The 72089-nt window shown below is 45.4% G+C and overlaps 1 protein-coding gene and 1 non-coding gene across 2 annotated transcripts; both read left to right on the forward strand.

The window, feature by feature from the left end:
* The first annotated feature begins 22941 nt into the window (after nt 1-22941).
* Nucleotides 22942-31905, forward strand: LOC136471041 (U3 snoRNP-associated protein-like YAOH). Its single transcript, XM_066468776.1, has 7 exons — nt 22942-23488; nt 24882-25218; nt 26294-26518; nt 27243-27462; nt 27681-27856; nt 31125-31190; nt 31522-31905. Exons 1-7 carry the CDS (start codon nt 23073-23075, stop codon nt 31615-31617), a joined length of 1536 nt encoding a protein of 511 aa, XP_066324873.1. The 5' UTR covers nt 22942-23072; the 3' UTR covers nt 31618-31905.
* LOC136512371 (small nucleolar RNA snoR83) lies at nt 29703-29829 on the forward strand. The gene has a single exon (XR_010773078.1). It is a non-coding gene; the product is annotated as a small nucleolar RNA snoR83 (small nucleolar RNA).
* Nucleotides 31906-72089: the final 40184 nt, after the last annotated feature.

Below are 72089 nucleotides of genomic sequence, written 5' to 3' on the forward strand. Positions count from 1 at the left end.
AACACCACCAAGTGTACACCACCATGTGCAAGTGTGTTAGTATTTTTTAAGTATTTTCCAAGGGTTAATTGTTAGTACACTAGGTCCTAATGCATATGCATGAATCACTTCACCTAGTGGCACTTGACAACCATTTTAACCGAGATTATCTCCTATTGATAGTACGGCTACCTATCCTAAATCCACTTGTTGACACCGTTTTTTGCACGTGTTAAAATGATCGGAGTGGACTAATCGGCAAGGGGAAAGTTACTGTATACTTTGATAGCCGATGAAAGCCAGCTTGTAAAGATGGTTGCCGATAGCTGGTGATGCCGATGAAGGGAGGCTTGAAGACTACTGCCGATGAAACAGGGAGTATGCTGATGAAGGAAGACTTGAGGACTACTGCCGATGAAACAAGGAGTATGCTGATGAGGGAAGACTTGAAGACTATTGCCAATGAAACAGGGGGTATGCCGATGGGAAGGAGGACGGTGAGATTTCCATCGTAATTGAGGCGGACAGGGAAATAGATAGGAGTTGATTTCCTTTTCTATATTTGTTAGAGTATGATTCATGTAAGAGTCACGTGTTTCCTTAGATATGGGCTTGGTGTCCTAGTTGTATTTGGTTGTGTCTCTTTAGATCAGGGTATAAATATGGAGTGAGAGGCAATGTAATTAAATATATCAATCAATATCAAAACCAATTTTTACTCCCATTTGCATCTACTTACTTTTCGGCGACTTCGTCAATTTGCATTATTTTCTCTTTATGAGTTCTCATTGATTCGGCGAGCTGCATCGCTTCAGTGCGACCTTTGGCGATCCTCGAGTTCCGTGTGAGTACCTCTTGGCTGTGACTTCCGAGCGTATCGCTATTGTCAGGACCAAAGTGCTCGTATCTTCATCCTTGTCGATTAACAGGTCAAATCGACTGGCATGCCTTGGATATCAATTCGGGTATTAGCCCTTTGTGTTTGCAGATCCACTTTTGCATCAACACATCTTTTGGCACGCCCTGTGGGACCAATCAATCCGATCAATATGTTCAATTCTGAGATCGATGTGGGGAACATTATCGCGGTATCAGAAGAAGATCTTAAGGAAGAACAGAGGCAGGCTATGGAAAAGGCCGTAGAAGAATACAGGCAGCTTTGTCTGAAATCGTTTAGCCTAAACAAGAGTGGACAAGTCATCCAGAAGCAAGATTTGCCGTTGCCTCGGTAGGTTACCTTTGACTCCAATCCTGGTAAACTTCAAGAGATGGTTAATTCTGTAGTAAATCATGCTTTGATTAATCATTCCAATGTGTTGTCCAATACTGTTCATAATGCTGTGGTTCGAACTCTCAAGGAAGGACAAGCATCACCGCATTATGTTGGGCCTGCCTATCACCAACCAGAGCCGACATCTGTTAATACTTCATCGGCTCCCTCGGCCGTTGTGGGTACAGAAGTTACTTCTTCTCCAGTATCGGCAGGCTTACCTAATATTCAATCTACACCGATACGATCAGATCCGGTACTACTAGGAGGACGAATTCAGCTTAGTATAGATCTATCAGCATCAGCTATGTCAGGCCCTGTGTCTCAGAATAGCCAGATTCCTACTAATTGGTGGGGATATGGTATGCCTCTGGAGTCATCTGCTTTCAATCCTAGATTACCTCAAGTGTTTGATGCAGTAGGAAAAGCTCCTATACCATCGGCTGTTTCGCCGATGGCCCAAGTGCCTCAATATGCCACAGCAACTACTGTGCAACCAACTCCAGGGGGTTTCCAGATGCCTTTGGTTCAAACGCCCAGTTCAAATCCACCGGCAAGCTTACTGCCGATGCAGCAGAAAGCCCCTGTTATGAGTCAAACTGGGGTTCAGTTTATGCCTCAAGCTGGTTATAATTATCCAACAATGTCAGCAAATTACCAGCCATCGGTAAGTTTTGTACCGATGGGTTCTAATAATGGTTGGTCAGGACAGTTACCTGTTCAACATACAGTTCAGCAAAATCAATAGATTGCAGGGATTCAACAAGGTTATATGCAAGCTGGTGTCCAGAATCAAGCATCGGTAGCTCAGCCAATGAATCCTTTCCAACAGGTTAATGGACCACAAGTAACGGCAAATATGCCGATTGCTGGAGATCGTGGGCCATAAAGATATGTGGAAGGATATCAGCAGGTACCTCCTGTAGAAATTTAGCCAGTTCATCAGCAGGAAGCTGATGCTTTTTGGGCCGATAGGATAGCAGAAATTATGAAGGATCAGTTTGGGATAAAGCCCAAGGTCAATACTTATTCTTATCGGACTCCATATCCTCCTGCATATGATTTAATTCCTCTCCCAAATTGGTACAAGGTACCAGATTTCACTAAATTCTCCGGGCAGGATGATACATCAACAATGGAACACGTCAATCGCTTCATTATTCAATGTGGAGAGGCAGCTAGCAGAGATGAATTAAGAGTTCGATTATTTTCATCATCTTTGTCTGGATCGGTGTTTACGTGGTTCATTTCATTACCACCAAATTCTATTATTACCTGGGCTGATCTAGAAAAACAATTTCATAAGTATTTCTTTGCTGGAATCCATGAAAAGAAGCTTACCGATTTAGTAAGATTGAGATAGCGCAATGACGAATCGGTAGAGAGCTTTGTGCAAATACTACGAGATGTAAAAAATAAGTGCTACAGTCTAGTGCTGGATGATCGACAGCTTGCCAATCTGGCTTTCCAAGGGTTATTGTCACATCTTAAAGACAGATATACTTCTCAGGAGTTTGAAAGCCTCAGTCATCTTGTGCAAAGGATCTCTGATCAAGATACTAGGGTTTTTGAACCTAAAAAGAATTGGAGTAAAAAGGTATCATTTGTTGAAGAAGTAGGAGATTCTGATTCTGATGAAGAACCAGTTATCGGCTTAGCTGAGTGGGTTAAGAATAAAAAGCCGATATCTTGTCCCTTTAGTCAAAAAGAGCCAGAAAAGTTTACCTTTGATATCACCAAGGCTGACAAAATATTTGATCTTCTGCTTCAAGAGGGCCAAATTAAGCTGTCACCTAATCATGTGATCCCATCAGCAGAAGAGTTGAAGAAGATCTTGTACTGCAAATGGCACAATGCAACTTTACACAGTACAAATGAGTGCAAGGTGTTCAGGCAACAGTTACAATCGGCTATTGAATCTGGGAGAATTAAGTTTGGTACTTCCAATGCCCAAAGGCCGATGAAAATTGATCAACACCCTTTTCCAGCAAATACGTTGGAGGCCAAAGGGAAGACCAAGGTATTGACGTCCGAGGCTGCTGAGAAAAACGCATCAGTGGATCCCCAACATCGGATAACTACCGATGATGCAAAAAGTAAGGGTTTGCTGGGAGAAAGCAGTAGTTCCAAAAACCTCCTCAACCTGGCATTGTGATTACTCATCAAAGGCAGCAGGAGGGTTGGCGTCAGCGTAATGATCGATATCGACAACAGCAAGAAGAAAGACGTCGAGAAGAGTGGCATCGGCATAAAGATCATTAGAGGTGCCCGTTTTTTATCCATTGCTGGGAAGAAGGTATTAAATTGCCAACTATTGAAAATTGCCCTGAGTGCAATGGTTATTATGGGGTCAATCGGTCAGAAAGAAGATTTCAACCTGGCAATCAGGGTTTATTTATCAATGAGCTGATCAGAAGCAGAGCATCAGTGCATGATCGGCTGGGGGGCAGACTTAGTGTACATGAAAGGCTTGGTAAACGCGCTGGATATTTTCCAAGGAATCAAGAGGAGCTTGAGGAAATGGCAAATGCAAGAGTTCCCGATGAGGAAATATTCTACAGGGACCCTAATATACGCCGTGTAGAATCGACTAGGACCTGTTATCAGCCGGTTTGGAAAACTAAGTTTCCTCGATGGTGCCCGGAGGGTCTAACAAAGACACAGAGAAGGAGGATGCAACGTGAGCGTTAGGAGGATTTATACCAAGAGGAAAATTCCTCCAATGAGAGGTCCGGTCATCAGCAGTGACAGGTAAAACACAAAAATAAGGGTCCATCGGCAGATGTTAATATGGTATTCATGTTGCCGATGGAATTTTTGGCACTATCTGATAATGAGGAAGAAGTTGTTCTCTTTGATCAAGTAGCTCAGTTGACAATAGATCCAATGATGGCTGTTTTTGAGAAACCTACCGATGACGAGAGACAGCATCTTAAGGCTTTGTTTGTGAAGGGCAGAGTTGATGGGCAGCCTGTGTCTAAGGTACTTATTGATGGAGGGGCTACGATTAATATTATGCCTTATGTGATGTATCGGAAACCTAGTAAGGGAGATCAAGACTTGACCAAAACCGATATGATGCTAAAAGATTTTGAAGGCAATGTGTCACCGGCTAAAGGGGCAGTATGTGTTGAATTGACCATCGGCAGCAAAACCTTACCGACAACGTTCTTTGTTATTAACGGCAAGGGTGCATATAATCTGCTTCTAGGGAGGGATTGGATTCATGCTAATTATTGTGTTCCTTCTACAATGCATCAATGCCTCGTACAGTGGATTGGGGATAAGATTGAGGTTGTCCCTGGTGATTCTTCTTATATCATCGCATCGGCAGAATCAGATACTTATGAGCGAACTAAATGCATATCAGGAGAAGCTTGGGAAAAGAGTTCCTTAGAGTTGCTGATTATGAAATTCCACCGATCCAAGCAGTCGGTTCTGAAGAAGAATTTTAATGGATAGGTTTGCCGATGATGGAAAATTAGGTCAAGGGTTCACATCGGCAGATGATTTAGTAGAAGTAGATATCGGTGATGGCAATAGGCCAAGACCTACTTTTATTAGTGCTAAGTTAGATTCCAAGTGTAAGCAGCAAATAATTGATGTGTTAAAGGAGTATAAAGATTGTTTTGCTTGGGATTATACTGAGATGCCTGGATTAGACCGATTGGTAGTTGAACATCGGTTACCTATCAAATCTGGATTTCGGCCACATCAGCAGCCAGCGCGCCGATGCAACCCTAATATACTTCCTGATATTAAGGCCAAAATAACTAAATTAATTGAGGCAAAGTTTATTCGGCAGTGTCGATATGCAGAGTGGATCTCTAATGTGGTTCCTGTTTATAAGAAAAATGGAAAACTTTGTGTTTGTATTGATTTCAGGAATCTCAACAAAGCCACACCGATGGATGGCTATCCAATGCCGATTGCTGATTTATTGATTGATGCTGCAGCCGGACATCAAATTATCAGCTTTATGGATGGTAATGCAAGCTACAATCAAATATTCATGGCTGAAGAAGATATTCCCAAGACTGCTTTCAGATGTCCAGGTCATGTAGGGTTGTTTGAGTGGGTAGTCATGACGTTTGGCTTGAAAAATGCCGGTGCTACTTATCAGAGAGCTATGAACTTTATTTTTCATGAATACATCGGTACATTAGTGGATATCTACATTGATGATGTGGTGATTAAGTCTGGAGATATCACAAAACATCTAGCCGATCTACGAAAGATACTGGAGTGTACAAGGAAGCATGGATTGAAGATGAATCCTAATAAATGTGCATTTGGTGTATCGACAGGTCAATTCTTGGGTTTTATGGTGCATCAGCGGGGCATCGAAATCAGTAGGAAGTCTATTGATGCAATTAACAAGGTGGTTGCTCCTACCAATAAGACTGAATTGCAATCTTTGATCGGTAAGATTAATTTCATTAGAAGATTCATATCTAATCTATCGGGTAAGATCAAGGCTTTCAGTTCATTACTTAAATTGAAGGCCGATTAGGAATTTGTATGGGGAGCTGAGCAGCAGTTAGCCCTCGATGAAATTAAGAAATATTTAACAAATCCTCCAGTGCTAGTTCCACCTCAACACGGGAAGCCTTTCAGGTTGTATTTGTCAGCTGATGATATTGTTATTGGTTCAGCTCTTATTCAAGAATTTGAAGGGAAAAAACGTGTTATTTATTATCTGAGCAGAAGATTAGTGGATGCTGAGACAAGGTATTCGGCCGTCGAAAAATTATGTCTATGTTTATACTTTTCTTGTGTCAAATTGAGACATTATTTGTTATCTGCTGAATGTACGGTCATATGCAAAGACGACGTAGTCAAGTACATGCTATCAATGTCGATATTAAGTGGTAGAATCGGCAAGTAGATTTTAGCATTATCAGAATTTGAACTACGTTATGAATCGACCAAGGCAGTTAAGGGGCAAGTTATGGCTGATTTCGTTACTCAGCATTGTAATACAGTGGACTCTCTGGAGATTGCCCCTTGGACACTTTTCTTCGATGGTTCCACATGCGGTGAAGGAGTAGGTATCGGCATTGTGTTGATTTCACCTCAAGGAAGGAAATATGAGTTTTCATTACCGATTGTTGCTACATCGACAAATAATCAGGCTGAATACCAAGCCTTGATAAAAGGGTTAGAATTACTGAAGGAGATATGTGCCGATGCTGTTGAAATCTTTGGTGATTCTATGCTAGTTATAAATCAATTGGCTGGAATTTATGAATGTCGAAGTGAAGCTTTGATTTTGTATTATGAAAGATGTTTGCAATTGTTGAAAGGATTTAGAGATTTTCGTCTTGAACATATCTCTCGGTTGCATAATGAGGAAGCTAATCGACTAGCTCAGCATGCTTCAGGGTATCAGCCTATTCAGGAAGTGCTAACATCGGCAGTTGATACCAATGACTGGAGGAAGGAGGTTGTCGATTATTTAAAGGATCCATATAGAAAGGTTGAGAGACGTATAAGGTTCCAAGCTACTAAGTATGTGCTCCTCAATGATGAATTATATTATCGAACTATAGATGGAGTTTTACTCAGATGTGTTGGCAGTGATGAATCGAAAACTTTGATGGGTGAAATTCATGAAGGAGTGTGTGGTGCACATCAATCGGCTTTCAAGATGAAGTGGATGATCAGAAGGAATGGATACTATTGGCCGACTATTCTTGAAGATTGTTTTAAATATTTTAAAGGATGTCAGGGATGTCAAAAGTTTGGTAATATTCAAAGAGCGCCTGCATCGGCTATGAACCCTATAATCAAACCGTGGCCGTTCCGGGGATGGGCTATTGATCTCATTGGTCAGATTTATCCACTATCGAGTAAGGGACATAAATTTATTCTAGTTGCTACCAATTATTTCACAAAATGGGTTGAGGCAATTCCTTTAAAAAAGGTGACATCGGTTAATATGATTGATTTTGTGAAAGAGCATATTGTTTACCGATTTGGTATTCCTCAGACTATCACTACCGATCAGGGCACTATGTTTACATCAGGAGAATTTGATGAGTTTGCTGTAGGTATGGGAATTAAAGTTTTAAATTCTTCTCCATTTTATGCTCAAGCTAATGGTCAAGCTGAGGCTTCTAACAAAGGGATCATCAAACTCATTAAGCGCAAAATTGAAGAAAATCCTAGGAGGTGGCATACAGTATTAAATGAAGCCTTGTGGTCATATCGGATGTCATGTCATGGTGCAACCAAAGTAACGCCTTATCAGTTAGTATATGGACACGATGCAGTATTGCCTTGGGAAATTAAAGTTGGCTCTAGGCGAATACATTCTCAAGATCAGCTGACAGCCGATGATTATAATACTCTTATGAAGGATGAGTTGGAAGATGTGGCGGGTCATCGGTTAAGGGCTTTAGTTAGCATCGAAGAAAATAAGAAAAGAGTAGCCAGATGGTATGACAAGAAGGTGAAGATAAAGGAGTTTGCCAATAGAGATCTGGTCTAGAAATTGGTTTTACCGATTAGGACTAAAAGTTCAAAGTTTGGAAAGTGGTCTCCTAATTGGGAAGGTCCATATCGGATAAATCAGTCTGTTCCTGGTAACGCATATATTCTAGAAACCCTTGAAGGGGTTGTGTTTTCTAGAGCATTAAATGGAAAATATTTAAAGAAATATTACCCTAGTATCTGGATGGATGCATAAAAGTATAAGTGCCGATAACAGTCCTATCGGCTAGAATTATGCAAGGATGTCAATGTCTCATAAAGTGCCGATACAATAAACAAGATTACAAGTTCAACAAGGATTGGATAGCTAATATCGCACGCAGGCGAATCTGCTCGGCTTCCTCCATTTCTTTGATATCATCATCGGCAGTACCCTCCACAGGCTTGAGTTTTTTCTTCATGGTCAAAGCTTTGCGAGCCTGGATATCTCTTTCTTGCTGAAGGGTTTTGATGGCATTGGGTAGCTGGCTTTCTTCTTGTTGAGCATGAGTTAAGGCTGCATCGATTTCCTTCAATTCAGCCAATAGAGCCATCTTCCTTGCTGATAAATCCAAGATTTTCTGCTTAAGTTCAGCACCCGAAGTCTGCAAGTTGCCGATGCCCTTGTGCTTCTCATCGGCAATTTGTTTTAGTTGTAGCATCTCTTCTTTGAGTTGAGCCTGAGCTGCTCTATTGGCAATACGTTGAGCAGCCCGTTGATATTGTAGTTGGCGACTCTCTAAATGGGCTGCTGGGAAGAGTACTTCTTCAACATCGGTAGGGACCTGGCCACGGATTGTTTTGAAAATTGCCTTTGCGGGGTTCGAGTCATCTACCAGTTGGGCGGTATCCTGCTGTAGCAAGTTTAGGAGAGCTTCCAACCTGGACTTAGTTTCTGCCAATATTGTTCCCAGTGCAAGGGAAGAACTTGTTTCCTCTCCATCATCGTCAGAGATGTCAATAGCGAAGGAGAATAGGCTGTTTGGGGAGTCTTGTTCCTGAGAGAAAGAAAAGGAGGTCGGTTAAGGATAAGTATGAATAAAGATGGCAACGCGGACCCGATCCCCGATTCCCCGTGGGGAATTCCCCTATTAGGGGACGGGGATGGAGTCAAATATGCCCCTATGGGGATCTAAACGGGGAGAAAACGTCCCCCGTCGGGTTTGGCGAGGACGGGTCTGGGGGAGCATTCCCCGTCCCCGATACCCGCATCCCCGCCCCGTTTATATACAGGCTTTGCTCTCTTTCCTAATGGCCCAACCAGCCCATGAAGGCCCAATGTCTTCTGAGTATATATAACAGCAATAACCCTAGTTCTACACCTTTGTGATGATTAATATCCTGCTTCTTGCTATTTAGCTATTTTTGGATTGTGATTCGTGGTGTACTCTAATATTGTGTCAATGAACTCATGTGAATGATGATGAATTAACCTGAATGGTGATGAACAAATGCGGGGACGGGGATCCTCGATGGGGATTTTTCCCCTCGCGGGGGCGGGGATGGGGGAGAAATCGTCCCCGTGAGCTTTGGCGGGGACGGGGACGGGGATTTTTTCTCCCCGTGGGGACGGGGATGGGGAGGCAACCTCCGACAGGGAATTCCCCGTTGCCATCTTTAAGTATGAATATTGTAAATCAGCTAGGTTAATCGGTTTACCTGTTTCAAGGCAATTTCCTATGCTTGACTAGAAGAAACAACCTGGAGTGTGCCGTGTGAGGGATCGGCTGAGCTTGCCGATGGGATGTCCTCTGTGACTTCATCAGTGGTTGGCTCTTGAGGTATGATGACCGATGACATTGGGGCAGATGTAGGAATCGGCATGGACCTTTGTCGTTTTGGCTGTGCCTCGGCATCTGTTAAAGCTTTGCGCTTTGCTTGGGCATCGGCAATGATTGGCTGGGGGGCATCGGCACTTGTTGGTTGTGAAGCTTGGACGTCTGGTACGCTTGCCGATGTACCCAATTGTTGCTGCAAAACAAGTGTAAGGTATGATATTTAACGGATAAAATGAGAAGTCAAGAGAATACCTCTGAAGGTTTGTCAAAAGAAGTGGTGCTTGATATCAGAGGAATTACCGATGACGATCCAGTGGCAGCTCTTACCCCTTGATGATTAATGTTAATACAGTTTGTAATCGGTATAAGTAGAAATAAACAAGGTTGTTACCTTGAATGCCTTGACCAAGGTTGTAGCAGCAGCCGATGGAGTGGCCCTAGCTGTAGCCAATTTGGACTTAGAGGTGATGGTCTTGGTACGGATCTTCTGGTGGGTCAAAGCAGTTAAGGTGGGGCATTGTAGCCGATCGGTGATATCGGGGAAATAGGCTGAAGATCGAAGGGTTTCCCACTTTTGCTCACCGATGGTGCTGGGTTGTTAACCTGTCATAAGAGAGTCAGTTACTGATATATGTAGGGAAAAAGCAAAAAGGAGTTAAAAGAAACTTACTGCGTCGTCAGGGATGGCATATTCAGGGTCGATCATGTGCCGATATGTGTGAGCAGAAGTTGCAAACAGTTGTTCCTTCCACTCTCGCCACCATTGCTTGTATGACTCGGTGATGAAGGATACTGGCGTCCAGGTGGATATATCAACATCTGTGGTATCGGCATCGGGGGAGAGTTGTACTACCTTGTTCCAATCTGTTCCACAGGTGATTGTTTCCCTGGGTTTGATCATATCAGCAAAGCAAAGTTTGATTGGCAGTTGCCCAAAAGCCAATTGATGGGATACTACCGATGGGTTGTAAAATTCATATGAAATGTTGGTATTTTTCCTGCTACCAAATGTATTTACTAGAATTGCCCTGGGAGTAATGATGGCCATCATGAGTTCCTTATCCTGATTCAGGGTGTCATCGGCAAAGTTGAAAAGAAGGGGAAATCTGTTTTCCTCGTCAATATAAGGTACCCAGGCCCTATGATCACAAGAAAGACCATTGTAGAAGTTTTGGAAGAATCTGCTGATCTGGTCTTCATTGGCCTCTGTTCCAGGAAGGACAATTATGGCTTCACCAAAATTGAGGGGTGAGCGTGTTGCCGATTCATCATCCCCAAGCACATGGTCTTCAGCAATTTCTCGTGGGAATTGTTGAGCAAAAAAGTCCCATTGCAAACGTTTGTGCATATGGGCATTCAGCCACATGTTGATAAACCACCACGGGCCTCCTAGGTTGCCGATGGGTTCGCCAAGCAGAAGTTTCTGAGACACTTGATGAAGAAGATGATAAGTGGAGCTCAGAAGGTATCGGCCAAGAGGAAACCTTACACCATTAGCCAAAAGTTCAGCTGCGGGGAGGAAGGCGTTGGTTGGTCCTACTGATCGACCATAGAAGATAAATTTTTCTAACCACATATTCAAGAATGTGGCATGTTCCCTCTGGTTAAGTGTCCTAGTCTTCTGGTATTCTTGAATGTATCCCGTCCAACCGCCGATGTTGCGGGTATTCACCCCATATTTAGATTTTCTACCATAAATGGAGCCTTCATCGGCAGTTGAAATATCCAAGCCAGTGAGCATGTGGACATCGGCAAGTGTAGGAGTAGCTGGGCCATGTCCAAACATAAAAGTGTTTGTTGTGTCTGACCAGAAGTAAGCAGCTGCAATCATCATCGATTCATTCTTCTGCATATCGGCAATAGATAACCTAATGCATTGGTCTAACTTCCGTTCTGCCCAGTATACTTGCATCGATCTATTAACCCTCAAGTACCAATCTTTCCACCCTTTGGTGGTTTTGGGCCAAGATCGGAATGTGTCTTTCCATAAATTTAGAGAGAAATTTTGGGCTCTAAAGGGGATTCTGTTAACCTCTGCATTAATCAGATCGGTTGGATCTGGGTTGCCCATTGGTCCTAGGCATTGGACATGCGGCTGATCGGTTGGAATAACTAATTTGTTGCGTAGTTCCTAAGTTTGAAGGATCTGGAGAACAAAAGAAAGGAAAATTCACCAACTGTATGGATTTGCAAAAACTAGGGGAATCAAAGTAAAGGTAATGGAAGTGGAGCGAACCACGGGGACGTCGAAGTTGATTGCCATTATCTTGAGGAAGATGAGAGCACGAGCCGGAGACTTGAGGTAACACTGGAGAAGGGTTCTTGTTGGTTGAGGTCATGCAGTGGTTCATCAGAATCGCCGCCGGAAAGAGAAAATGTCAAAGATTGGAGTATGAGGGTAGAAGACGAGTGTTCCGGAGGAATCTATTTATAAGCCGCTTGGAGTAGGGGTATTTTGGACTTATCTCTATGCCGCGCGCATGTAGGTCAAAGTGGTTCAGATGGATATGGTAACTGTTCGCACGATAATCAGGGGATTGTACAGATGGGTTGATGGCAAGTAATCATGACTTGGAAGAGATATCGGTACAGGATATTTTAATTCTGAAAATGACAGCATTATCATGTTAAGATCTTGCCGATGGGTTATTGTTTTGGTATCTTAACCATAATCAAGGCAAGAGTGGTTGGCGATTGTGCGATATTTACTGAAGTACGTGAATCAGGATTAGATTTGATTGGATTTGATAACAGATCAGGTTTTGGCTTGGAGAATGAGTTACGGTAATCTGGAGTAAATTTCGGAGCATTAATGGTTTTATACTCCGAAATTGGGGGGCATGTGTTGACACCGTTTTTTGCATGTGTTAAAATGATCGGAGTGGACTAATCGGCAAGGGGAAAGTTACTGTATACTTTGATAGCCGATGAAAGCCAGCTTGTAAAGATGGTTGCCGATAGCTGGTGATGCCGATGAAGGGAGGCTTGAAGACTACTGCCGATGAAACAGGGAGTATGCCGATGAAGCAAGACTTGAGGACTACTGCCGATGAAACAAAGAGTATGCTGATGAGGGAAGACTTGAAGACTATTGCCAATGAAACAGGGGGTATGTCGATGGGAAGGAGGACGGTGAGATTTCCATCGTAATTGAGGCGGACAGGGAAATAGATAGGAGTTGATTTCCTTTTCTATATTTGTTAGAGTATGATTCATGTAAGAGTCACGTGTTTCCTTAGATATGGGCTTGGTGTCCTAGTTGTGTTTGGTTGTGTCTCTTTAGATCAGGGTATCAATATGGAGTGAGGGGCAATGTAATTAAATATATCAATCAATATCAAAACCAATTTTTACTCCCATTTGCATCTACTTACTTTTCGGCGACTTTGTCAATTTGCATTATTTTCTCTTTACGAGTTCTCATTGATTCGGTGAGCTGCATCGCTTTAGTGCGACCTTCGGCAATCCTCGAGTTCCACATGAGTACCTCTTGGCCGTGACTTCCGGGTGTATCGCTGTTGTCAGGACCAAAGTGCTCGTATCTTTATCCTTGTCGATTAACAGGTCAAATCGACTGGCACGCCTTGGATATCGATTCGGGTATTAGCCCTTTATGTTTGCAGATCCACTTTTGCATCAACACCACTCACACGCCTTGAGTGACAAAACAAAATGGCCCTATCAATTATACATTTGCCTTGAGCCCATTTTATTTTTCTCTTTCTTCTTTTCTAAGTTTGGCGCTTGATCACCATCATCACATGTCCATCATCACCTTCATGGACTTCATCTTGCTCCACCACTTGGTGTGTACTAACCTATCTCATATTCACTTAGAGCCAAAGGTTAGTACCTAGGGTTTCATCAATTATCCAAAACCAAATTAGAGCTTTCAACGCCCCAAGCTCAAAGGCCTCGTCGATGACCTCTGCCTCAAAGTCCAAAAGGTCACCAAGCACTGGGATTGCGCCATGCTTAACACATCATCACACTAGCCTGACCTCCTTTCGCTTCCAACCATAGCAGTCACGTGCTCATCTACTGGACTAACCACCACTGGGCCCAGTGGGCACCGCATCAACCAGACTACACATGATCTTGAGTTTGGGTCCTTGACGCCCACAACTCATGTCCCGGTCAATGGTATGATTCCTCCCAATACTCTTCCATGCATCCATGTTCATCCTCCTGCTCCACCTTTGCCACCCACCATGTCCCAAACATATCACCTAGCCCACTGGTCACTTGCCTAAACTTGATTTCCCCAAGTTTGACGGCAAAAACCCATGCCTTTGGCGCACTCGTTGCAAGCATTACTTTTCCATGTATGTTGTTGAGCAGTCCATGTGTGATGAGACCATGACTCCTCAAGTTATTCATATTGGATTTTGTTTACAGTGTGTTTTGGTCGAGGGTCTGCTCCCAATCAAAGGGTGGTCGAGGGTCTACTCCCAAGCGAAGGGTGGCGCTACCATCATCTTTGTCATTGTGATAGCTACCATTCTAGATTGGATCGAGATTGAGTATGTGATCAGGAAATATTTCCTGGGTGCGTTTCTCTAGAATTCTTGAATTTCCCTATCTTCTAATGGTGTTCCTCGGAAGCAAATGTGGAAGAATCTTATTAGGGTTTGGATTGCATCCAATTGTAAGCCGGTCTCTCTATCATTAATATCGATGCTACTTGCTTGCGTTTGGTTGATCAATCAAGATTATTTCACCCATCTGAATTATTTTGTTTGGTCAATAATTGTTGTGGGAATTTTTTGATCCATCATCTATCCTCATTCGTTGCTATCCTAAACTTCGGTCGGCCATTGAGTGTAACTGCCCCATTTTCAGTCACAGGATGAGGGCCCAACAAATGTAGACAAATATATAGGAGCAATTCAACCCAATTTACAATCAGGGAGAAGCTCGGCCCAGACTCTATTCAACCCCATAAGGCACAAAAGCCAGGTTAGCCACCGGTGACCGGTTAAGCCCTCGTCCCCAACTCCACTCCTGCCTTAAACCCTCGCCTTTCCGCCGCCCGTTGCTTCCCCAAACTCTCGTGCTTACCACCAATGACGGCGGCGGCGAAAACACTGCATTGCCCTCCACCGAAATCCTAGCCCAAGCATGAGCGCTCGCTTTCCCCACCAGCCACCATGGCGCCACGCCCCCACAAGCAGGCCTCGCGCCCCAAGCCCCGCTCGAGCTCCCGATGTGGCAGCGGCGGAGGGGACGACGACCCCTTCTTCGAGTCTGAGCCCAAGCACCGCCACGGGGGCCGTGACGAGGACATCGAGAGCGAGGACAGTGACGATGATGGCATGGCTCCGCTTGGTGGTGGGTTTGATGAGGATGGGGATGAGGGCGGTAAGGAGGAGGACGAGGAGACGGTGGGGGAGAAGAAGATGCGTATGGCGAAGGAGAGGCTGTAGAAGGTCACTGAGGTGGCTAAGAGGGGGCAGGAGGACAAGGACGAGGACAAGTCGAGAGGGAGACGGGTGGCGGAGCTCCTGCAAAGGAAGCAGCTCGAAGAGAGCGGCAGGAAGCGGAGGGAGATTGCTGCGAGGTCAGAAACAAATTCCCTTCTAGTTATCTCCAGAATGGTAGTTTGTCAGATGTATCTATTTATGTGGGAGTTTAGTGTATTTACCTACTCCCCTACCATTGATGGTTAGATGGGCCTTTGCTTGACTCCTTGGTGTATGATCTGCATTATGCTTTCTCTGATGGCGTATTTCAACTATAATTCCATTGTATTCCAATATAAGTCCTGCAAAACATATTTCTTTCAATACAAGTGGAACTATGTCAAAGTAAAAGCATATGTGTACAACTTTGCTTAATTTCTCCTGTTTTGGATAGTAGTTGGTGGTCGAATTTGATCGTTAGTGACTGCCAACCAGTGGCGGATCTAGGATTTTGGCATAGGGTATGCCGCATCAAAATTGTCGGGCCGGTTCGCTTGTGCTATTCAGTCGGCTTTAATCCATACAAATCAGCTGTGGAACAGTGTTTTTCTCTTGCAACAAACCAGCCGTATAAATCAGCAGAAGCTGATTTAATACCAGCCGAACAGAGCCCTCATATCCACTCTAAGATGTGTGATGAAGTAAATTTATGGTAATAATGCATTTAAAGTATCGACTCAAGATATGTGTGATGAAGTATATAGGAAAACAAAAATATGTGTGTGGTAATAATGCATCAAAATTCTCATATCTTATGGCGAACTTTCTATACCACAAAAATATGTTGATGAAGTATATTGAAAAACAAATGGTAATAATGCAGTTAAAGTATCCCTTCAAGAAATGATGAAATCTAACATCAGTTAATGATAATTTCTTTGAAGAACGGTTAATGAAAATTGATATGCAATAACAATTTATTATAATTTTTTTCATCTATCTATTGAGCAAAATTGCGGAGTGCCACGTGTATGTAAGGAAATGTTATCGTTAATGAAAAAAAACATCAGCAAATCCGCATGCATGTCGTTGTTGCGCTGCCCATCTACTGGCCTACGACGCCCTTGGGCTATGGCCTATGACTCTGCTCATGTGATGTGAATGCTACGTGGCCCATTTTTGGTCTAGATGGAGGCGATAGGCCAGGAGCCCAAATGTGTGCATCAGTCTTTTCCTGTTCCCCTTCTCCTTTGCGTCTTCCTTGCGATTTCGATGGGCACCGCCGCCGCGCCGCTGAGAGCTCAGAACTGAGGCTGTATACGAGGGAGAAAGAGGTGTTTGCCCCTGCAACTTCCATCAGCCTAGGGTATGCCGCACCATACCCGTTCCACCCGCTGGCTCCGCCAGTGCCACCAACAAATCCCCCAAGCTTAACATTTGCTCGTCACGAGCAAATAGCTAATTATTTGGTTGTTGATCAGGTGTTGCTACTATGCCGAATATATTTCATAAGTTTCATGCCTATAATAAAGTATTCTTTCGTAATTTAAATAAGTCGGCATTTTTTATCCACTCTTTATCTTGATCCCTGTGGGGCATATAACTTTTCCAAGTTCTTGGATGGTTGCAAGATAGAATGGTTATAACAGAATCACCAATCATTCATTCCTCGATTAACCATCTATCTAGAGGTTTTATGTGTTTTGTAAAACAAATGTAAGTTCCTCAAATGATTCTCTCGATCGCTCAAAGTGTATGAAACCTCACCAAAGGAATTTGAAAATTTTGCCTTCTTTTCACCCTATCACTAAAGGCTTTTGAGTGGAGTTTTGGGTAGGTATGAAAGTGGGGCATACTTGCATCACATATTTTGCTAAGTCAAAAACCGGACCTCAAGGAGATGCAAGTCATACACTTTGATCAAGACATGTAGGTGTGTAAAAATTTTATAAAGTCCTAATTCTAAATATTTTTTATACTCCTTTGCATCATGAATCTCTCTCTTTTTGGATGAATGCCTTTATTTGAAAGTATGAGCTATCTTTATTTATTTATTTCTTTCTTTTTCTTTTCTTTTCTTCATGCTCTTTGGCATTTTTTTCTCTCATGCATTTTGGCATGGATGTTTTTCTTTTCTTTGCTATGCTTTTTTTAGCATAGCCCATACTTTTCATTTTGGCATATGAAAATTTTTGAGAGAGAGACACATGATAAATGAATGGAGTAATTATTTTGGTGGACGAAAAAAGCATGTTTGTGCGTAACTCTTAGTGTAAGAGTCAGCAATTTAGTTGTAGGTGTGTGTGTGTGTCTTGATCATGGGTGTATGAAGTAAATTTCAACAAGGGTCACAACAATTTGACAAAGCTTAATGCAATAACAAGTAGCATATGACTAAGGTTTGAATTTGAATATCATGTCATATGGCCTTGGTAGGTATTCATAATCATTGAGAAACATTGAATTTTAGCATTTTTGAAAATGAGATCTTCGGATGTCAAGTCTCTCTTGGAACAAAGTCATAGTAAATTATATTTGTACCATATCATATCTCGCAACAACTTAGAAAAGGAGCATGCATTTACAAACCCACAAGTTTTCAAGCTTTAGGATCAGACATTTTTAGCCAATAAACTTAAATCTTGGAGAATACTAAGTTACATCCTAGGCACAAATGAATTATAGACAGAGCAACTATTCATCATTTCAACTTAGGAGAAACTAAATATTCCTTAAACACATATGAGAGTGGAATCCATATTTTTGGTATTTTTTCATATTTTATTTTTTTAGTATTTTTAATTTTTTAGAATTTTTTATATGCTAACAAATAAATAAATAAATATAGAAAATAAAATGTGAAAATTAAAAGGTACAAGGTACCCCTGCGGGGTCCTCCCCCAAGCTAGCTCTAGGCCAGTTGCTTGGTGAAGACTCCAAGGTAGATTATTATTTTGTTGCAGTAATTTTTATTTTGTTTAACTCATCCATGTCTATACTTAGCAGTTTTTGGTACAGTGATCAAACATGTTTAATCTTATCAAGGTAGACTAATCAACCTAAGCACCGTGCTTAATTTGAAAAGTCTATGAAAGTACGATCGCTACAAATCATACCTCAAACCATAATATGCTTGCATAGATCATGGATTTTTTTATTGATTTTTGCCTAGCCTAAGACCAGGTCTTTCAAGGTAGGTTGATTTGAATTATAATTGGAGTTGAAGTTCGAATTACCTCCTTGCGGGAGGCATTGATTGTTCCACCCATTATTGTTACCTGGTCGGAACTCGTTGTTGATGTACGATGCTTCCTCATGGGTCTCGGGGTAGTTATTTCCCGAATGTCCAACCTCTCCATAGACTTCACAAGTCATTTGCGAGTCCGTGGCATTGACGGTGCTCTTCATTGCCTCCTTGTCGGCGGCACGCTCGTCAAGCCTTTTTAGTAACAAATCTGTTTTGCGGCAAGCATATCCGCCTCCTTCACGGTATGCATGCCTTTTTGTTGTTTGCGCTCCTCCCCCAGCTTTGATTAGCCACCATTTTCCCGATGAGAGCCTTAGCTCCATCGACGATCAGGGAAAGGAATGCTCCTCTAGCAGCGGCATAAACATGCTCCTTCGACATGGGCATGAGCCCCTCATAGAAGTTCTAGAGTACGAGCCAGTCCTCTATTTCATGGTGCGGGCAGGCCTAGATGTAATCCTAGAGCCTTTCCCATGCCTCAAGGATGGATTGGAGTGAAGATTGCTAGAAGTTTGAAATTTCCCCCCTCAGGGCATTGGTTTTGTCCATGGGAAAAAACTTCACGAGGAACGCCACGGAATATTTGCCCCACGTACTGACAGCTTCCTTCTCTTTATAGAACCACTATTTGGCCTTCCCCGCAAGGGAGAAGGGAAACAGACGGAGCATGATGCTAGCTTATGCGACATATTTAATGACTATGGTGTTGCACAGCTCTAGGAAGTGTTGCAAGTGTGCACTTGCGTCCTCGCTTGGCAAACCACAGAATTGGTTTGTCTGCACCATCGTAATGAGGCCAGTACATAGCTCAAAGTTTCTAGTTCCCGTGTTGACAGCGGGCCCAACGGGCACGTTGGCAACAACGGGAGTGGAGTAGTCATGGCGTGACTTGGCCATAGCGGTAGTAGTGGATGGTACGGGGGTGACTGGTTCAACTGCCAGTGGAGTAGCAGAAGAAGAAGCGGTACAAGACCAGCTCTTCCTTAGGAGTGCCTTCGGATTATCAGTGTAGTTGTTCGATAGATCAAAACCACTCATACACTATCCTGTTTTCATCCACAATAGGAAAAAAACAAGCAGAATTAGACTGCATAAACTATGGCTACCATTACATGCATGTGATCATTGTTCATGTTATGCTAGATTCTTTTCATCCTATGCCCTCCTCGGCAACAGCGCTAGAAATGCTTGTTGGCATTTCTTAGCGCAATCACCAAGTGAGGAGATTTTAAGTCCATCCCGACAATGGTGCCAGAAATGCTTGTTGGCATTTCTTAGCGCAATCACCAAGTGAGGAGGTTTTAAGTCAATCACCGATAACGACGCTAGAAATACCTGTTGGTATTTCTTAACACCATTACTAAGATTGAGTTAAGCTTAGCAACGCCGCCAAGAAACACCAACTATGATAGTCCTTAAAGATTATAGACAATATCCGCAAGCGTACGGATCTATCGTTGTAGCATTTCACCCGGAAGTATTCAGGGTATCATTATTTATGTTTTCCCAAAGGAGGGCAAGGTATGCAAAGTCTAGCGTGAGCATGATCAAGATTACATACTTGCATAATGGACCATAGTTCATGACAAGGGTAAAAACGGTATATCATGGATAGTGGACACACATCTAGGCCAACCTCAAGGATAAAAGGAAAATCAAAGAATAAAAGAATATTCCTATGTGGAGCCGGCATGTTCTAATATAGCCGTACAAAGAACAGTTAATGATCATACAAGTTATATAACTAGAGTTAGAACTATGATTAAGATGGTCGGGGAGATCTCCGAGCACTAGTCTGCCAGCAAGCGTGAGAGACTTTAAAACTCCTACACAATACCCGGACGTGGGGGATTACAAGGGATGGATAGGGCTATCACCACCTACTGCCTACCCCTCAACCATGGGATACTATCATATCCGAAGGTTCCCGTGCACCCAAACACCATGCCCGTGTACAAGGAAACTACCCATACCTCCTGGGACTCCAACCCTACGGATTGATAAGCAAGAATATGGGTAAACCCGAAGGAACGACGAACCGCCACCCCAACCCTAGGTCTACTTCTACTCATACAAGTCATATGAATGATTAAGCTTAAAGTCGAACATGTTAAGATTATAACACACAAACTATATGCTAGTTCATATATCATGATTATAACATGACAACTATACTCTAGTTCATATGCACTACTATATAAATGATATGAGAGCATGACTATGGAAGAACTCTTCATAGTATTATTCATACCAAAGTTGCTCTTTCTTCTAAGAAGACAAGCTCTCCAAGTAGCTCTTGCCTTGCTCTCAAATACTACTAAAGCTAAGAACTAAAAAAGTACAAGTAGAGAGGTGAGGTGTAGATCCAAATGATGGTGTGTGTGAAGGTGAGCTCCTCCTCTTCTTATATAGTGAAGCATGGTCGGTTCAACATTGGAAAATTAGGAAACATTCATGAACCGCCTATGCATGGCGGCATGCAACCGCTGGAGGAGCGTGGACCCAAGAGGTGGTGGTGGGGGTGTGAGCGCACCTAGGGTGCGGCCACACCCTAGCTAGCCCTGCTCATCACCGCCTTGCTCTAGTGGGCTCTTGGTTGGGCCTGGACCTCTTCTACGTCAATGCCCGACCCAAATTTGGTGGTTGGATGGGCCTTTGCTTGACTCCTTGGTGTATGAATTGCATTACGCTTTCTCTGATGGCGTATTTTGACTATAATTCCATTGTATTCCAATATAAGTCCTACAAAATATATTTCTTCCAATATAAGTGGAACTATGTCAACATAAAAGCATATGTGTACAAGTTTGCTTAATTTCTCCTATTTTGGATAGTAATTGGCGGTCGAATTTGATTGTTAGTGACCGCCAACACACGCGCTCGTAGCATCGCCCGCCTACGACTCAAGCCGGACCCAACCACGTTGGTCCAAGGATGCGACACTCCGCGGTCTGGAGTCATGTGCGCCTACGCTGGCTCTGTCGCGGTGCAAGGCTGGACCCACTGTCCCTGGGTTCGGAGACCATGCCCAGGGTCCAAAGCCTGCAAGTCTCTTTCAAGCACTATTCCTCAACCAGAATTTCTTGTACACAAATGGGAATTGCTGGTTGAGTGTCATCTCTCTCACTACACCCTTACTATTCCTCAACAAGAATTTCTTGTTGAGAGATAGCACCACTATTTTCACCTTTTTATATGTTATTTCTTTCCTTTTTCACTATTTTTGCAAATGTGCTAACACCACCAAGTGTACACCACCATGTGCAAGTGTGTTAGCATTTTTTAGTATTTTCCAAGGGTTAATTGTTAGTGCACTAGGTCCTAATGCATATGCATGAATCACTTCACCTAGTGGCACTTGACAACCATTTTAACCGAGATTATCCCCTATTGATAGTATGGCTATCTATCCTAAACCCATTCACACGCCTTGAGTGACAAAACAAAATGGCCATACCAATTATACATTTGCCTTGAGCCCATTTTGTTTTTCTCTTTCTTCTTTTCCAAGTTCGGAGCTTGATCACCATCATCACATGTCCATCATCACCTTCATAGACTTCATCTTGCTCCACCACTTGGTGTGTACTAACCTATCTCATATTCACTTAGAGCCAAAGGTTAGTACCTAGGGTTTCATCAATTATCCAAAACCAAATTAGAGCTTTCAACGCCCCAAGCTCAAAGGCCTCGTCGACGACCTCTGCCTCAAAGTCCAAAAGGCCACCAAGCACTGGGATTGCGCCGTGCTCGACACATCATCGCACTAGCCCGGCCTCCTTTCGCTTCCAACCACAGCGGTCGCGTGCTCATCTACTGGACTAACCACCGCTAGGCCCAGCGGGCATCGCATCGACCAGACTACACATGATCTTGAGTTTGGGTCCTCGACGCCCACAACTCGTGTCTCGGCCAATGGTATGGTTCCTTCCAATACTCTTCCATGCATCCGTATTCATCCTCCTGCTCCACCTTTGCCACCCACCACGACCCAAATATATCACCCAGCCCACTGGTCACTTGCCTAAACTTGATTTCCCCAAGTTTGACGGCGAAAACCCATGCCTTTGGCGCACTCGTTGCGAGCATTACTTTTCCATGTATGTTGTTGAGCAGTCCATGTGTGATGAGACCATGACTCCTCAAGTTATTCATATTGGATTTTGTTTACCGTGTCTTTTGGTCGAGGGTCTGCTCCCAACCGAAGGGTGGTCGAGGGTCTACTCCCAAGCGAAGGGTGGCGCTGCCATCGTCTTTGTCGTCGTGATAGCTACCATTCCAAATTGGATCGAGATTGAGTATGTGATCAGGAAATATTTCCTGGGTGCATTTCTATGGAATTCTTGAATTTCCCCATCTTCTAATGGTGTTCCTCGGAAGCAAATGTGGAAGAATCTTATTAGGGTTTGGATTGCATCCAATTGTAAGCCGATCTCTCTATCATTAATATCGATGCTGCTTGCTTGCGTTTGGTTGATCAATCGGGATTATTTCACCCATCTGAATTATCTTGTTTGGTCAATAATTGTCGTGGGAATTTTTGGATCCATCATCTATCCTCATTCGTTGCTATCCTAAACTTCGGTCGGCCGTCGAGTGTAACTGCCCCGTTTTCAGTCACAGTAAGAGGGCCCAACAAATGTAGAAAAATATATAGGAGCAATTCAACCCAATTTACATTCAGGGAGAAGCTCGGCCCAGACTCTATTCAACCCCATAAGGCCCAAAAGCCAGGTTAGCCGCCGCTGACCGGTCAAGCCCTCGTCCCCAACTCCACTCCTGTCTTAAACCCTCGCCTTTCCGCCGCCCGTCGCTTCCCCAAACTCTCATGCTTACCACCGCCGGCGGCGGCGAAAACACCGCGTTGCCCTCCACCGAAATCCTAGTCCAAGCGTGAGCGCTCGCTTTCCCCACCAGCCACCATGGCGCCGCGCCCCCGCAAGCGGGCCTCGCGCCCCAAGCCCCGCCCGGGCTCCCGACGTGGCGGCGGCGGAGGGGACGACGACCCCTTCTTCGAGTCCGAGCCCAAGCGCCGCCGCGGGGGCCGTGACGAGGACATCGAGAGCGAGGACAGCGACGATGACGGCGTGGCTCCGCTTGGCGGCGGGTTTGATGAGGATGGGGACGAGGGCGGTAAGGAGGAGGACGAGGAGACGGTGGGGGAGAAGAAGATGCGTATGGCGAAGGAGTGGCTGCAGAAGGTCACTGAGGTCGCTAAGAGGGGGCAGGAGGACGAGGACGAGGACGAGGACGAGTCGGGAGGGAGACGGGTGGCGGAGCTCCTGCAGAGGAAGCAGCTCGAAGAGAGCGGCAGGAAGCGGAGGGAGATTGCTGCGAGGTCAGAAACAAATTCCCTTCTAGTTATCACCAGAATGGTAGTTTGTCAGATGTATCTGTTTATGTGGGAGTTTAGTGTATTTACCTACTCCCCTACCATTGAGCAACTCATTTGGGGTTTCCATGTAACCACAGTTCGTAATTTCACAAATGGAGGAACAGAACCTCTTTTGGTTTAGGGTAGTGATTGGAGTGGAGAGTGCTCTTTACCTACTGGTTAATTCCCCTTGAAGCAAATTACATTACAACCCTGCCATTGGGGTTGGGAGAGGGGGCTGCAAATCAGTGCTAAGAATAGGAACCCCATTTGTTGGCCCAGGGATTAATTAAACGAAAATGCTGGTCGCTGGTTTGGGCTTGTATATGGTATATTAAACATAAAGTGGCACTTCTGTATTCATCTACACAACTCCTATACATCAGGTGCCTGAGATCTGTGATATTTCAGGTGATGGCACAGCAATGTCGAGCGGTGGCTGGAAGGGGTTAGGGTTTTGGGTTTTCAGGCTACTGGGTGATCTGGGCTTAGAAAGAAGCAGAAGCTTGTGGGAGGCAGGTGGACCGGTGAGGCGGGGTGCTGCCAGCCAGCAGTGGGCGGTGGGCCTTGAGAGTTATTAATGTGGCGGTGGGGATGCCATGGCCATGTCCTGAGGAGAACAGAAGGGGTGGGGGGTGCTCAGAACTGAGCGAAGCTGGAAAACGCTTCGGTTTCATGTTTGATTCGGATCAGACAGTTCCTACGCATCCCCTGAAAAGTGAAAAACTAGGTGCTTGTATTATAGCAGGTCCCTTCTGATTTATAGAATATAAGAGATTTCAATACTTTGAGGATTACTGAAATATACCAGGAAACCATAGAGTAATAACCTCATTTCCCACCTAGATGCTAATGTTTTTGCACGATGTGTTTGTTTTTAATGCTTGAAATTGAAAGTGCCCTCAAACATAAGTTTTTTGTCGTATTATTTACAAAATGAGCAATTTAGTTAGCATGGATCTGTTTGCATGATGGGGACTAAGGTTCATTTCCACCCCTTTCTTTGGCACTGTTGGTTGCATTGAGCCATATTTTAGTCCAGGTGGGATCTGTTTTGCTAGTGTACATAAATCTGTTGAAACTTGAAACATGGACGAAAGGATACTACATTTTGACTGCTTGGAGACCATATGATATGATTAATATATTGAAGTGGAAAGTGCTGAAGTTGTCAGTATTGAATCTATTATCTGAGATGGAATATGGTTATGGTCTCTACTGTCATAACAATGATGGCCTTATTAAAAGAATGCCATATCTATTTAAGTTCAACATTGAAATTCTATGTGTATGGCTGACCATAGAAACCTTGAGTCTGGACTAGTGCAAATTACTAAACTTTGTGAAATTGTTGCAGGGTATTACCACCGGGCCCTCAGGATGGCTTTAAGGTTCTTGTGAAGCACCGGCAACCTGTTACTGCTGTTGCTTTATCCAAGGATAGTGATAAGGGATTTTCAGCATCAAAAGATGGAATCATTATGCATTGGGATGTTGAAACTGGGAAATGTGAGAAGTATATATGGCCAAGTGAAAATGTGTTGGTTTCACATCATGCTAAACCACCAGTATCAGCTAAAAGAAGCAAGCAAGTGCTGGCTTTAGCTGCCAGTTCTGATGGTCGTTACTTGGCGAGCGGTGGCTTGGACCGTCATATCCATTTATGGGATGTTAGGTCACGGGAACACATACAGGTATGACACCGATTTAAGGAGTTGTACTTTGCAAGTTTGAGATATATTTGGAAGGCAGTTTGGTTGGATCAAATCTACCCATATTCTCCATGCACTTTGAGCATCATTCATCAATGTTCATAAACGTATTGGTAGATATAGTACATGCTGAACATTTCTTATGAAATGCAGTTGACTCTTGGCTATCCACAATATTGTTTAGAAATTGAGTAATACATAATCCAGTTCTAATCATAAATTAAATATAGTGAAACGAAACCAGATCCAATGCTTCCAGGCAGAGGCAGTGTTCAAAAAGGCGTGATTCCGCGGTTGCCTAGGCGCGCTTATGCGCTAGGCGATGGGGTACCGCGGAGCCTAGGGGCGTAGGCAGTACCTAGGCGGCGCCTGTCGGCCGTGGCTGCTGGATATGTCATCCCCGGTGTTCCTACAAGCAGATCCGCGAAGGTAAGGATGCTGAGCAGTGAGGGAGGAGGTGGGAACAGCAGGGGCACCGGAGGAGGAGGTGGGAACAGCGGGGTGGCGGGGGAGGAGGCATGGACGTTGGGCTGCTTGCAGGCAGATACAGCAGGCACGGCCACGCGGCGTCGGAGACGGCACGCGCAGCCTTGCGGCGGCAGAGACGGCGGCCAGGAGGAAGCTAGCGGCGGCGGAGATTGAAGGGAGGAGGCGGGCGGAAAGCAGAGTCCGTGAGCCAACAAGATAAGGTGGATGCGTGCACCTGGGAGGGAATGGTGGGCTGGGCTTTTTTGTCTAACTTTCAGTCCACAGTCCCCTGTTTTTTCTTTTATTTAATAAGGTAATATATATATGTATATGTGTAGAACGCCTAGAAACTTCCTAGACAACGCCTAGGCTCTAGGCGGTAGGTCACCGCCTAGCGCCTTTTTGAACATTGCTTCCAAGTTAGAATATAATCAGTGTAAATATAAGAGAAATTTTGGAATATAAAAGAAACTGTAGGTATAGTTAAGCTGAGATGCTTTCTGAGCCAATAGTTATGCTGAACTTCTTTTGGAGCCAGTCTACCTAACTGGCTAACTCTGCTCAATAATGCAATTATTTGTTTTTGCAGGCATTTAGCGGCCATCGGGGACCAATATCATGTCTTTCTTTTGCGCCAGACTCTTCAGAGCTATTCTCTGGTTCTTTTGACCGTTCAATAATGCAGTGGAATGCAGAGGATAGAACATACATGAACTGTTTATATGGGCATCAGAATGAAATCCTGATAATGGATGCACTTAGTAAAGACAGGATTCTAACTGTAGCACGGGACCGTACGATGCACCTTTGGAAGGTAAAGTTGTAACTAAGTACATACGTGATTCGTGTTTGTCACCCAGCTGTCATAGAGTGCAGAAGATTTTCTTCCGGTGAACTGGATGAAATTATCTAATAAAGGATCACTAGGCTTTATATGGAAAATCTGTTTCCATACCGCTGTGGTACCCATTGCCGAAAGACCACTTAGCCCTCTAGTTCACAGCAGTAACACTGGTGCCATCCTGTATGACCTGCCTCTTCCATTTTCCTTCGGTTTTCAGAGACTACATGCTTTTAGTTAGGCCAATCACTACTGAATGCTGGCATAAATGCTACAGGGTTTTGCTGAGTTTTTTATTATTTTTTGTAGATTATGATTATTTTATAAATTTTGATTATTTGCAAGTTTTGCTGAGGATTCACCTAAAGCAATGCCACATGCACTATTATTGTCAAAGCAATGACAAAAATAGTTCATGAGAAGTGATGTAGATTCTCTACTATTAACTATATGGCATTGCTTTCATACACAGAGTAATTTCAAGCTGTGTTTGTGTATGATGCAAAACTCTTAGTTTTTTTTTTAATTTTTATTTAGGATTTAGGAAACCTCTAGGTTAACTACTATATGGCAGACTGTGGTTTGTAGGAGCATCCTTCAGTTAGTTATTTATCATTTAATAAGGGGGATGTGATGGATTCATGTTGTAGATACTGCAGTTTACTCTGTCAATTGAAGTCTCCTTGTTCTTGGACAGATTCCAGAAGAGTCGCAGTTAGTGTTCCGTGCTCCTGCTGCCGCATCTTTAGAGTGCTGCTGCTTTATTGATGACAAGGAATTTTTGTCTGGATCTGATGATGGAAGCATTGAGCTTTGGAGCATAATGAGGAAAAAGCCTATTCTCATAATAAAAAATGCTCATCCAGTATCATATACTAACCTTAATTCAGTTGACAATGATGATGAGTCACCTAAAGGTAAGATGGCATCCCCTTCCTGTGAAATTCCTGTGAAATTCCTGCACAATTCCTGTGATATTCCTGTGTTCACTAGTCTGTTTTCTTTTCAACATCTCTTCAATTATTGTTAAGATGGCCTTGAGTTTTAGTACCACTTTGCATCATGGTTTTACTACTATACTTGTACCTTATATTTGTGGAATCCTTAATGCTTTATATCTCATGTTTCAATGCAGAAAATGGAATACATAAACCTGAAAATGTGCCATCCGCAGCCCAGTCATGGGTTGGTACTGTTGCTGCAAGAAGAGGTTCTGACCTTGCTGCATCAGGAGCAGGAAATGGTTTAGTTCGTCTCTGGGCTATCAAACCTGATTCCAAGGGAGTCGAGCCATTATTCGATTTGAAACTGGTATGCTACTCTTGTTACTCGATTCATTTTGCTGAATGTAGTCCTGAATATTATATCTATCACAGATTAAGTGATCAATGTGCTCAATTAAAGGACATTAATGGGATTTCTTAAATCAGTCTAGGTCCTTTGGTAGTTTCTAATTCGATCATATTCGCTCCAGTTACAAATGAGTGGACACAAACATGATCTCCAGAACATAATTTTTTGACCATTAGTTTTTGCTACAGTATGTTTGTAACACATGGAAAAAGTATACTATCATGTAAACTAATTTTCAACAGGAATCTTGTATCATTTCAATATCCTAACTAATAAAAAAAAAGCATAATTTGTAATAAAGTTTGAAATGGTTGACTTCAGATAACCCCAAAACATCATTTATTTGTGAATGGAGGGAGTAGAAGGTAAGTAGTTGTTGCTTTGGAATGTCCAGGGATTTATTTGTGAATGGAGGGAGTAGAAGGTAAGTAGTTGTTGCTTTGGAATGTCCAGGGGCATATATGTTCTCTGCTGACTGTGCGGATAAACAATGACTATTATTTCATGGTGTTTATTAGTTGGAAGTCTTTAGAGTGTAATTCTGAATCAGACATTCTTCAAATGTCCAATGTATTGTCAACTCTGTCTCCTTAACAAATCTAATTGTATCTATTAATTCTTTTAATACTTTGGGTACCTTAGCGAACTTTAGCCTGTATAGCTATTTGTCGGAGTCCATATTATGGTTCATTTGGGTTGGCTACTATCTGTGAATAAGGGAGCGGAAAATATAGAGTTTTCGATGGTTACTCCACCTAGCCTATTATATAAGCTAAACTAGCCTTTTGTGTTAAGCATGTATGCAGATTTGGTGCCACTTTCTTATTTTTCCCCTTAATTATTTTACTCTCCATAGCATCCATTTATACATGACCACCTACTTGATCTCGTAAATTTCAAAAGCACTCAATAGATGGCGTTCGAAGGGCGGGCCTGGTGCAAGCGGTAGAGTCTTACCGCCTGTGACCGGAAGGTCCCGGGTTTGAGTCGCGGTCTCCTCGCGTTGCACAAGCGAGGGTCAGGCTTGCCACTGACACCCTTCCCCAGACCCCGCACAGAGCGGGAGCTCTCTGCACTAGGTACGCCACTCAATAGATGGCGTTCGCATCATTTTCCTTTATGGATTCCTCAAGTTTAGAACTTACCTTTTGTGCTTGATCAAATACACCAAACCACCAGATCGAAATCCTGACCATGGTGTTGCCGCCACCACTGTACTTCATCAAGCTTTCGATCTTCGTTTTTTTCTTTGTTTCTTGTTTTTCTCGCCTGAGCTCCATTTTTTATTTTGCGTTTGAATCTGTGGCTGTTGTTGTGATTCTAATTCGTGGGGGTTAAAGAAGCAATCGTCTTTGAGAGAACTGGATGGCTTCTTGCTCATGATATGTCAGTTCCGTTGCGGGCGTAGAGAAAATCAACATCCTCTCTGCTTTATCCTGTCCTTCACATCGTGTCCTATTGTGAGATGGCAGATGGATTCTTGAACAGATCTTTTTCTTTCAGATTCCTTTTTTCAATGAGCAGGGCCGTGGTTTCCTTTCCAGTGCGATTGGGTGTGGCCATTGACAATCCCAGACAAACTTTAATCGATCTGTGCTCGTCTGAAACACAAGGCCTAGACTCTTTGGAGCCGCTTGTCAATTTATCTATCTGCCTCATGTGTCTCCCCACATATTCTTCGATCTGCTTTGAGGTGGACCCATGTGTCTCTCCACATATTCTTCGATCTGCACGCCTACTGCCCTGTGTCTGACTTCTCTGCGTGCTCGAAGCTGAGTGTTCATTTGCGTACATGGCCTTCATAATCCCAGATTAACTCGCTTAGCTGTTCTTCTGATTCATGGGAGGCCAAAATCGATGTTCCCTGGGAGTTTCGCTGATAGTGCCTTCTTCATCGGGCAGGTGCTTTATTAGTAACTCACCACACAAACACTGCATTGTTCATATGTTTTTGGCGGGTGATGTTTTGTATTCCTCTGTATCTGCAATTTTTTCAGTCGAACAGAATTTTCTTTGCTGCTCACTGTAATGCCCATAAGCGCTTTAAACTGAAGATCAAGGGACCATGCAGCTGATGATGTTACTAATTGATGATGACAATGAAACGACGAACTAAAAAACTTGCAAAAAGAAACACCTAGTAAATGGATAGATTGTACTTTATCAAGCTTTGGAGTCCCCTTAGATAGGTTTCACTATGTACATTTTTTATTCATCATTCTTCAGTTCTGTTCACTAGCACTTTTGGCACTCCTTACTTTCTGGGAATAGATATGCTTGCCCACTGCAGTGATATAGTCCACAGTGACTCATATTTTATAAGTCAGAGCACAACTGAAAATAATCATTTGTAGCTCACTAAACACTTACTAAAAAAATTTGAACCTTTTTCAGTCTGTACAACCCAGCTGCTTTAGAAATCAGCCCCTACTTAGTGAAAGAAATTCATAAGCGCTTTCCGCTATCACCTCTGTAGTCTTCTTTCTCCCTTGCTTTTCCATGACAATGTTGAGTTTGAGTATGTCTTCTTTCTCCCCTGCTTTTCCATGACAATGTGAGTACTTGAGATATGTATTCTCCAACATAGTATCTTGCATCCCGTATTAGGCTTAGGCCCTGTTTGGCACAGCTTATGATGGTGTAGAATCTGCTTATTGGGGCTGTTGGGTAGGATGTTAAAGCAGTTTGTTGCTTCAGCCATTGGAATCGGGCTCGGGTAAATCAGCAAGCTGTCAGATGTGTTTTCCAACATATACTGGCTTTGTTGTCTCAATCTTTCATCCTGTGTATTCCTGGAAGTCCATGGAATCACTCATTTAGTGGAAGATAAAAAAAATGCACTGTCACAGCCATGAAATCGTTTCAGGTCAAATTGTGGGTCACAATGTAATTTCTGAGCCATGCGCTGATATATGAACCCTTGCCTGTGGTTTTGGGCTGGATACCAATTTGTTTTTGTTTGATTTGTGATAAGTTTTCCCAAAGAGAGGTCAGACATTTCGTCTGGAATTTATTCAAGACAGATACTGCACCTGCTGCATGTTCTGCTGATTAGCTGTCCCAAACCCATACCATGCAGGATCAACTGTCATAGTTTTCTTCAATTAATAATTAAAATGCATTCCTTTGCTCAATTTAATTTTTCATTCTAGCAATGTAAAAGAATGTTGAACATTGTACTTTTCCTTGCCATGTGTCACTGATATATGTTTTTTTGTCATGCCAGGATGGATTTGTTAATTCTCTTGCCATAGCAAAATCTGGACGTTTTATTGTTGCTGGTGTTGGCCAGGTCAGTATATCATGCTCCCTTTGTTACTACTGCTCAGATACTTTGTAGATTTCATTGAAACCTTCTCATGATATGGGGGGGGGGGGGGGGGGGGGGGGGGGGGGGGGGGGGGGGGGGGGGGGTATGGATACAATTTAAGCTCTTTATGTGAACTTGTTTCATAAGAGCCTATGAACTAGGTATCCTTTGCATTTAAGCTCTTTGTTCTACTAAGCTCTACAATCTGAACCTTGTGGAAGGATACAATTTCTTTTCATCCTTTTGCAGCACAACACTGTGATCTTTGTGAATGTTGTAATCTGAGCTCAGTATTAAATTTCTGTTCCATCAGGAGCCTCGCCTTGGAAGATGGGGACAAGTTCGATCGGCCCAAAATGGAGTTGCAATTCACCCAATCCGACTAAAAGATGAGAAAGAGGATTTGTAGAGTAGATGATTGATGTCTTGCCCCTTAGATGTTGTAGAAGATCACACAAGCATTACAGTGGAACGCCCATCCATCCAGCCTGCACTCTCGCAGCCACGCCACAGAAGAAAATTCGTTTCGAGAAGCTAAATGGATACCTGCAAGCAATGCGAATTTGGAGGGTGCTACAGATGATTTTGAGCTCCGGAGGTGTGTTTACATGTGGCAAGAGAATTTGAGGCAATTTTGTAACTTCTACTGCCTTCTGAAGCGACAAAAGAATTAATTTATGAAACAAGGAGGATCCTTTTTTTTTTTTTGTTCCCCGATGTTCTGGTTGACTGCATTCTTTTTTTTCTATTAGCTAGTTGCCTCCATCCGCTTGTGTAGGGGATTTCTCCTTGCTTTGATTGAGTAATGAGCGCACAAAGAGTTTCATTTGGCCGCATGACGTTTATAAGCAACAAAATGCTGTGAAGCAAGGAGGTTGCAATCTGATTGGCTGACTCTGAAACTGTGGAGATGGACCACCTGGTGGATCCTAAATGGGCTGTGATTATGTCGGCATCACAGAGAAGAAGGTTAGGCCGAGAAAAGTCAATAGGGCTTGGTCTGATGGCATTGTCCCTGAGGCCCGTATAGAAGCAATTTTGTGTAAATAAGGTGGTACATATTTGAGCATCGGAATGCGCAACCAATAAATAAAAAAATAGAAAACCGAAGAGGTTTTCGGCCATTTTTTTTATCCACCTCTCCCTAACTACCGGTAGTCGAGAGTTTCTTTCGTCTGGACTTATATATATAATTCGTGCTCATATGAATTAGAATAGCTCTTGTTTAACGCGATACGGAGTCCGATTACAAAACGTATTGGGTTATGTATGATCTATGTTTAACCAAAGAGTCCATACTCATGCGCAAAAAAAGTCCATACCCAATACGATTACTATATAAAAAAATACGATTACTATATATATAGTAAATTTGGTTTTTTTCCTTTTCTTTGCACGATATAAAGAATTTGCTAATTTGGTTGGCATTATTCCAAATTGCATTTTTATAGACGGTCAATGTTCTAATGTAATTATTGTTTCATTACCGATGGATTAAATGCAAAATATACATATCTTTTGTAACTAAGTAGAGATATAAGTTTTAATTTTCTCCCGTTGCAACACATGGGGACGGTCAAAAACAGCAAAACGGAAGAGGTTTAGGGCATGTTTGGTAGAGCTTCATCTGATTCTGATTCCTTAAGGAAGCTGATTCTCTGAGAGAAGTGATTCTGTGGTTGAAAGTGATTCTCTTTAATTCTTTAGCATAAACTCTTGAAACACTGTTTGGCAGAGAATCACTCCACAAAATTAGTAGAGAATCACTTCTCTCTGAAAACACTGTTTGGCAGAGCTCGGGCCTTAGAGGGCCACACACAGCTTCACCTGAAAAGTCCTGTCCCACAAAAACTGGGTAGCTTGTGTATTCGGAGGCCGTGCCACGGCGGCGCGGGTGCTCCATTTCGCTCGAAAGCATCGCGTGCTTGTGTGAGAACTGAGAAACGAAAAGCGGCGAGGCGAGGCGCGCGCGGCGTGCGTGCATGATAGCGTTGGAGCGGTTCGGTCGAGCGCCACCAGATCGAGGCCGCGTCTGCCCTGATGGCCCTGTCCTCGGTCAGCACCCGATGCCGATGGGAGATGGATTGGCATTTGGCAACCACAGGCCAGCGTCTCGGGCTCTCGGCGACACGGCCGGCCCCCTGCTTTCTCGGGAAACACACGGTCGCGCGAGCATATCCAGTCCCTTCCTCCCGGTGATCGGAGCGGCCCGACTCAAATCATGTCTCGCGCGGCGCGTGGCGTGGGTTGCGACGCAATGCAAGAGCCTGATCAAAGCCTGACTGTCACTGACAGTATTAGGCCAAACCAACGGCGGAGATTAATAGTAAGCGGCATTCCTCAGGGGGACAACGAGCAAGGACGAGAACCTGACGGACAGAGTCCGTCAGCATAGCTGCATAGACATAGGATTCCCCCAGCGAGCCAAGAAGCGGCCATCAAGAGAACACATATAGGAGGAGTAGTACAACGCAATAGCGACCCGTGTTGCTGAATGCTGACGGATCGGAGGGGGCCGGGGCCAGCAGCAGGGGTTCCGTTCCGTTGGATAATGAGCAACGCTGACGAGTCATCGTCTTGTTAATCCACCTGCAGACTGCGACCGGCGATGATAATGTCGCGTGTTTACCAAAGGCGAGACACATGTGACGTACCCCTGCCCCTGTCTCTCACTCTCTGCTTCTACCCGCTGCTTTCTTTAATCTCCTATCTCCCTTAGCTCACAAGCAAGTTACTGCACCTACGGAAAAGCAAACCCAAAGCATGCGTGATTATCTATCTCATCTATCTATCCAACCATCTACTGTCTCGTCTAGCAAGCTAACACGCATGCTGTATATGTATCGTCGTAAATCGTCTCTGACAAGTCATCAGCCCGTTTGGTTGGTTGGTTCGTTTCGTGGCTGGTTCGTGAAAAAATATTACTGGCTGGTTTGTGTGAGAGAAAAATACTATTCCGGCTGGAAATTTACGATCGTTTACGACAAGTCACAGCCAAATGAACAGGCTGCATAACCAAACCATTAGTCTTTATGTCGCTTCATACTAGTTTCTACGATTACGATGGATAGGCAAATGTTGAAGGCAAATATAAAGGTCGATGATCACATACGACTATAGGCATGGATGGATGCATAATTTTAGGGCTGGAAGCCTGAATTCGTGAACGTACCTTAGCACGTATTTCGTTAAGAGAAAGGAATTAAGAAATTCACCGACGAATAAATCAGAGTGGTTATCGTAAATGATAATCCGTCGTCGACGGCTGATTTTAATTTCTTGCAGCACGCAGTTCTATTTGTTTTCAGACTGCAACTTTTGCATTTGGATCGTTAAAAACAAATGCCAGATATATAAACTACTTAACTACAGCTGTTTGGTGATACGAAAGTGTCGAAAGGGACGACTGTTCCATCTCTCAGATTGACTCTGAAAGTCTGAATGATATCGTTGATTGCACATAGGCTTCTCTTCTCTAGAGTCAAAATGGGCTTATCATGTCCTTTCATTCCTTTTGGTATTCAAATGGAACTTTTAGGTACCACCTGGGACATTTGGGCAGTGTGCGCACATGGCCAATCGGTTTAACTGGAATTAGTCTAGTTACATGTGAATTCGTTACACAAAATTGGTTTGACTAATTGAGTTCATTTCTAATGTATTTTTGTGGCTTTGTTATTATGCTACCATGTTAGATGTAATATGATACAAAAATTAATGGCCAGAGTATTAATCCGGGAGGTATGACTTACATTTTGAATAGCGAGGTTGGCCTTTATGGCTTTATATGCTCATTTGGCAATTAACTATATGCCAACAGTTGTATTACTCCTTACTAAACCTCATCAGTAGGTTTGTTTTGAATTATAGTCTATCAACAATTCAACATGTGCTCACATGTAGAATCTTATGAGACATAAGTACTTGAAGTCTTGAATAAATTTAGCAACTATACAAATTTTGATTATCTTTTATGCTGTTAGAGATGGGTAATTTAGATGATATAGATTTAGGGGTTATCTTATTTGGAATATCTTTTCTAATGATATAGGTGGGTAATTTGGATGCATATTTACTGATCTAGAGAGTTACTTTATGTTCTTTTTTCATAATGGTAAATGTGGGCACCACTTATAAAACCAAATAGATTTGTCTATTACTGCAAATGATGATTAGAGTCTACGGAGAATTTGGTGGCTAGATATTTTGAATGTTTTTAAAGAATTTGTTGGGTTTTTTAAAATGTCTAGCGGAGACTAATGTGAACATTGTGAAGTCTTCAATTAATAATTGGAAAAAGGGGATACGATACAAGGCCATTTGCTACATATGCATATTTATGCGTAACAAGAAATTGCTACTCATCTTAATTCACAAAAGAGTTTTGTTTTAGGTATCATGCAGCCAACATGTTAAAAGTTAACCATCAATGTCTTTTCAAATATTTTGGTTGAACTTTCTTTCAAAAAAAATATTTTGGGTTGAACTCTTGAAAATGATATATAGCTAAATTTGTCATCAAATTCTGTAGTGCTCTAGTGTATTGGTAACTGCACCAATGTTAACCGACACTCTTTTGCATCTAGGGGGAGCAGAAGCAACTAGTAGCTAGAATGGCATGGAAGTGATATAATAAGCTCTATATTTTGAGCATATATTGCACAATTAAACAATTCACATAGGACCTAACCAGTTATACACTTATACTCGTGCAGGAAGGGGGAAGGAAAGGAACGGGCAAGGTCAGAACGTTGAACACATATGCATGGAAGAATATATGGCTAGCTAGCTAGTCAGTCACATCTATGTCCTCATCAACATATCATACATACTTTTTGTGCTATAAATAAATGTATGAGAGCATTGCCTTTCATTAGAGCAATCCATGTGTTTGTTTACGCATGCAATTAGACAAAAGCTAAATATCGTGTACAATTGGGCCCTCCCTCTGAATTATGAGTGAAGCATGCCCTCCCAAGCTAGTCCCTACGTAGCACGCAAGCTACGGGCTCACTCTCTGTCTCTGCTAAACTTTCTTTTTCTATCTACGGATTTCCATACTTTTTTATGCACACCTGGATCGCCAGATCGATCACCATCATCGATTGCAAGCGACCGGCGCCCTTCGCGTACCGGCACTGCCTAATCATGCATGCATACGATCGACGACCATGCGTCCAGGCATGCATGTTTACATATGGCTGGAATTATGAAATTGTTATTAAGGGGAGTTAGACGTTCGTGTCAATTATGTCTGCATGCATTCAACGACCGTTGTTCTCGATGCATGCAGATCTGACGATCGTGCGCTGTTTAGCCCTGTTTGGTAGGGCTCCTCTTTGGCTCCGGCTCTTCGGGATGAGCCTTACCAAATGGTCTAGTAAGGAGAAGCACTACAAAACAAGGCCTTAGATTGCCTAGAATTATATGTTATTGGTCCCTCCATCCATAAAATGATGTAATTATGGAATTTGTGCAAGTCAATCCCTTTTTGGTCCAATTTATAGTAAATAGTACATATTAATATTTATGTCTCCAACTAGATTTAATACGAAAACATATTTTATAATTAATTTAATGGTACTTATTTTGTATCACATATATAATTATCTTTTTATATAACTTTGGCCAAACTTTAAATGATTTGACTGCTCGAAAAGTGGTAATTGCATCCTTCTGTAGACGGAGAGAATAGTTGAAACTAAAAATTATTAGTAAGCTAAAGTTTAATTGGGTGTAGGTATTTGATCCCCTAACTAAAAGTTCCATAGACAACTTCTCTAAAAAAAACAAGTCTGTATTGGCTAGGTTTACCTATCTAATGAACTAGTTGTTATACCCTCCAGCCCAATTATTTATAGGTAGTTTAGCAGAAATTATGTACTCCCTCCGTCCACAAAAGAATACAATTATGATATCCATGCCGGTCAATTGAGCTTAAGTTCGACAAAGTTTATAATAAATAGTATTAGCATTTATGTCTAAATAAATTTATTATGAAAATATATTCTATATCTAATCTAATGGTACTTATTTTTGTATAAAAATGTTTGTACCTTTTTATATGAATTTAGTCAAAGTTCAGACAGTTTGAGTCCTCGGAATGGACGGAGGTAGTAGCTAGAAAAGCCAAACAAACGTATAATTTGAAACAAAACAAGTAGTTGGTGCATGAACTAAAAATTGTTCACAAAATAAATAATGTTTTATTATGCAGCCCTGGTATCTACAATTTTGTTGGTCGCAAGGTGATCTGAAGCTTAATAAATAAAATGAAACAAATGGTCATGGTCTTCATTTGTTTTGCTGAAAGAGAGCATTGAAGGAAGTCAAAAATATGGAATTGATGGTAAACTTCCATCTCTATTCGCATCTTCTATCATATGAAATTTAGTTTCCTTTTTGGGGGTTAAACTTAGTGTTCTAGCAGCAAGAAAAAAGAAATTATTCATAGCAGAACCAAGTGAAATTTGAAAATCATGTCAGTTTGTATTTTGCACTGATTACATGGCACCTTCTAATCTTGCACTCGAATTGTGTGGCTGGTAGAGATGATGCGTGCAAACTGCAATTGCATTGGGTATCTTTTATTTCAAACTTTTGAGATGAAATGATAGCGAGTGAGTATATATCTCAGCTATATAATCCTCTTAAGGGTAGTGGGGGTAAGGAGAAATGATGTGATGTCGTCTCTACACAGGTTAGGAACACTACCAAAACGGTGGAATTCTCCTAGTGTTTTTAAGTAGTAATAAAATAATACCACTAGTTATAGCATAAGGGAATCTCACTAAGAGACATCTAAAATTCCGATCGTGAATAGAGTTCTTTTGGTATATATATGTCGGGTATCGGTATTAGGGATATCCAAAGCAAGGAAATCAGCGTACCCGGATGGATAAGACGTATTAAAAGGTCTCACCCGACCCCTTGGGTGCGGGCTCCGTCTCGCCCGACCCCAAGGACGCGGCATGGTTTTTGTCTTGTCCGACAGGGACCCATACCGCCACCAACCACTCTAGGTCCAAGCGTATAGGTCTGGGTCAAAACTCTGACGCCAGGGAAGAGGCTGGCACGTCTCGATGTAACCCATGGCCATGACGGGCCATATATGGGGATTCACATCAAGAATAGTGTCGGACATGCCGGTGTTATTCTGCCTAATCCTCGTAGGGACGCTAATAGGCCCGTCAGTTCACCACAACGTCCACCGAGATGGAGTGGAACGCCATGACTGGCAGATGACGCCTGCATATGGCGCCAGTGACGAACAGGACTGCGACATGGAGCCGTCCCTATTCGTCATCTATAGGATCAGCAGGACCCGCATGAAGGAGAAGAAGGACCCGGCGACCCTAGAAGCCTTCTCCTCTCTGTATCATTCTTCTACTTTTTCTCCTCTGTAACCCGCGTTTTCCCTTCGTCTATAAAAGGGGAAGCAGGGCGCCCCTATCAGGGAGGAGGAGACGGGAGATAGAAACACAAGAGCACGACACAAGCACACGGCTGAGCGGCAAGCGAGCTCTCAGCACCCGTTCACTCCTTCCACCAGAGACTTGGGATCCCCTCCCTCTCTCGCCTATTTGTAACCCCTACTACAAACCAAGTGTCGGTAACACGAGCAGCAGCGAACTAGACGTAAGGACGTTCCTCCCGAACCAGTATAAATCCTTGTGTCCTCCGAGCACACCATCTGAGTCAGATGCACAAATACAAATTTACTCGTCGGTGGTCCGAAAATACCAACAGTTGGCGTGCCAGGTAGAGGCTTTTTGCATGTCTCGACGTCCACATCAGGCCTCGGATGGCTAGTCACGGCGTCAGCTAGGTCCCGGGCGCGCACGTGCATTTCGGGAACCTAGACTTCATCATTACGACAGAGGGAGAGTTGGCATAGGTTCCCGTCGTTGTCTAACCTCTCCACTCTGCCGACCTCGACGAGATCGCCGAGGCACTTGAGGAGCTGCAGCTGCACACACCGGAGGCTCGCGCCCTTAGTACGATCAGCTCCTCGGCTTCGATTATGGGAGGTTAGAGCGCTAACTCGACGCCTTCCTGGGACCCCGACCGTCCCAGGAAGACCTAGGTCGCCTCACCTTCTCGTTCGCCAACGTCATGACGCAGCTTGCCGGAGGAGAGCCGCTCTCCCTAGAATACCTCATTCAGAGCGCCCCGACAATGCTCCCGTTCTATCTGCGCAACGCCACAGAGACTGTTGACCACCTTGTAGCACAACGCACACTCCTATCCCCTACGAATGACGAGTTCATGGGGATGACCGAATACGTCGCTGAATCTTTCCATGACCTTCTTGCAGGAGAATCAGAGTCGCCCTTCGACTCTGACTCCAGCAAGAGGAGCCATCACCCCTCGCGAGAGTATTACATGGTAGGTACCCCCGAGGAATACATCAAAAGCATCCACGAGGGAGGGGCTACCCCAATAGACGACCTCGATGATGAGGTTGAGGGGGATGCAGGGGCCCCACCTCGCCTACGGGTAGAGCAGCTAAGGGCGCGGCGCCAAGAGCTCGAGGAAGCACAACTCCAGCTCGAGCAGGAACACACAAAGATCGAGCGAGAGATCGAGCTCCATGGAAACGGTGGGCATGTGCGCACCGTGGCCCGTGACGTGAACTGGAGGGTCATCGAGGTCGATGAAGCCCTCCCACACTTCACCCGGGCAAGTCAGAACATCACTGCCACGGTGGCCTTGCTCCGAGGGCTTCTGGAGCCCACGACACCTGAGGATCATCAGGCCCGTCGTGAGATTCGCACGCTACTCAAGCATACGGCGGCGCAGTAGGCCGAGAGCTCGCTGTCCCGACAACGCGAGCTCGATGCCAGCCAGCACGCGCCCTCAGAGCAACCCGACAGGGATGTGTTAGTCCACCAAGCACAGCAAGGCGGTAGGCCATGCACCGCTGCCCTAGTGCATGAGCGTCTCGGCCTCTAATGTGACGCGCGCGACACCCTCGATGCCCGTAGGCATGCCCGCGGCGATGCGAGGGAGGAGGCTAGCCACGGCTACCACCCTCATCGTGGCGGATGCTACGACAGCGACGAGGACCAAAGCCTGAGCCCTGATTTGTCAGGACCTCAGCCCTTTGGCTGACACATCCTCAATGTCGTCTTTCCACCGCAGTACCAATCGTCAACCAACATCCTAAAATATTTTGGAGAAACAAACCCCGGACTGTGGCTCGAGAATTATCGGCTTGCTTGCCAAGCTGGTGGAGCGGATAGTGATGATTTCATTATCCGCAACCTTCCATTGTTCCTGGTTGATTTGGCGCGAACGTGGTTGGAACACCTTCCGCCAAACCAAATCCAAAGTTGGGCGGACCTAAAAGAGATCTTCGTAGGAATCTTCTAGGGCACATACGCGTGTCCTAGGAACCCATGGGATCTAAAAAACTATCAATAGAAGTCTAGGAAAACTCTTCGTGGATACATCCGATGCTTCTCCCGGCAGTGCGACGAGCTGCCCAACGTCGTCGAACCAATGTCATAAGAGCTTTCTTGTCCGGGACTACCTGCGAGTCCCTGGTTCACAAGCTAGGACGTAAGGCCCCGTGAACCACCAAGGAGCTCCTCGACATCGCCACCAGCCATGCCTTGGGCAAGGAGGCGGTCGGGGTGATTTTTGATCGCCCCAAAGGCAAGACAAAGCAGGACGAGGATGCCTGCGAAGGTGCCTCCAACTGCCCCAACAAGAAGAAGAACAAGCAGCAGTGCGAGGGCTCGTTCATGGCCATTGCCGACTGCAAGGGGGGTCGGAAGCTCGCCGAGGGTACCCTTTGAGAAGCTACTCGAAGGGCCATGCCTGAACCATGCTTTCCCCGTCAAAGGGCCATGCTTTCCCCGTCAAGCACAGATGCAGACACTTTGAGAAGCTACTCGAAGGGCCATGCCCGAACCATGCTTTCCCCATCGAGCACCTATACAAGGACTATGTCCTCATGAAGCAGTTCTTGTCTAGAGGATCCAATAAGGGGGAACATAGAAAGGAGCCCAAGCTAGCCATAGATGACGCCGAGGGGAAGGACGGTGGATTTCTGGCCCTGGATGGCTGCCTCATGATCTTCATAGGGTCGGTGGTCTACGACTCCAGGCGCTGCTAGAAGCTTGCACGGTGAGGTCTATATGGCCGAGCCGACCGCGTCTTCCTTCCTCCGATGGTCGGAGTCCACCATAACCTTTGATCGAACCGACCACCCAGAAAGCGTCCTGCAACCAGGAAGATACCCGCTCATGGTCAACCCGATCATCGACATGAAGCGGCTCACCAAGGTGCTGATGGATGGAGGCAGCGGTCTCAACATCATGTACGCTGAAATGCTCGACGCCATGGGCATCGACCGATCGCACATTTGGCCGACTGGGGCGCCTTTCCATGGCATCGTGCCTAGAAAGTAGGCCATGCTACTTGGGCAGATCGATCTGCCCGTCACCTTTGGGAATCTGACCAATTATAGGATGGAGACCCTTACCTTAGAGATGGTTGGGTTCCACGGAACCTACCATGCCATCCTAGGATGTCCATGCTACACGAAGTTCATGGCCGTCCCCAACTACACCTACCTAAAGTTGAAGATGCTAGGTCCATGTGGGGTCATCACCATCGGCACCTCCTTCCAATGCACCTATGAGTGCGAGGTCGAGTGCTATGAATATGCCACGGCAATTGTCGCCTCCAAGGAGCTTGCGACCATCAGGGAGGAGGCCGTCAAAGAAGCACCCAACCCCAAGCGGTCGCCCGGGTCTTTCGAGCCTATAGAGGGCACCAAGGAGGTCCTCATAGACCCTATCGGCTCCGATGGCAAAGTGGTGCGTATTGGCACCATGCTTTCCTCTGAATAGGAAAGCGCACTCGCCGACTTCCTCCACGCCAATAGAGACATCTTTGCCTGGAGATCCTTGGACATGCCAAGCATTCCGAGAGAAGTCGCTGAGCATGCCTTGAAGATTAGGCCAGGCTCCAAACCGGTGAAGCAGTGCCTGTGTCGCTTCGATGAGGAGAAACGTAGGGCCATTGGCGAGGAGATTGAGAAACTTTTGGCAGCTGAGTTCATCAAGGAAGTATACCACCCTGAGTGGTTAGCCAATCCTGTTCTTGTATGAAAAAAAGTGAGAAATGGAGAATTGTGTTGACTACACGGGTCTCAACAAAGCATGTCTAAAGGATCCGTTTCCTTTGCCATGCATAGACCAAGTAGTCTACTCGATCTTAAGGTGTGAAACCCTTTGCTTCCTTGATGTGTACTTCAGGTACCATCAAATCACGATGAAAGAGTCCAACCAGCTCGTGACATCTTTCATCACTCCATTCAGATTGTTCTGCTACGTCGCAATGCTGTTTGGCTTGAAGAATGCGAGGGCTATATACCAATGCTGCATGCTCAAGTGTTTCGGGGATCTCATCGGGCAGACCATTGAGGCCTACATGGATGACATCGTGGTCAAGTCCAAATGGGCTGACCAGGTCATAGCCGACCTAGAGCAGACCTTCATGAAACTCTGAGCAAACGGCATTAAGCTCAACCCTGAGAAGTACATTTTCAGGGTCCCAAGGGGTATGCTGCTGGGTTTTATCATCTCCAAGCGTGGCATCTAAGCCAACCCGGAGAAGATCTCGGCCATCATGAGGATGGGCCCGATTCAGAACATAAAGGGGGTACAGTGAGTTACAGGGTGCCTCACCGTGCTCAGCCGCTTTATCTCACGCCTCGGCGAATGAGGTCTCCCCCTCTATCAGCTTCTAAAGAAGGTTGACCATTTCAAATGGATAGGCCCAAGAGGCACTTGGCAAGGTCAAGCAGCTCCTGACGAAGGCCCTAATCCTGGTTCGCTGATCGATGGGGAACCACTTCTGCTCTACCTTGCGGCCACCATGCAAGTGGTCAGCGCCGCCCTAGTGGTAGAGCGAGAAGAAGAGGGACACGCCCTCAAAGTGCAGCATCCCGTGTACTTCGATAGCGAGGTCTTGTCTAATTTCAAGACTTGCTATCCCCAAATCCAGAAACTCCTATACACTGTCCTTATCACCAAGAGGAAGTTGCGTCACTACTTCGAGTCGCATCTGGTGACGGTCGTGATGTCCTTCCCTCTCGGCGAGGTTGTCCAAAACTGGGATGCCATAAGAAGAATCACGAAGTGGGCACTCGAGCTGATGGGTCAAGGCATTTCATATGCCCCTCAGATGGCCATCAAGTCCCAAGTGCTGGATGATTTCATTGCAGAGTGGACTGAGATACAAATGCCACCAGCAGTCATCGACCAAGAGTACTGGTTGATGTACTTCGATGGATCGCTGATGAAGAAAGGTGCCGACGCGGGGCTAGTGTTTGTTTTGCCCCTTGGGGTAAGCATGAGGTACATGGTTCGTATCCATTTCCCCTCCTCCAACAATGTGGTCGAGTATGAGGCACTCATCAACGCCTACGCATCGCATTGAGTTGGGTATCCGGTGGCTTAACGTCCGGGGTGACTCCCAGCTGGTCATCAACCAAATCATGAAGGAATCAAGCTGCCACAACGCTAAGATGGCTGCATATTGTCGAGAAGTCCGCCAGCTGAAGGACAAGTTCGACGGTCTCAAGCTCAATCACATCCTGAGGCGTCTTAATGAGGCGGCCGACACGCTAGTGAAAATGGCCTCTGACCGAGAGCCGGTGCCGACGGGTGTCTTTGCCAGTGATCAGTACAAGCCATCGGTCCGCTACGAGGAGCCAGAATAGATCGATGACAAGCCGTCTGGCCTAGGCTTAGGGGCAAACCAGCTAGCGGCTCCATCCGACCCCAAAGTCAAGGAGCTTGATGAGGAACCAGCGATAGAGCCCGACCCTCTGGCCGACTGGAGGACGCCTTACCTCGACTACCTTCTCCATGAGGCATTGCCAACGGACAAAACGGAGGCTCGATGGCTCGCATGTTGCGCTAAGTCCTTTGTCATTATTGAGGGCGAGCTCTATAGGTGAAGCCACACCGGGATCCTATAGCGCTGCATCCCCATCGAACAAAGAAAGCACTTGCTAAGTGATATCCATGGTGGGGTCTACGGGCACCATGCCGCACCTAGGACCCTAGTCAGAAATGCATTTCGACAAGGCTTCTACTAGCCGACCGCAATAGCCGATGCTAAATAGATTGTGCGCACCTATGAAGGGTGTCAATATTACGCTCGGCAGACCCACCTGCCAGCCCAAGCACTCCAAACGATCCCCATCACGTGGTCATTCACAGTCTAGGGGCTCAATCTGGTCGGACCTCTCAAGAGGGCGCCCAGGGGCTATACACACTTGCTTGTCACCGTAGACAAGTTTACAAAGTGGATAGATGCCTGACCGATCTCCGCAATCAAGTCCAAGCAAGCCATGCTGTTCTTCCTTAACATCGTCCATCGCTTTGGAGTCCCAAACTCCATTATCATGGACAATGGCATGCGGTTCACCGGGAACAAGTTCCTCTGATTCTATGATGAATACCACATCCACGTTGATTGGGCCGTCGTGGCGCACCCCCACACGAACGGGCAGGTCGAGCGCGCGAACGGCATGGTCCTACAGATCCTCAAGCCTAGGATCTTCAACTGGTTGAACAAGTTTGGCAGACGATGGCTCGTGGAGCTTCCCACGGTGCTCTAGAGCTTGAGGATGACCCCTAGCTAGGCCACCGACTACACGCGATTCTTCATGGTCTATGATTCCAAGGCTATCCTCCCGACCGACCTCGATTATAGAGCATCGAGGTTAGGGCATATGACGAATAGGGAGCCAAGGCATCCCTTGAGGATGCCATGGACTAGCTAGATAAAGTGCACCACGTTGCCCTCCTCTGCTTTGCCAAGTACGAGCAAGCACCGCATAGGTACCACAACCGTCGAGTGTGGGGTTGGGCCTTCAACGTTGAGGACCTGGTGCTCCATCTCGTCCAGAGCAACAAGAACCACCACAAGCTCTCTCCACCGTGGGAGGGACCGTACATCATTGTGGAGGTGCTCCAACTAGGCACCTATAAGCTCAGGACCATCGATGGTGAAGTCTTCATCAATGCTTGGAACATCGAACAGCTACGTTGCTTTTACCCTTAAATCTACACACGCTTTCTCTTATCGGTTTTGCTATTGACTCCTCAATCTTTAGTGACACCCGACCCCAGCAACGGCAAGGGGCTCAGGACCATCAACGACGAAGTCTTCATCAATGCTTGGAACATCAAACAACTACATCACTTTTACCCTTAATTTACGCACACTTTCTCTTATCAGTTTCACTATCGACTCCTCGATCTTTTGTGACACCCGACCCCAGCAACGGCAAGGGCTTTGGCCTCACTTGGGAGCTGATAAGAGCATATCTATCTGGTAGACATTCTCTATGCCCAACCCTTTCTCACGTTAAGATCTAGAAGTAAGGGTTGTGGAAACAAACGCTGAGTAAAACTGGTCGGACCGCAAGAAACCTATGCCCCAGCAGCTACGGTGTTTTTGCTCACCAGTGTGATTAGAGTTTTTTGCCCATACCCCAAGCTTTTTAGTCTTAACTACGGAAAGTGTCGGAACACATTAAAGAGTATATCTACCAAGCAAACATTCTCTGTGCCAGACCCTTTCTCATGTTAAGATCTTAGTAGCACGGGTTGTGGAAACGAACGTTGAGTAAAACTAGTCGGACTACAAGAAACCTACGCCCCAGCAGCTACGGCATTTTTGCTCACCAGCGTGATTAGAGTTTTTTCACCCACACCCCAAGCTTTACAGCCTTAATGATGGAAAGGGTCAGAACGCATTAACCTTTTTATACAAAAAGGGGAGAAGAGCTAAAAATCTATTTAGCCATAATGAAATTTAAGAGCTTATCTACTTATTACAAGTTCACCACCTAGCTTATCTATCTAACTAATTTCTTGGGGGATGATCACATCCTTTATCTCCGCAGGTAAGTCCTATGCCAAAGGAGCCACCTCCTTCTCGATATCGTCCAACTTGGCATGAGAACCATCACAGGTAAGGTGGGATACGGAGCTAAAAATGATCCTACGACTCATTTAGGCCTAGGAGTTCGAAGGCTAGCCCTCCGATGGGTTCACAGCCTCTCCAGGGCGCCCTTAGAGTGAGGGGTGGAAAGGGATGGGCCCACTAGCAGCTAGTACCTAGGTGCACGAGCACCACGGGTATCCTTGCCCATGTTCGAGTCTTGGTTGGTTCCTAGTCCATGATTTTTCCTCAAAGAAAGGCAAGCAGCCCTCAGAACTGGTCGAACAGACCCGAGAACTATATGGATTGGCCACTAAGAATCTGGAGTCGGTCACCAGCTAACCCATGTTGTACCCCCACGAACAGGAAACTAGGGCCCCACTTGAACTAGCCTGTTAATAGCTCACCGAGCACCATGTTTCATCCGTCGAGGAAAAACATGGCACGGCTCAACCCCTCCGTTTTATCAAAAAAAACACTTGAGGGATGATGATCACAAAGACGAGCTAATCCCCTTGACTAGACCCCTACAATGTGCGGGGCTCGAGAGAAGTTGGACTCATAAGGAGACTGAATGCGTGGTCATAGGACGATGTCTCGGACACTAGGGAGGGGTACGTACAAAAACTAAGAATAACGTTTGGAAAAAAAGACGCTTTCTCTTACCAGTTTTGCTATCATCTCCTCGATCTTTAGTGAGACCTGACCCTAGCAACGGCAAGGGGTCGGGCCTCACTCGGGGGCTAATAGGGGTATATATATATATCGATTCTGAAATAGTCACCGTGCCTGACCCTTTCTCATGTTAAAAACTTAGAGGCAAGGTTCACAGAAATGAACGCTAAGTAAAACTAGTCGGACTGCAAGAAACCTACGCTCCAGCAGCTATGGCACTCTTGCTTACCAGCGTGATCAGAGTTTCTCACCCACACCTCAAGCTCTACAGTCTTAACAACAGAAAGGTCAGAACGCATTAACCCTTTTTACACATAAAAAGGGAGAAAGAACAAATTTGTTCAACCGAAACAAAAGAACAAGTTTTTTAAATGAAACAGAAGGATTGGAACTTGTTTGCTTATTACAAATGTGCCGCCTGACCTATCTAACTAAACTAACCCCTCAGGGGGATGATTTCATCTTCTATCTTGGTGGAAAGGTCATGCGCTAGGGGGGCCACCTCCTTCTCGATGTTGTCCAGCTCGACATCGGTATCGACTGGCGCGAAGCCTTGGCTCATCATCGCTAGATCGATGTTCTCATAATGAGAACAGGCGATCGTGAACGGTCGGTGAACGGCAAAGCAAAGCACGCGCCTTGCCATATCACGTGCTCGGTCCATGATCCGGGTGGCGCGAACCGCGAGTGAGCTTGTCTCCTGCTCTAGGGCCAGATCGAGCTCATTGCAGACCAGCCTGATGGCGACGCGCAGGTTATCATGTTCGTCGCTCTCCTTCTGGAGGGTGTCCTTCACCTCACTGAGCTCCTTCTCCAAGACATGGCTCTTCACCACCTTCGCCCTGAGCTTGTCATCGATACCTACCCAAGTCACGTACCGACCATGTCGAAAGGGTTACCACAGATTCTGGGGGGAAAGACAACATGAGAAACCAGAGACTTACTATTCACATCCGCTCAAAGCTTGCGCATCTCATCGCGCTGCCAGGTCACCTCGGCCTCTAGGCGCTAGACCTCTTCTTGGTGCTGACCGACCTCCACAGCGAGCCAGGCGAAGATGCCCTCGGCAGCTATCTTTATGTCCCTCTCCCCCTAGAGCTCTTTCTCGAGGTGGTCGATCCACCACTGAGCATCAGCGCGCTCCTGGCAAGCCAGGACAATCCCCATGTGAAGCTCCTCTACGGCCTGGAGCAAATTGTCTCGCTCGTTCTATAGCCGCTCGGCCTCCATGACATCTGTGTGCACCCTCTCGATCAGGGCCGCAAGCTTCTCCTTGGCCTCGCGGGCATCATCGTGAGCATCTTTCTCCCTGACTCATAGGTCGGCCACCTCCTGAGCGGCAGGGGCAAGCTTAGCCACCTCCTAACGAGCGGCAGCGAGCTATGTCGCCAGCCCCTCACTCCACCCCATCTCCTCAGCAAGGAACTGGGACTTCTCCCGGCTGTAGGCCATAAGGATCTACGAAGAAGACAAGACTTAGAGGCATGGAAAGACACCATGGGGGTCAGAAGCACGATCATATTATACCCAGCCAACCAGGGCGACAATGTCACGCATCGAGCTCAGCATGGTGGTCAAGGCGCAAACTGTGTCCCCAACCTTCGTGTGGATGCTCCCCCATTCCCTCTCCTCTGCTGCTTTGTCGAGGGCAGCCACCCGGACTAGAGACCAGGACATCCCCATGCCGACCTCAAGCGGTGTTGACCTCTCTGGCAGCGGCAACTCCTCAGAGCGGCTCCTCTAGCGATAGATGGGGCAAGTGATGCAGACATGGAGGCTTGCCCTATCGCCACATCTACGAAGGATGCCTCAGCTGTGCCCCATTCTGTCTGCCCCACCGTGGACATGACCACCTGCATGGATGATGGCTCTGGTCGTGGCACCTCCGCCTACGACGTCGAGGACATGACCGGCCGCGCCGCACCAGCCACGGGTGCCCTAGATGTGCCCTCCTCTGCCTGCTCTCCCATGGACATAGTCATCGGCTGCGCCTTCCTGGTCGATGCCGTGGCCGCCCCGACGCCACTCACACTCACCACCAGTGTGGCGCCAGCCGGCTCGTAGTGCGTTTGTCGAAGGAGGATCTTTTTTGGAGCAAGCCGCAGTAGAGTTCCACGTCCTCCGACGCTGCAAGGGACATGGCGGTTAGTTCATGGCAAAAATTCATTAAGACAAGAGGACGAAAAAACTCTTGACTCACCTTAACGCCATCATGCAAGGACATTTTGGGGCTAGCTTGCTCAACCTCGGCTGCTCCTTGTCGACATGTTGCCGCTTCAAGCCCTCCCTCGGCTCAGAGGGCTCGGACGAATCAGAACGGCTGCCTCCCACCGACTCTGGAGGCGCTGCCAAGGGCTCAGACGGAGTGGGGCGACCTATTTCTGCTAGCTCTGGGGCCATCGTCGAAGGCCTAGACAAGGCAAGGCGGCCTGATTCCGCTGGTTCTGAGGCCGCCATCGAAGGTCTGGGCGGGGCAGGGCAGTTTGATTCCACCAGCTCTGGGGGCGCGTCCTCCCCCTCCTGCCCCATGGCATGCCATGTGAAGGTCCCCGCCTGTGGCAAAGGTAGGTCCTCATCCTCAGTGGCCAGTTCATCCCACGGCCAAGCCATCATCCTCCCCCTCCTCCTCCTCTTCTTCCGATGAACCATGACGCCGCTTCCCTCACTGTAGCTTTGCTCGCTGCTTCGACCGTCGTTTCTTCTCCTCTTCATCCTTCTTCTTCTTCCATTGTTCATCCATGGCATGGTTCGCTGCCCTCATGGCCACGTGATCTAGTAGTGGCATGACAGAGTCTCGGAAGACTAACCTCACTGGTAGCTCGATGAAGCCCGCGTCCTATCGCATCACGGGATGCCCTGGGATCGGGAACACGGCGTCAGCCTCCCCCGTGGCCTCCTTGATGCGCTGTGCGACCTCGCTGTCGTAGAGCAGCCCCTGGGCGAGCATCGTCCTGATGAGCTACGTGCCAGGCGTCATCCCATACAGCGGGAGGACGCGTGACATCAGTGGCGCCACCCTCCTCGTGTGATACCCCCCGATGACGCTGTCCCCATGGAGACCATGGGTCTTTAGGAATGCGATGGCCTCGAGGAGGTCGTGCATCCCCTTCTTCTCCTCGATGGGTCACCCCCACGGCCATGACGGCGGTACCTCTTTGACCAAGCGCCCAGAGAAGATCGGCAAGGGAGCGGCAGGGTCGTTCTTCAGGTAGAACCAATGCGAGTGCCACCCCTTGTTGGATCTGGAGAGCTAGCAGGGCATGTACTCAGCCGCTCGCTGCCCTTGGAGGTGGATGCCCGCGCATCCCATCGGCACCGAGGTCTTCCGGCCTCTCTCCTTCTTCTTGATCAAGGAGATGGAGAAGAAATATCTCCACATCTCAAAGTGGGGCTCGATCCCCAGGTACCCCTCGCACATCACGATGAAGGCCGCGATGTGCTGGATCCTATTGGGGTTCAAGTGCTGCAACTCGATCTAATAGTGGTGCAGCAGACCCTAGAAGAATGGGTGGGGAGGAACCGCGAGTCCACGCTCATGGAAGGACACAAAGGAGACAACGTAGCCGTCAGGCCGCATCGGCACATCCTCATGGCCGGGCATGAGCCACTCCGCCGCATCGGTCCTCCCACAGAGAAGACCATGCTTGACGTGGCCCTCCATGCACGCATGGGTAACATCGGAGCGGTACCACAAATCAATGGAGGATGAAGGTGGCTGCGGAGAAGCACAGGCGGCGACGGAGAAGCGGAAGCTATAGATCTAGGGCTCCGGCGGTGGATTAGCAAGCATGACAGATCCGAACGGTGGCGGTGGAGAAATGAAGAAGGTAAGGCTGTGGTTTTGATGTGCAGAAACATGAAAGGGAAGGCGGAGCGGGGTGAGAAGGCAAATCGTCCGCCTAGATTCACGCGCCCGCTACGCCGTGTCATGTCACCTCCCTCCCTCTGAAGATCGTGCACGCACTATCTCTGGCCGCACCCTCAAAGGACATGTCAGATGATGATTCGCCTGGTCAATGGGCCAAGAACCGTCGCAGGTTAGGAGGGATATAGAGCTGAAAATGCTCTTACGACTAGTACCTAGGCATACAACGGGTTCACAGCCGCTCCGAGGCACCATTAGAGCAAGGGGTGGAAAGAGATGGGCCCACTAGCGGCCAGTACCTAGGCATACAAGTGCCGCGGGCATCCCGGCCTACGCTCGAGTCTTGGTTGGTTCCCAGTCCATGGTTTTTTCCTTGAAGAAAGGCAATGAGCCCTTGGGACTGGCCGAACAAACCCAAGAACTATATGGATTGGTCGCCAAGAGTCTAGAGTCGGTCACCAGCTGACCCATGCCAGACCCCCATGAATAGGAAGCTAGGGCCCCACTCAGACTAACCCGTTAATAGCTCATCGAGCACCATGTTTCGTCCATCGAGGAAAAACGTGGCATGGCTTAGCCCCTATGTTTTATCGAGAAAGACGCTGGGGGGATGACGATCACAAAGATGAGCCAACCCTTGACCGGACCCCTGCTACGCGTGGGGGCTCGAGGGAAGTTGGACTCGCAAGGAGACTGAACACGCGCTCGTAATACGATGACGGACCGATCGGATCCTAGGGGACTGGAATCAAGAAAAATCTTTTCGACCTTCTGAATCCTACGATTACATGCTGCCAAGAAGACTGATCGCGACAAAAGGGAATCGCCATCCTACCAGGACACACCGCGGCTAAAAAAGAAGGCCAATGCCCTAAGAGTCCTCCCATTCAGAAAAGTCTCTACAGGAGTATTCTACTCCTCCGCAGGCTTGGGGGCTACTATCGTGTATCGGTATTAGGGATACCCAAAGCAAGGAAGTTAGCGCTCACGCTGACTTCCCTGAATGGATCAAGACATATTAAAAGGTCTCGCCTGACCCCAAGACCGTGGGCTCTGTCTCGCCCGACCCCTTGGGTGCGGGCTCCGTCTCGACCGACCCTAAGGACGTGGGTTCTGTCTCGCCTAAGGCCGTGGGCTCCGTCTCGCTCGACCTCGAGGCCACGGGCTCTGTCTCTCCCGACCACTTGGGTGTGGGCTCCGTCTCGCCCGGCCCCAAGGATGCGGACTCCGTCTCACCCGACCTCGGGGCCGCGGGCTCCGTCTCGCCTGACCCCTTGGGTGCGGGCTCCGTCTCGCCTGACCCCAAGGACGTGGTTTTTGTCTTGTTCGACGGGGACCCATACCGCCGCCAACCACTCCATGTCCAAGTGTATGGCCTTGGTCAAAACTCTAACGCCAGGGAAGAGGCTGGTACGCCTCGATGTAACCTGTGGCCATGACGGGCCATACCTGGGGATTCACATCAAGAACAGTGTCGGAAGTGCCAGTGATGTTCTGCCTAATCCTCGTACGGACGCTGGTAGGCGTGTCAGTTCACCACGACGTCCGCGCAGAACAGAGTGGAACGCCATGACCGACAGATGACGCCTGCGCATGGCGCTAGTGACGAACATGGCCACGACATGGAGCCATCCATGTTCGTCATCTACAGGATCAACGGGATCCGCATAAAAGAGAAGAAGGACCGGCAACCCTGGAAGCCTTCTCCTCTCTCTCTCTCTCATTCTTCTATTTTTCCTCTGTAACCCGTGCTTTCCCTTCGCCTATAAAAGGGGAAGCAGGGCGCCCCTATCGGGGAGGAGACGGGAGATCGAAACACAAGAGCAAGACACGAGCACACGATTGAGCGGCAAGCGGGCTCTCAGCACCCGTTCACTCCTTCCACCAGAGACTTGGGATCCTCTTCCTCTCTCACCTGTTTGTAACCCCTACTGCAAACCAAGTGCCGGCGAGCAACAACGAACTGGACGTAGGGACATTCCGCCCGAATCAGTATAAATCTTTGTGTCCTCCGAGCACATCATCCGAGCCAGACGCGCAAATACAAATTTACTCGTCGGTGGTCCGAAAACACCGACAATATCCTTACTCAATTTGATGTACTGTTGTTGAAATAATCCATACACTTGAAAAGGTGTTTATTATTTGTTCATGGCTCTTAGCTACAAGTCCTTGATTAATGGCAAATAATTATTCATGAAAACAGATTTTTTTTTCTTTCTATTTTCAGTTCTCATGTGTGACTGCTTCATGCCTCTAAAACATATGCTAAAAGAATATTCTAAAAAAAATCTTGCATTGTCATTATTTATCATATACTCCTTCCATTCTAAATTTATAAGATGTTTTGGCTTTTCTACATGGACGAAGTATAATTATATATGAAGCTTAAGCTTTTGTTCTTTAAGTCAATGCTGGGTGTGCCGAAGGGAGCCGGCCTGATGTTCTAGTAGTGTGTATATGGGAGTAGTAAACAAAGGTGCACCGTTGACACGAACGGAATTTTCTTGGATGCTTGAGAGCTAAGGCTTGACTTGAGAGGGGTCCATCCATCCATGTGCCTGTGAGTGTGATGACGAGCCCATGCATGCATGCAGCAAGACGTGCGACAGTATATAGTAGCTAGAGTATGTAGGAGCGATCGAGCAACTGCCGCCAATCTACCTAGGTCGGCGGTTGGTTGGTTAGTCCCGTCTATCCACAGTGCCTGGCGGTGGTGGTGACGTGGTGTGCTGCCTGCAGCGCACCACGCGCGCGCGGCCCGCGCCGTCACGCGCGCCCAGCGGCCGCTCGCTCGCGCGTGCGCGCATGGCAACTGAACTCATGCGCGACCGACCGACCCCGCGCGGTGTCACGCGCGCCGCTTAATTAGCTTGCACAAAGAGCGGCGCCGCGGCCTTTCGTGTTCCGCTCCTGATGCCATCGATCATCTGCTACTCGATCTGCTTCAATTCGTCCGGCGGGTCTACCTACTCGTCGCTCGCGCGCCCGGCCGGCGCCGGCGCCTCCGCCTCCGCCTCCGCCTCCGCGCCTGCATGGAGACAAAGACGACAACGACATGCGCGCGCGCGTACGCGTTCCTTCTGCGTCGTTGCATTGCCTTGCTTTGCTGCGATGGAGAGAAAGAGACACGTATAGTGGAGGAGTTCTCGCATTTTCTTGCATCCGTAATTCAGGACCGGACCTGCTGCATGCATCGATCTCTTCCACGATAGTATATAGCTACATATACATACAATTAATGTGGTGGAGGGACGTACTACGTGTACCGAGTTGGCTCGCTACTAGCGATAGCTAATAGGGCCAGGCATGCTCTAGCTATACGACCCACAGCCAGCCAAGCTAGGACGCGGTGACGGCATGCAAGCATGGACCGGCCGGCCGGACGACGCCGCCTACAAAATGGGCAGCATGCTTTGCTTGCACTAGCTAGGAGTATTTTCTTTTGAGGGTTGAGGGACAAGGGTGACAAGGCATGGGAAAAGTGACACGAGCCCTCATCATGCCATTGCCACGCCAGGGCCGGCGACGACAAAGGGTACGGTCTGTAGGCCACACAACACTCGCACACTACATACACTCTCAATTTGGCTAGCTCATATATATATATGATATGCGGCATGGTGTGCATATAACACACCGGCCCTTTATATGCATGCACGAACCCGACCAAGCTAGCTAGCAATCCAGCATTGACCTCTCGCTATCCCGTCAAGGCGCAGAGAGAGATGGATGGATCCATCATGCGCCACTAATTGTGCTGTTATATAGGCCTATTGCTTATTGGTTGGTACTTGGTGGTTGCCATCCTTGTTCTTTTCTTGTTGCATCCCTCTGCACGAGTTAAAAGAGCCTTGCAGTTGCAGGGCCCTACCCCTGTTGCAGCTAGCTGCTACTGCGTGCATGCTTTCTCTCTTGTGCTTGCCACGTTCTTGCACAGTTTGCACTTGTACAGTACTGGTGCACAGTACTGGTGCCAGGTGGCCTACTCTCCCTCTCTCTGTGGGAAAGAACAAACCATTTTAATGTTGGCCAAATTTGTATAAAAATATCAATATTTATAATACCAAAAAAACATCATTAGATTTGTCATACGATATTGTTTTTATAGTATACATATTTTGTGTTGTAACTATTTATGTTTTTTATAGAAAATTTGACTACGAACTCAGCTAGAATTATATTCTGTTTTGGAGAGAGAGAGAGAGAGAGAGAGAGAGAGAGAGAGAGAGAGAGAGAGAGAGAGTACATCACAAACACCATGCCAAACTTAACAACCCCTCTACATGACCATGGTGATGTTTTTGACACTGCATGCATGACGGAATACTTAATTACTTATAAAGGAATTCGATCGCGTTATTTATCTCCATTTCTTAATGCCAAACATGCATGCGTGATTCATCAGTTACATATCTATAAAAAAAGGTCGAAACACGCACTGTGTGTACTGGCCGGCAATTAGTAACATAGTAGGAGTGCATGCAGCTAGGACAGCTATGTAGTTGTACGTACGACATGGATCGTCGCAAGTCTTATCACCTGGACTCCCTTTAATTATGAGACACGCCATATATTCTCCAGCGTTTTTGTGTCTAGCTAGCTTTTGTTCCCTTGTTGCATGCAACACCATTGCGTGCGTAAAGGTGACATGACATACGAGTGTGTCTCGTAGGAGTACATGCATCTATCAAAGGGCAGGGGCAGCCAGCACGTATGATTGTTCTTCCCAATGCAACAACTTTCAAAAGGAGAAGGCAATACACAATTACACATATATAGGAGTAGAGTAGATCAAAGAGGAGAAAAACGAAGACTTCACAATACATGCAAGTATATATAGGGCATGTTTAGTTCCCCATTTTAGCTAAAACTTTTGTTGTTTTATTCCATCTTTTGGCAAAATGAATCTAAACACCATAGGCAAAAACAGCAAAACTTGGGCTGCAAAACTTTTGGCATTTGGGACCCAAGAGACCTAAAACTGGGCAAAAAACATCTTGGGGCGCGTGCTATGTCTGTATGGCTAAAGTTTTGCCATGCATCTAAATGCCAAAAGTTTGAATGACAAAAGTTTTGCAGCAAAAGATTAAGGACAAAAGTTTTGCCATTCCAAAAGCATCCAAACACCCCCATAATATATATAGCTTGCTAGTACACATATATGAAAAGCACAAAAAGCCATGGATGGATGGATGCATGCATGACATATATGTGCTTGGTTGTCAAACCTTAGAAATACTAAAAAACTAGTGTGGTGCTTTTTGATCTACTACTATCGTCTGTCGTCGCTCCCCTCCCTACTAGCTTTTGAGCGAGTGCATAAAGACAGTGATCGATCGACAAGCTTGGGAGCCAAGGGAGATGAGATGCGTGACAGAGTGAGTGAGTGAGGGGGTGGCCACAGCCCAGCAGGCCAACACTCACATTTGTCACCCATGCAAGAGAGAAAAAGACAGAAGGGGAGGGAACAAAAGGGTTTTTATTGGGAAGTGATGGTTGGTGCCTCCCCAGTCCTCATGCCAAGAAAGCTGTTTTTTTAGGGCAAAAGGAACTGAGAGGGTCCTCCTCGTGCATGCTAGGGTTTATAGGGGTCACGACTGCTACCAACTAGTGTATGCATCTCTCTCTCTTGTGGTATGTGTGTGTGTGTGTGAACTGTGAAAGAAAGAGCACTACTGACTGAGCCTGACTGCCTGAGCACACTGAAATGTGTGCCCATTTGGCTACACGATCTTGACAAATCTCTTTTGGGGTCGATTTGAAAGGCTATGTTTGTAAGGATGCATGCAAAGGGGCAGGAGTGCCTTTTGCTTCTCTTACTTTGAGGCCACTACTCCATCAGCTTGCTGTGTGCCCCCTCTCCTTTTTGTTAGCTAGCCCAAAAAAAAAAAGCTGCCCGCCAAAAAGCAAATATCAATAACGAGAGAGCCATGGTTTCTAACCGTGGACTCCTGTGTACCCTAGGGTCGTTATCTTAACTCGATTGAGTAATAACTACGAAGGATCCATGAACAATCATAGTTCATAGAAATCCTTATGTATAGCGCAGGAGTTGAAACAACATACCCCATAATCCATATGCATGATTCTCACTGGATTGGCAATTTGTTTTACTTTTAACAAGCTATGCAACAGACATCGCATGTCTATTAATAAAGCAGAAGAAAATACTCCCGTCTATTCTTCTAAATTATAAGATGTTTTAACTTTTCTAGATATATTGCATTATGTGAGATATAATGTATATCTAGATGCATATTAAAAGCAATGTATAGGCTTCAATTAATAAGATCAAAAGTTGAAGGTCAAAATATTGATTCATAATAGCATATGAAGGGATGCATATCCTCAGCTAAATACATATTGAGGACCCACATAGGTACAATGCGAGCGATGACAAACACGTATTTTAATACTACTAACCGGAGATCCCCAACGAATACTCCACATTGATCCTAGAGGAACGCTAGAAAAAAAAATCCTAGAATTTTCCACAAATTTAGGAATATCTGGCCATCAATTTGGTAGATTCTACATCTATATTAATACTATAATTGTAGGACTTAAAGTAACACTGAGATGTTTGACATGTCTATATTAATACTATAATTGTAAGCCCTATATTTTTAAGTAAATTAATATTATTATACAGATAACTCCTTATAACAAAATTCAACATCTTAAGAAGTGGGAGAGGTTAGTGCAGACAAAATTGGTATGAATGTATAGTCTCTGTGTTGCTTTGGAGTAAAAAGTTGTCACGATGTACAAATATCCTCTCCAGAATAGCATTGTTATTCTATTCTAGATATCACACTATCGACCTTGAGTGTGGCGAAGGTTTGAATGACTGTTTATACCATTGTAGTATTTTAGACTATAGATTACAACCTAAAATTTTTATTTTTAATAAAATACAAAAAGAAAAGTTAACAAAATGCAATAAGCAAAAGAGTTTCAATCTAACTTGAGGATAAAAAGGTTGTAGCAACTAATAAGATTAAATTTTAAAAATAAAAAACTAGATTCATGATGTCATGAGACATAGACTGCAACAAGGGACACCATAACTTAAGCTAAAGCTTCAACTAAATGCATACTGAAGATACAACGAGGTGCCGCATGCATGTAATTGAAACTATGGATGTGGATTGAAAAACATATAGATTAGTGACTAATAAGTCCTTTATCATGACTAAATAGTGATTGCAGAGTAAGTAGATAGTGATTTACTCCCGATAGTGATCACAATATACGTATTGTGTTAGAAAATGAGCAAATAAAGATTAAAAACGTGCAAATTAATATAATAAATTTTTTTATTAGATGTAGGCATTAAACATGAGTATCTAATGCTTATTTATCATGAAATTCTAGCTTGTGCGACAGAACGGATTGATGGACTGGTGTATATATATAATAGAACCGGACCACCACATGTTTTTCATTGATCATGTAGCCGGTCAGTGGTATTGACCACCTCATACACTAATGTTGTACACCTAAATTCTTAAGTACTATTCCATTAGGCTATAGTACGTTTGATCGCCTTTTGACTAGCAATTAGTGGGTATGCATGCAATGGATCGGAACTGAAGTCTACTGAACAACGGGCATGTACATGTCAGTGTCATGAATTACTCTGAAACCCAACTTTTTGGGTTCTCAGGAGTCAGGACCATCATATTAACTTCGGTGCATCAGACTGATTAACTGCTAATTGCAGTACTCCATCATTAAAATAATGCCTCAGCAATGAGAGGCAACAAGCTCAGGCTGCTCAGCTGCAGGCCTGCCGCGTCCAACTGAATACATGCATGCTTGCAACTGGTCAGATCTCGGCCACTACTACTACTAGATAGCAGCAGCAGCTAGGAGTATAGCTCCAACGAGCGCCATTGCCGTTCCATGACCCGGCAGAAGCACTCGATTGCATTACACACTGCCTGCAAGAATTCATTCATTCCCCAGTTGCTAATCCAATGCAAGATCTCCAGCCCTGCAGTCAGCTTTCGTGTCCATCGCGAGCGCTGCTGCCTGCCGTTCAGAAGCAACAGGACACGGGCATGAATGCAACGATGCGCTTTCCCTTCAATTATTACGGCCTTGATATGATGTACCCGCCTGTTTCCGTTCCCAGAAACCTTCTCCGATCCCTGCTGCTTGTGTTTGTTGTGTGCATCTGTTGTGTCTGGGTGATAGTGATGCAAGAACTGATGATCGTTGGGTAGAAAAATGCTTGCTTGCCAACATTTTGTAGGAGCTCCTGAGCCCTGATGATCGATGCCAACGACTTTTGAAGACGTCGAAAGTTGGACGAATGATTTGCTGCGAGTCTTTCTTTATTTGTCTAGAAATCTGATTGAGAAACACATGGCAGTTTTTAGACTTTCAATAGTTTGCTTTCTTATATCACTTATGGTACAATTATATATAGATCAGTAGCAGTAGTATAAAAATTGTTCAAATAATTCAGCATGTAGTTGTGTTCAAACCCATTTGGCATGGTTTTGCTGATCAACATGATGATTATTTATTTAATGATGAAGTTAACCATTCCAAGATAAATCACCTCAAGTTGGAACTTAGTTTTTTTAGAGTTCTGTACATCTTATATACATACTTCGATTTGGGTAGAAGTAGAACAGTATATATCAAACTTCATGCATGAATCTAGGTAATTAACCATCAAGAGGTATCAAGCTAAGCTAGTTGCCTGATAAGCATTGATCTAGGCATACCCGAATTGAACCCCTCGTCCCAAACATAATAGGTTCTAATAAAAACAAAATTAGGAAGCAAATAGGCGCTACTAGCATGTATTCAAGGATCAGAAGTGAGAAGTTCTGTGGGCAATTGATCCAGAAGTGGTCATCCATAGTCATACTGTGAATAAGCTGGTAGCTGCTGATGAAATAATCATCATGGCATCAATATTGTATTGCATAATAGCAAAACAGTATATATTCACAATGGAATGATTTTTTATATATGTATTATAAAAACAATCTTAAATCTGAACTTATATCTGAAGAATGTTTCAGAGAGTGAAAATGTAAAAAAGAAACACAAGGTCAGCCAAGGTTGATTTAAGCGATCTTCGAAAGTGACAGCTGATAGTGAAGTATCAGTCAGTTTTGGTTGACGAAAAAAAGAAGGTAAATCAAGCTGCTTGTTCCAGAAAGACAAATAATGAGAAAAGGAGCCATCCATGAACACCTCATCTTGGATTGGATTAACCGGTGTTTCCTTAACGTACGCATATATATCCCCATTCGTCGTCCGCACGAATTTCCCGCCGGAAACTTTTCGTCCTCTTTTCCACGGGCACAATATGTGATCATGAGCTAAAGCCTGCATTTGTGGGGCTTAGTGGAATTCGCATCCCTTTGGACACAAGGCACATCACCAAAGCCCAAGAAAAAGATGCAAGCTTTTTCTCTCTCTCCTTGGCTCATGCATGCTTTGCCCCCTAACACTAGGGCTAAGTGCATGCTCCAAACGAAATGTGCTCATAAAACTAACATATCACAATCCCCACCAATTAAGTACTCTCTCTGATGGCACTTGAGGCCCCCTAAAAGGCTCTTTTGTTGTTTATTTGTTCTTGGCAAAATTTGTCGGTCCAAATGTCGCACTTTAGTTAGCTGTCTCGCATATTATGTGTTCTAATTCTAATTAAGTGATAACACCTTTTGCATGCTCCTTGTTTTTTATGTCCAAGTTGAGTTACATTGGATTCGGATTGTGATTTATTTCTTTATTATATTATTAATTTTCTCCATGTAAGTACAAAAAAAATCTTTTTGGGGCCCTGTAGTAGCATGTACATGTGTATATACCCTTGGATTATTGATGCTTCTTTTCTGTGGGCGGTGTATAGCTAGAAACAAGTGTAGCTTCTAAGCAACATGTACTACAGACGGAACGACCAGGAGCCTTTTCTTTGAGAATTTTTGGATCTAAAGACCGAATGTCACCAACTCACAACGGTTTCTGCAAATGAAAAGATAGAGGGCTTTTCTTTTGAAGAAAAAAAAGGTAGCTTTAGTGTTCTTCGTTCCTTTTTACTGTCTGCCACGCGTGGCTCTTCTCTCTCTTTATTGGTGGTCTCTCCTTATTTCGGCTGGCTTCCATTTACCTGAAAAACATGTTAATGACACCAGTAAGTTTACTTCTTTTACATGTCACTGGAATGAAAAGATCGAAGCAGCATTTACAGTATATATATGTAGCACATAGTACTTATACAAAAACATATATAAACGAAGATGCAGCAAAAACCAAACGCAAACGAACAATTCAGACAGGAGAAAAAGGGGCCATGATGTGCCAAGTCTCTGAATATTCCCCGGCCTCTCAGTGGGGGGCCTAGCTTCTTCCTTCCAAGCGCCTGCACACACACGACATGAGCTGCATATATATCAGCATATTTGCATGCATAGAGATGGATGGATGCGCTAGTAAAAAAAACAAAGGAATTAAGGACGAGCTAGCGACAGTAAAACTACGCTGCTGGCACTGAGCAGTGGGACCGGCCCGGCGCATCATCTAGCGTGCAGAGGGGCAGAGACATTCCCCTTGGGCAGCACCAGCAGAGAGCAGAGATCGAACAGGGTATATTCACCGCACGGTCCGGTCGCCGGCAGTCGCACAGCTCACGCTGCCACGGCACGGCGAGCCGAGAACAGTAAAAGAGGCCGCGTGAAATGGTGCGGCATGGGGCCGTGGCCGGCGGCCGGCCGGGGCGTGGCGGGGCTCGGCGTGCGCTGCGCGCGCCGGGGCGGTGTCGGCCGGGGGCGCGGCAAAAGCCTGGGCGGGCACGCGCACCGCGGCGGCCTTTGGCTGGACCACCAGCGCGCTCACACACACAGGTCTCTCTCCCTCCGTCCGCGCGCGCGCGTCCATGCGGTGCATACGCATGCATGCCACGGGCCACGGCGCACCATGCCATGCGTTTGTCCAAAGTGTCCAGCGCGCGCGAAAACGATGCAGTGCAGCGAGCGGGCACCGCGCGGCGCGGCGCGCGCAGCACAGGCTAGCTAACAATGCAGGACAGGAGCGGCATCGCCGGCTTTGGCTAGTGACACGTCCCTTTTGCATCGGCGCTGGCACTGCCAAACGCAACACGCAGAGCACGGGTACACAACCAAGCAAGCAAGGCTCGCTTTCAAAACTTCAAAGTGCGTGCATATGCATGCCCCAGCATCTGGATCTGTCTAGACCTCCTGTCCTGATGATGGTAGTATGCCAAATAAATGAGCTTATTACAAACATGTAAAATAAATTAAATGTGTGGTCGGTATATATATTGTTTTCTCTGGTGAGTTCATAATAACCAATCCAAACTAATTGAACTTGTGATACATGCATGAGGATCTGTTGTAGTACAATAAAAAAGAAATTTAAACTGCTATAAAACTCTTACCAAATTCGATTTTCAAGTTTTAATTTACTTGATTGAAAGTTCTAGGCTTCCATCTCTAGTTGTATAGGATCGTTCATCAGCAGAGACAACGCTTGTCACGGTTTTGATGTAGGCAACGTATCATGTGTAAACCAACAAACCTGTGTAAACTTGGAAACTACCAATCAGGACCACTAGATGCTGATCTAATAGATGGGGTGAGATGTGAGATTTTTTTTGCGCTTAAGCCTCCCACCCGCCGGCCTTTTTTTTGCGCTTAAGTCCTCTCACCCCATCTATGGATCAGCATCTAGTGGTCCGATTGATAGTTTTCAAGTTTGCACAGGTTAATTGATTTACACTTGATATGTCGATGTTTGACAAGATTGACATGCAGAGATACAGTAGTTGAACTCAATCAAGGTGCTGAACAAAGTTCAAGTATCTCCGAGAGTTTACAGAACCCACTTCCAAACTTGTTTTTTTTTTGCAAAATTAAAAAAAAAACTTCAACAACTTTCTATCTCACCTCCTAATCTTCTGCACTTGGTACTGATTACTAAACACCTGCAGTTTCATGAAATACATCCATCCTTTTAATTGTGTTGTCATTCAATCTACCAATTCACTTAGGGCCTAGATACACTTTCAACAGTCTATAGCATGCAACGTAGGCACGGTTTACCACTTTTGTGGATTTTATTTTCATTCTTTGTAACCTGAATTTGTTTAATTGGATGAGCTTTGGGTTGACCCAATGACCTAGCGAAATAGAAAATTTGGTTCACTACTTGGAGCTATTATTACCACCGCTCACCGTAGTATTTGTCATGGAGAAACTCATAATGAAAACTCGTGAAGATTATTTTTTGTACACAATGTGACAAGTATTATATATCATTTCATATGAATAATTAATTTAAGGAAATTAATCATGAAAGAAATGCTTTTATTTTTTTACTAGGGTATAAGAGTATGACGAGATGAATTCCATTCCTTGAGCAACCACAATTTACTCTATAATAAACCAGTTTATAGGACTAAAATATTCCCTACCACGATAGTTGAACCATTCTGAATCTGCCAATAGAGTAGTCCATATTAAAAGACACACGTAAGCTTATGGATCATCCATAAGAAATAAACATTTTTTTTCTTACTGCTCCCTCTCTCTTGGTGCTCAGCTCCTCTGTGCTTGGGATCGGGGATGACCGACATCCGACGATTTGTGCCATGGACGATAGGAGCTCCTCCTCCCCAATGCACACCCCTCGTCGACCGAATTTTTTATAATTTGACCATTTTTTGAAAGTTTCTCACAAATAGATCCCTGGCGGAAAGAATTCAGGAAATGGACCCTTAGCTCGGCGCCATTGATGCTGGCGGCGAGCTCGGCGCCAACGTCTCTGGCGGCGAGCTCCTGGGCATGGTCCATGACCTGCTAGGGGGCTCGGCGCCGTAGTGACTGGTGCTGAGCTCCCTGCATTTAACCCCGACCCAACCTTTTTGCCCGAGCGTTCTTCCTCTTCTTTCTCCTCCCTCTCGGGTTTTTCTCTCCCCACTTCACCCTACCTCACGAATCGACATATTGGACCTTGAAAACCTTTATTTGATCCGTAGATCTTCGAGAGCATGGTATCCCCGCTCCCCTCCTTGTTTTTTTTCGCATCGATTAGGTATATATTAGTCGGATTTTTGGACCTAAGAATCGTCATCACTTAGGGTTTCATTGTATCCCTCAATATATGTATTATACAACCGTAGGTTGATTCCAAGGCGTGGAAAAAGCTAGCAAACCTAGGCGCATGTAGTTATGTTATGGGTTTATTGTTGTGGATCAAATGAGAAACCCTAGGTTTAGGGTTTAATGTTAACTGCTTTCGGTTCTTAGAACGAAATTGGTTGTATTGTAGTTATGGTTCTCATTGATATTTATTTGTGATGTTTTGATTTATGTTTGTTAAATTACATCCGTTTTGTTAGATGCAAGAAATGTTTCGGGAGGAGTTTTGGCGAAAACGGGGTCGTCCTCAAGAATTATACCCCGACGCGTCTAGCAAAGATGCCCCCGTCCCTCCTGACCTCCCTGTCCCTAACTGTGACTGTGGTTTCTCAGCCCATGTTTTTCAATCGAAACATCCGGACACAGCGGCGCGTTGCTTCTACACATGTAGTCGGTTTAATGTAAGAAATTGTTTGCACTATCCTTTTTCTTTATTTGTGTAAGTATGCTACTAATATTTTGTTGGAACCTCGTTGTGTAGGACCATGAGAGGTGCTTTTTCTTTCAGTGGATCGATGGTGCAGACAAGTTTGATCCTAGGCACCTCTTGTTCGATGATTGGTTTAGAGGGAGACATCCACGTGAGCACTTCAAGCGGTGGGTTCCACCCCCCCCTAACCCTCCGCCAATGACGGCTAAGGAGAAGCACCTAGCCGCAGTTAGACAACTCGAGGAACCTCCTCTGTGCGATTGCGGAGATCGAGCTATGATAAATCCTGAGAATATGTTGGAGTTTGTGTGTCCAAACAAGCATGAAGTAAGTGCAAAGTGTATGTGTTGAAATCTTGAGCTATATGTGTTCATGTACTAATGTCTCATTATTTAGGTGTTTTCAATGGCGAAGTGTCATTTTAAGGAGTGGTTGTATGGTCCTAAGAACCAATGGCCGGAAGAACCGCGGAGGGTTAAGGAAAAGAAGAAAGAAAGGGTAATCTACAAAGCACCTCCTGTCATGTGCGAATGTGGTGTAAAATCCAACTATGGCCTAGTCCCTTCAGAGCTTGGAATAGGCCATTATTGCGGCCATATGATTGAGTATGATGAGGTTCGTTATTTTTTTTGTAAACATAAAATCGTATTTTGTTTGTTTTGCTAAGACATATATGATATAATATTTCTTTTGAATAGAGCACTAGGAAATGCAGTTGGGAATGTTATGATGGTCAAGGTAAGTTCTTGGATGAACTGAAGAAGAGGCAACTAATTACACAGAAGAGGGGATATGGACCTGGCTACGTCAACCTATTCATTAAACATCACAAAGAAAAGATGCGTGAGTTTGCTAGATAGCGCGATATTTATAACCCGATCGATGTTGGGCTTAACAAATGGGGATTGGAGAGGCAGATGATGTTGGAGGAGGAGAGGGCAAGGAATGAGGCAAGGGAGGAGACAAGAGTACAGATGCAGGTCTTGAACTAGCATGTTGCTACATTATGTGCCAGTGAGTGCTTGAAAACCTTTTTTTGTTGCCTGGTTTTAAATGTAATATAATCGTGTTGCTAACTGATTGCATTTTATACATGAAGGGATTGGTTGCAGCAGGGAACATGCCGCAGAGGTGGCTCGTGCAAGGTATGAGGAGAAGAAGTTAGATGACCATAGATCATGAGCTGGTCGCACCGTTCAATCACCGATTGTGTTGTCTGGTGAGGGAGACGAGGATGCGGACGACACTACCAGACTGAGTGAGCTCCTTGCTCTAGCAGAGGTGGGCATGCAGGCGTAGGAGGCTGAGGACGACACTAGTAGACTTAGCGAGCACATCGCTCTAGCAGAGGCAGGCATTCAGGCGTAGGAGGCTAAGGACGGCACTGGCAGACTGAGCGAGCTCATCGCTCTAGCAGAGGCGGGCTTACAGGCGGAGGAGGATGACGACGCGTTCTTCACTCAGGCCACAGCGGCCGCAGATGAAGCGAAGGTCGCTTACTACAAGCGACAGGCAGGTCAGAGCAATGCAGTTGAGCCTAGCCACAGCAACAGGGTTGTAGTAGAGGACTGGTACTCGGATGATGAGTTGCTTACTTAGTACGTTTTAGACTGAGGATTTGGAAGTGCATTTGCCCCTATGTCTACTGTCGGCACGTAGTTGTAGTATTAATATGTTGTGTAATGTTGCATAGTATTGAACTTTTCATTATGTGGTTGTTTTCATTATCTATGGTCTTAATATTCCGCTTAATGATATGGATGTATTGAAATGTGAACACGTGCTACAAAAAAATCTAACGACGTACGACATTATATAAATCAACACACGAAACACGTTAAATGGCATGTGACTACATGTACCGAACCTGGGTACAGAGTTTCCTTCGACTAAACCTAGCATGCCTTAGGTAATTAAACCATGCCTTAGGTAATTAAACCTAACATGCCTTAGGTAATTAAACCTGGGTACATGTGAAAAAGATAGAGTCATCCTAGTAGTGTGGCCACATAGCAAATTGTGTTGCACCTTCTCCATAGTAGCCTTCCGTTGTTGTTGGTGGTGGTGGCGGGGGTGATGGGGGAGGCCCCTTGTTCTTGTGGTTAGGGCAGGTGCAATATGGATCATTGCAGAGTGCCTCCTATGAATCAGCACCATTGTTGTTGTCATCCTGTTCGGCGTCCTTGTAACCGCTGCTAACTTCCCTTTCTAGATCAAAGATACGGTCCTGTAGGTAGTAGATGTACTCCGCATGCAGATAAATAGGTCGAGGATCGACCCACCTATTGAACCTACAGTTTTCTTCGACCAAGGAAGACTACAATAAGTATGTCGTGTAAGTGATATACAAGACAAACATATTGAAGAAACAAATAGTAATAGCAATTACCCATGCTCGTGGGTATTTGAAGAAACGACGACCTCCATCTATTCCCTCGGTGAACATCTACACTAGGCAGTCCTCACCATGCATGCATTTTGGCCACTCTTCTTTCCTTTCATCGTATCCTCTCAGTGGTCTCTTTGGTGAAATTACTTTTGCTCTCAACTAGGAACCTCTCGTAAAGAGCTTTCTCAAAGAAATCGGGACTAAGAGGACCCTTCCACCCCAGGTAGTTTCCTTCCCCTTTCCTCTCCCTCTGGACGACCCTCCAGACATTGGTACTGCAATAAAAGCAAATGCTGAGGAGTGCTCTTCTTCCTTGTTGTGTGTGTGAATGAGAGGGAGTGAGTGGTTATTTATAGGTTGAGAGGAGGAATGGAGGCCTCTCAATGTGCAATGTCAGCGATCCGTGTGCCTCTTCACCTCAGCCCTTGGATCAAACAGTCATAAGATGGATGGTGGAGATAGAGTGGAGTTGTGCTTCCTTGCATGCCAGTACTATATTAGTGATGTGATAATTCGATGATGTCCGTGTATCTAAAAAACCTATGTTTATTGTTTGAAAAGCATAGATTCGTTCACTGTTGCTTGGTAATCCTAGATTCATCTACAAAGCGTATGTACAATACATTTGGATTATACATGTTCTAATAAATTTATAGTTAATCTGTGTACTACATTGTGCCTTAGTAGAAGTGTAGTATGATTAAAGGTTCACGGGAAAAATTTGCAAGATACGGTCTTGTTTTAGGAGCATCCACAGTTACAAACAGAGACATCAATATATATTCCAAACATTTAATCATCCAAGTAGCATAATGCAACCACAACGAACATCATAACCAACATAATATGTCATGCAAAGTCCAAATAGTCCACAATGTCCATACAGTCCTAAATAGTTACAGAAAAGTAAATACAAAATCCATAATAGTTCATACTAACAGCTACCACATCCCTCACTGCCTCCTACTCCTGCCCTTACCCTTGTGACCCAGAGCGCTGGTGCCTGGAGTGTAAGGGTCACGCGGACGGCATCGCCTAGTGCCTAGAGGCGGTGTAGGATGAGTCGAGAGAGCGTCATGGAGCTGAGAGGGGTCAAGCTCATCGTGCCTCTTGTCCACGTCATCGTCGTCGTCCTCCTCCTCATCCTCGTCCCCGTCCCCTGTAGCTGCTTGACTAGAGGAACCCAAGCCTCCTCTTCCTACGGAAGGAACGTACACGTCTTGCGTCGTGTCTGTCATGCAACCACAACGACTAGCCGCACGGCGTAGACGACGTGACAGCCTCTGTTGTATAAAACTATGTTAACTGAAAGAATATAACGTATTAATGATATGTTTGAAAGAATATTTTTAATCTTACGTCCAGGAAGCCAAGTATGTAGTCGTCATTGACTCTCGGTTGAACGCGCTCGATCTCTTCAACTGAGCATTTCAGTGTATTGTCCTGCAACAAAGTTCTCAATAATAATACTTCTGAACAGATAGCATTAGGTTTTCTTTTCTTTTGTACAATAATCTAACGTATTATAAGGGTTATATGGCTCGAAGGTTGCACTAACTATAATAGATAACTCCTAATATCGGTCCAAGAATGCCTAATGTATTGTTATGCAACTTAACGTACAAAAATAAGGTAATTGGCTTACCACTCTGTCCAAGATTGGTCCTGCCTTCCTGCACGAGTCGACTGGTCGTACGCCGTGTCTTCATCGTCGGAGGACTCGATGTCGGTCCACTGAAGCCTCAGCCTGCACCGTGTTGCACGCTGGTACCAAGCTTGGTACCGCCTGAACTCACGGTTCATGTGCGGCTCGTTGTTGTCATCCATGTTGTTGTGCATCTCCTCCCATTCCTCAATGAAGGACTGGTGGTGCCTCTCCCAGTCAAAAATCTTCTTGTTCCTCTGACGATCCAACCTGCACGTATGTCATCGTTACATGAATCCATGTACGTGTCACCATATTAATAGAAATGGACCATCATCATGAGACATTTAAAATATCAAAATACTTACTTGTGTAAGTCAATGCGGTGGCGCGGAAGCAGAAGCAGGCGGCGCGGGCTCGACAGCGCGGCGCGGGCGCGGACGCGGGCGCGGGCGCGGCGGTGGCGAGGGCAAGGGCGTCGGCGTCGGCGGGGCTAGGGCGCGAGGGGAAGAAGAAGAGAGGAAAGGCGTGGGCCCGGTAGATATTTCCGAGCTCGACGCCAGAGTGACTGGCGCCGAGCCCCCTGGCAGGTCATCGACCGTGCCTAGGAGCTCGGCGCCAGAGACTCTAGCGCTGAGCTCGGCGCCAGCATCAATGGCGCCGAGCTAAGAGTCCATTTCCTTAATTCTTTCCGCCAGGGGTCTATTTGTGAGAAACTTTTAAAAAAAAATGCCAAATTATAAAAAATTCGGCCTCGTCGACATGAGGACCGCCATGGACAGTTTGATGGAAAAAAATTTTAATCCTTGGTGGGATCCATTCCATAGACTATTTTTGGCTAAACACTGTAGGTAAACAATATTAGCTATAGACTGTTTACGTGGGTCTATGTATATGGACTACCTGATCCATATACATTTAGCATGTTCGCTGGTTGGTTTCTGGGCTGATAAGCCCGGCCGATGCTGGTTTACTGTAAGAGGAAAATACTATACCATGGCTGATAAGCCCTGTCTGAAACCAACAAGCGAACAGGCTGATTCAGATTATCTTATTATCCATTGAGCTTGTACCTCCTGATGAGCAGTGATGTTCATATTTTCAGCTAATTATTAATTATTCTTGACGTACTCATGGACAAGGACAACGACATATGTTTATAATGGCTTGGTCCAGCCCCAAGATCTAGATGGCTAGTGTTTAGGATCGATCAGTTTTAGACTGGACACCCTGCCAAAGGAACAAATGCAACGCAAGGTACAGGAACACTATCCTCGGTAGCCGTTGAATCCATGCGGTTGGTGCTTGTGCAACCAGATGCGTGCAGCTACGCAGATAGCCGGCGGCATCAGATATACACAGTGTTGTTCCACGGGGACCAGGTCAGTATACAGTACTATATATGAACAGTCCGTACACAGTCTAAAGCCTGCTTGTTCATTATTCTCGTGCTCCGACCACTGTAGGCTGCTGCTCTCTTGTGTTCTTGGCCGCCTTCTCTCCTTTCGCTTTATCATCAGTTACCGGTTGCGGCAGAGAACCTCTCACGCTCACGGGATATTAATGTCTGCGAGCGGCCCACATAACGAGATGAGTAATAGGAGGCAGGAGCAATGCTGACAGTTTAAATGGGCTTACCGTGTAACTGATCGTTTATGGTATAAACAGTCGTATGGTCACCTGCCAAGTAGCGTGTACACGTCGTGTAATCGTTCTACAGAGTACACGGCTAACACTGGTTTCTTTGTATGATTAGGCTGGGATGGTGTGACAAATGACAAGCAGGTAGATGACGGGTGCACCCAAAGGCTTGGTGAAAGTAGGATGGATAACTCTTTGATCTCATCCTGTCTGAATCAAAATGTTAAAAATATAAATAAGGTTTTTTTATATCCATCCAAATAAGGTAATCTAAGGGGGTGTTTGGGATTGCTCCAAAAACTCCACCGTAGAGTAGCTCTACAAAAAAAAAACTGGAGTTTGTGGTGTTAGATTTAATGTGGGCCAGGCCCATATATTATCTAATTAAATCAAATAAAGTTTAAGGCCCGTATTAAATAATGTGCGCGATATTATTTAGTCACATATGAGATATTGACTGGATTTTGACTCGACTTATATGTGCGAGCTGTGTTTGCCAACATGGGATGGTTGAGTGGAGGCGTGGCCGTGCCGTGCCATGGCCGACGCGACGCACGCGGTGCGACCAACCATTTATAGGCAGGAGTATTGATGAGGAAGGTTACAGGAGTTTTTCTCCTGTAGCGTCGTCGCACCCTCTCCGCTCCCTGATGGCCCGAGATAAAAGAAAGGCACATTTCAATATTCAGTTGGTTTAGTCTCTAATGCACACAAGTCTCCACACCCGCTGGCGGCGCGCCATGTCCGCTCCCTGCTGGCCTGAGATAAAAGAAACACACACTTCAACATTCAGTTGGCTTAGTCTCTAATGCACACAAGTCTCCACACTTCCGTTGCATCCAAGGCTTCTCCGTCCTGGTTTCTGTGAGCACGGGAATAGGGAGTGCAGGCCTCCGAAACCAGGTCATCTTCGTGTTCATCTGCTCGGGTGAAGGGCAGCCATCAGGTTTTTAGGGAGCGACCACGCAACTGCTCGATCGTTCGTCAACTTCATCTTCTTCCCGGTGTTCGTAGCGACTGCGGGAGATCAACACTACAACCTCTCTGCACTGCATTGAGTGGGACAACTACTCCAACGGGCGCTATGTCGACTAGCGCAACCGGCTCTGATACCGTTGGTATGTTCTAATTCATCCCCTATCGTCAACGATTAAAATCATGATTATTAGTATCATCTACATGTTCATGTCACTTAGATCACACGTGCATATATATGAGGCCACAAGCATGTTCTTAATCTTTTTCTAGATTAAATTAATACTGAAATTGTCTAAATCTCTAACAATCCAAAAATCTGATAGGCAATTCTCGATAGCTGGCTTTACGAGTATGCTGAAACCGAATGTCTTTGATGGCACTCATTATAAGAGGAGCGTGCTTTCAAACATATTGATACTATGTTCAAGGCTACAATTCTAAGCATGCTAGGAGACTCCATAGTTGATGCATATGTGCCGCTACAGACTGGTAAAGAGATGTGGGATGCACTTGAGACCAAATATGGAGTTTCTGATGCTGGTAGTGAGTTGTATGTCATGGAGCAGTTTTATGACTACATGATGGTTGATGACCGTTCTGTAGTAGAACAAGCTCATAAGATATAAACACTGGTGAAAGAGCTCAAAATTTTTGGCTATGTATTGCCAGATAAGTTTATGGCAGGTTGTATCATTGCAAAGCTGCCACAGGCTTGGACAGATTTTGCCACTTCTCTAAAACATAAGAGACAGGAGTTTGACATGGCCGACCTCATTGGCTCTTTGGATGTTGAAGGGAAGGCGAGAGCAAAGGACATCCATGGCAAGAAAACTGTTGATGGAAATTCTAGTGCTCATGTGGTGCAGAAAAATCTCAAAACTCCCACAAGAAGAAATTCCAGCAAGAACTCAAATAAAAGAATACTACACCTTTTAAAAAGAAGAAGAAGAAGAACAAGGAAAAGAGAAATTGTTTCACTTGTGGCAAGCCCGAGCATTATGCTAAGGATTGCCCGGATAGCAAGTGGAAGCCCAAGAAGAAATCTGCAAATATGATTTGGGCTGATGGAGGAACATTGGGGTATGATAA

This window comes from Miscanthus floridulus, chromosome 1 (genome assembly GCF_019320115.1).
Source record: "Miscanthus floridulus cultivar M001 chromosome 1, ASM1932011v1, whole genome shotgun sequence".
Taxonomy (NCBI): Eukaryota; Viridiplantae; Streptophyta; class Magnoliopsida; order Poales; family Poaceae; genus Miscanthus; species Miscanthus floridulus.

What these genes read in the sequence shown, in the direction of transcription:
- LOC136471041 (XM_066468776.1), top strand. Translation starts at nt 23,073, where the DNA reads ATGGCGCCGCGCCCCCGCAAGCGGGCCTCGCGCCCCAAGCCCCGCCCG. An exon ending in GTACGATGCACCTTTGGAAG is followed by an intron (nt 26,519 to 27,242) that starts GTAAAGTTGTAA and finishes GTTCTTGGACAG; the next exon opens with ATTCCAGAAGAGTCGCAGTT. An exon ending in TTGTTGCTGGTGTTGGCCAG is followed by an intron (nt 31,191 to 31,521) that starts GTCAGTATATCA and finishes CTGTTCCATCAG; the next exon opens with GAGCCTCGCCTTGGAAGATG.